At 44.9% G+C, this 72,089-nt stretch overlaps 1 long non-coding RNA gene across 1 annotated transcript; it reads left to right on the top strand.

The window, feature by feature from the left end:
• Positions 1 to 40,848: 40,848 nt before the first annotated feature.
• LOC146813386 (uncharacterized) lies at positions 40,849 to 63,534 on the top strand. Its single transcript, XR_014966029.1, has 3 exons — positions 40,849 to 40,970; positions 61,536 to 61,794; positions 63,435 to 63,534. It is a non-coding gene; the product is annotated as an uncharacterized LOC146813386 (long non-coding RNA).
• Positions 63,535 to 72,089: the final 8,555 nt, after the last annotated feature.

The raw sequence follows: 72,089 nt of genomic DNA, 5'->3' as shown, positions 1-72,089 counted from the left end.
ACACTTGGTGACAGTCATCTGTAATGGGATTGTGGATTGTGATGAAGGCATCAATGTGTGTAAAACTTCCCTCGGAAACATACGGGATGCGACGGGTTGACATAGTGTGGGACATCCCCATAAGAGGCTCAATGGGGAATAGCAGCCTCTCCGTGTGCAGCAGGGGGTGTTTGGCTCACCCCCGTCACTTGTTTGCCAGTTCAATGGATTTACAGCATCTGTGGTGCAAAAGGGGGGGGCAAGTGTAGGTCCCACATGTTAATCCACATGACCTGTGCGTCTGTTCATATTGATGCATTTCCCTAGGTGTGAGCCTGAGTAATAAAGGTGTCACTCACCATCCAAGGTGCCTCATTTCTGTCAATGCAGGTCTCTTGCCACTGTGCATGCGGCATCTCTGGCATAGTTGTCAGAGATTGTGCATATGAGTCTATTTGTAGATTAGCAACATGCATGCTTTTCTTCATGGATTTGATTCTCTATTGTGCATGAAGTCCATGGCTGTGTATGTATTTTGGCATCTTTGTCCCCACAACTGCCACTCAACACCCGCTGAGGGTGTGTTTCCTGCGCGCAGCTCGGCCTTCAGTTTCCTGATCCGGTGTCAGTCATCTTTGGTGATTGTGCATCCATTGTCTCTGGGTGTGCCATGGTGAACCGGACACTCCTTCCTTTACATACACCTGTTGCAGTTGTCCTTTCTGACATCCTTGTCTTTGTGTGCAAATTGTGGCATGGTTTCAAGGACATGCCGCCTGCTGCTGCAGCCCCTGCAGCAAGGGCACACAAAGTTTCCGGATTTGGCAACACACATGCCTCTAAGATGCTCCTCCCTTCCTCCCTCCATCCATTCATTTTGGTGTCATCAGCTTGTCTGTGACACAGTTGCGGCCACGTGGTGCCAAAGGCTGGACCGTCTGCACATGCAATGTGCACATTGCACGACCCTCATGTCCTTGCATGACCCACATCACACTACAGTATGATGTTGCAGCCACCCTCCAAGCAATTTCCATCCGAAAAATCTACTGCCTGCACTCAGGCATACACTAAGCGCACACACAACACCTTTGCATGATGAGTGTGCAACTCCAACTGCCTACACTGCGCTGCCACGCCTTCCAGGCCCTGTCACACCAACCAGGTCATGTCCCTCCTACTCCCCACCGGCTCTGTACCCCAGCAAGGCCATGGGAGTGGGACTCAAGGCCTCTGCATGTAGTATGGTGTAGTTGTCTGGCACATGGCACAGGTATCATCTCTCAGCGTGTCAATCTACAATATGTCCAGGATCCCCCTCTACACCATCACATGCGCACAGCACCTCATCATCATCTTGTGTGCCATTGACAGCCAGGTGCTCCTCACCCTCACCAAAGACGCAGACATTGCCAGTTCTCATATTCAATAATGCATGAGATCCATTGGTGAATGGATGAATATCAGCCACCTGAGGCTGGACTTGTACAGGACTGAGGTCATCATCTGAGGATTCTCCCCTTACAGCTGGCTCAACTGCTTGTGTCCCACCCGCAAGAGCCCTGCACAAGCACCCAGTGGCCACGCACACAAGCTGGTGTGCATCATGGATTGCTCGCTCACATTTGCCATGCTAATCACCAGCATCTGTACCTCAGGCTGCAACACCCTCTGCATTATGCATATGATCCCCAGATCGATCCACTCCAAGGCAAGACAGACCATCCCCTAGGTCCACGACAACATCTGTGTCAAATACTGCCCTGCCCTCTACGGAGCAAGTACATTCAAACTCCCAGGAAACTTGTCCACATCCAGGGTGCATCTGCACAGCTCAGCTTCAACATCCGGCGCCCCAGCCACATCACCGTCCAGCAGAGATAGCTGCAATGGATCACTGTCTGAGCAGGATGACCTTCACACTCCACACCCACACTCAGGAGGCAGGCCACGACCCGACCCCAAACCAACCTTGTACCACTGTCATCCAAGACCCCATTGGGCCATCTCCGTGCATCCAACCTTGCCCTGGCCACCATTCTTCACATCCACCTTACTCCAGCATGCAGGACATAGTTCTCCCACCTGGCCAAACATACCTGGGACTCCCTCCCCGGGAAACTCCACATGAGCCATGACCTCTGCGCCTTAATGATACTCGTCCAAATAGGTAAGTCCGCACAGTATTGCAAGCCCCCCCTCAGCAGGTTGAGCCCATCACGGGTGAGTATTGTGCTCCATGTCTGTATTGAATGATACATTGTGACCCATGTGTGTCCTGTGCCAGACTCAGATCCCAGGGTATGGATGGGTGGAGTTAGTTCAACACTCAGGCATAGTTTGACATTTACACACACAGATGTTGTGGACTAAGGCAAAATCACTGCAACATCTCATGACTTAAATAAAATTTTATTTGCGGTGGGGTACGTGTTTTGGTAGATAAAATGAGGTGCTCGCCGGGTGCCTAGAAAAAGTTCACAGGGGGAGATGGGATCCTTTGCATTGGAAGTCATCAGAGTCCAGACCACAGTGTTGTCATCATTGGTCAGACTGTGACCAGCAAGTCCATGTGGCAGAGAATGTCATTGAATGTGGTGCTGCTGTTGCGCCAGAGGGCCAGGTGCCAGGCCAGGTGACCTGGGAGATGTGGATGGTCCGCTGACTCTCACGGTCTTTTCCGTGGACGACCCACCTTCCTGGGGGGACCCTCAGATGCAGGCCTTGACGATGCTTGTGATGCTCTGTCGGACGAATCCTCCTCCTCCTCCCTCCCTGTGGCTGGTGGTGGTCTTCGCCTGGTGGCACAGGGAGGGTTGGCCATGTTGTTGGCGATCTGACGGAGTGAACGGCTCATGTCCGTTTGCACCGCCAGGAGCTCAGCCAGTCTTGCCTCCATCCGTCCTTGGTGTTGTTGTTGACTGGCATGTTGCTCGGCCTGCAGGTTCTTCATCTCGTCGAGGGTCCCCTTGATGTCTGTGAGGGTGTCCACTACCTGGCTGATGCCCCTGGTGTCACGCCGGTATGTGTCCAGGATGTGGCGTATGTGTGACATACCGGTTCCCTCAGCTGGCTGGTCAGGTTCTCGCCTCCGCCTGCCTCCACTCCCACCACCCCTGCCCACACGAGCCGGGCCTGCCATTGTGGGCACATCGCGTCTACGTGACCCCTGAGGGATGGCATTTGCGGGGTTGTCTGCCTCCTCCTGGGTGCCCGGAGAACCTTGTCCCTCCTGGTCAGACAGGCTCTGTTGTTCAGTGCAAGCAGGGCTCCTGGGTGTTTCCTGGGATGTGGCAGGAATGGGTGTGGTGGTTGGCACAGATGTACCTGAAGCAGGTGCTGCAGGGGCTTGGGCACCAGAGGGGCCAGGTTGGTTGGGGTCATCCACGGAGTAGTGAGAGTCGTCGCTGCCGGTGGGATCATCTTCACGACGAGCATTGGCCTTTGATTGTTCCCCCCAGTGTTGGGGGGAGATCCATGACGTTGCCCTGTGTGTGAGAGAGAGACAATGTTGATGGTGTTTCATGCGACATCCATGTTTCCTACATATTCAAGTTGCCACAGTTCCTCCAGGTAGTTGGATATGCCTAGCATTCCTCTCAATGCACACTTGTGGATGGGTATGTTGCGGGGGACAGATTGATATGTTCTTCTGAGTGTTTGACCTGTCTAATTTATGCTAGGATGCTTATTTTGCTATGGATTGGTCTTGTTGTGTCACATGTCCATTGTGGGAGTGGCTAAATCCATTGCCTGCCCTGGGGGGGGTGCTTGTGTAAGGGGTGGGGGTGTGTGACCGGGCATGCTGTTGGGTGTAGTGTGATTTGGCATTGGGTCTCCCAGGTGATGTGTCTGTCCCCTCAGGGTGCATTCTGGCATGACAGTGAGTGTGAGTTCCTGTGCTAGGTATGTGAGCTTGTGGAGTTGGTGTTTGAGTGTACAGTGGTCACAGGAGGGTCTTGTGCTGTCTACAGCAGGGCCAAGTGTCAGCTACCTTGTCAGTATTTGGCCAGTCCGTGTGCATTGAGCATGGTGCATGGGTATGTCCCTAGGCCATATGGGCTGAAGGCATTGGTGTCTGCTTCTGAGTTGCACAATGTGTTTTGTGAGCCCCACCCTCCCAGCATCACGGACATCCAGTCTTGGGTTTGTGTTTCGTGTAGCCTGTGACTTGGCATGGCCTTGCTTTGTGAATGGGGCATGGACACGTTAGTGGCAAGAGCGTGGTTTTTGAGTGTGGTTGTGTCCGGTGAGGGCTTTGGGGTATGTGCGTGCATTAGTTGTAGTTGGGGTGTGGATGCCGTTCCCCCCATGTTGCGTCAGTTGTTTGTGTAGTCACCAGGCTCTGCGACCCCTTCAAGTCCGTGTACTCCCACCGGCGGAAGCGTGGCCATCACTTTCTCCTCCCAGGGATGGTAATGTACCGGTCTGCGGGGCAGCCCACCTCTAGTGATGTTACTCTGGGCATGTTCTTCGTTCATTTTGCGCTTGACTGCCCTCCGCAGATCATACCACCTGGCTTGGCATTCATGCCTGGTCCTTCTGATGGGCGCAACAGCATTGACCCGATTGACGATCCTCTGCCACATGGCTGATTTCTCAGCTATGCTGGTCTGTCTGACCAATGTTCCAAAGAGCTGTGGCTCGACTCTGATGACTTCGTTGACAAGGATGTCCAGCTCCTCCCTTGTGAACTTTGGATTCTTGTCTGTGGGCATGGTGTGGGGTGTGGGTGTGGATGGTTGTGGGTGTGTGGGTGTGGATGTGACGGTGTGGGTGTGAAAGTGAAGAGGGGGTCTTTGTGAAGGAGGTTGTGTGAAGGTGTGTAAGTTTAAGGTGTAGTTAAGGTGTAAGTAAGGTGCAGTTGTTTGTCTGTGGGGTCTGGCAGCAGTGGGTCTGTTGCAAAGGCTCATGGTTTGTGTGTGTGGGCCCTTTTTATTGGTCCATTTGTGGGTGTGGCTGGGTTTGAACTTTTGGTGGGTGTGTTATAAGAGGTGGTTGCGGTTTGGGCCTCTGTTTGGCTATTTGGATGTGCCAGGTCAGTGTTTTTGATGTATTTTATCCTGTAGATGTGTTTTGTGGTGTTGTGCGAGTCGAATTGACCCTCCTTGTGCTGTTTTACAGTGTCCTGGTTCAGTACGAGTCGTTTTCACGTATGTAAGGTGCATACATACGCTAAGTTGTTGTACAGTGATCACATATGCAATGGTGTTGTACGATTCATACATACGCGATGCTGGGTGAGGGTGCTGGTGTACGGGCCTGGGGTACGGTGCCTACAGGCACGGGGCTGATGTACGGGCCTGGGGTACGGTGCGTACAGGCACGGGGCTGGTGTATGGGCCTGGGGTACGGTGTGTACAGGCACGGGCATAGTGTACGGGCCTGGGGTACGGTGCGTACAGGCACGGGCATGGTGTACGGGCCTGGGGTACGGTGCGTACAGGCACGGGCATGGTGTACGGGCCTGGGGTACGGTGCGTACAGGCATGGGCATGGTGTACGGGCCTGGGGTACGGTGCGTACAGGCACGGGGCTGGGGTACGGTGTTGGGGTGCAGTGCGTACAGGTACGGGGCTGTGGTACGGAGCTGGAGTACGGCACGTACACGTAGGGGACTGGGGTACAGTGTGGACATGGGGGGTACGGTGCTGACATACGGGGGTACGGTGCTGACATATGCGGGGGGAAAGGGGGCTGTGCGAGTTGTACGCAGGCACAAGTATAGCCGTGTCATGAGTGGTTCATCGTTCGCTCCGTACGGGCCATTTTCCATGCAGTTGTATATTCGGACGAACGGTACGGATCGTACTTGTGCACTCGGACTTCTGTTTTACGATTTGCACGTAAAACTGTCCGGATCCCTCTCGTAACTTGCGACTCGTATTATTTTTTAACGTATGAATCGTACTTCGCCGGTTGTAGGGCACTTATACGACTCGTACGGAAAAAAATACGGATACGAGTCGGACGGTATATTTTTTTAACGGATCGGAATCGGCCCCTTGGTGTTCAAAATTAATGGAGGCATGCTAGCGGGTCTGCTACTCTGTAGTCTGCAGCATGTTTTTGGGACAGCTGTAATAGATAATGTATTAACTTATTATTATTATTATAATTATTTTGTAATGGTCCTGCTGTTCTCTGACTGCCTCTTCAATTCTACTTTGACTCCAAACTTAGAAGAGGCAGACTGAATAATCCGTCACACACATGACATATAACAGATATCCTGTCCGCTGTAAGTAGACAATGCACAGATTAAAATGATGCACTGCAGTAAAGGGAAGGGAACTGCATTTATTTTATTTGGCACATTTGTGACAGAGTACCAGACAGAGTTCCACCTGCCAAACTCTTAATCAGGCACTTAGTTCCACATTACAGCCTGGCCTCGCCCTGCACCACAAATACTTTTTCAACAAATGCCTTCACTTGGCAATAAGGAAAGTTACTCTACTGAATGGTACATTTGAGGAATTAATCTAGGTAGAGGTTTAGCCATAGAATAGTGAGGTATCACTGATCATGTGCTAAGCTTTTGTTTAGCCACTGTGGTTGACGAATGATGAAAGGAATAAATTAGAACAGACAATAAATCTGTCATTGAAGCCATGAAATAGAAGTCACTTAGACAGAAAAATGTGGCACATGTCGACAATAGAATTTACAATTTTTTGGTAGGCTGGGACACAAGGAAAGAATGATGAAGTGAAGTACTAGTAGTAGGTGTCTAAGTGGGCACTGTGATATACACATTGTTTTCAGTTTGTTTCGCACTGCAAACTTCATAAAGCTTCAGTGCTAACTGAAGCACATGCACATTGCACAGGCCACACAGCAGTGCCAAATTTAACCATGCTAAAGTTAGGTTGCAGGGGGCAACATGTCATGGGCAGGGAGGTCATGATAGGTGGTATTTCTGCCTTTCTTAACAAATCACTATAAACTTTCAATTAGCAACTAAGCTGACTTATTACTTGTCCCTGTCGACACTGGGACAGCTTTACCTCCTACGGCCTGACCTACTCCATCCCACTCCCTGCCTGGCTGATGGCTGCGGCAATGGTGGTCTGTGAGGCTAAAACCCCCCCACAAATTACCCATTTCAAATACCTGATCTGCCAACTAAGGGATAGATTATGATCTCATTTGGAAACTGTCCCGAACTAATCGGGTCCAGACTAGTTTCCAAATGAATTGGGTCCTATGAGTCCAGGCGACCGATTACGATACTTCCCAACATCGTTTAGTTGGACTCACATTCACTTCAATGGGAGCCTGGGTTCCTAACTTCCGAACAGGAACACAGGCTCCCATTGAAAAAAGGGGTGGTCGGGGAAAACTTTGCACCCTGTGGCGGGCACCCCATGGGGCCTGCCACATTTTGCATTGTTGGGAAGAGGGGTCTCTTGGGTACCCCCATGGGCCCCAATTTGACACCTCTGGGTGAAGGTGGGACCGCAACAGGCCTCCAAAGACCGATTGCGACAGCCAGGCAAACTGAATCAAAACTGCTGTCCAAAACGGTCATCATAATCACTCATCCGGAAACCATGTCCATAGAGCTGTTCGATTTGTCTCCAAAGGACAAGAACTCTCATAATGCCTTTCGGAACTGATTTGGACTGCTCGAACGGTTTCCGGACATTGTAATGAGTCGTTGGGATCTCTGTACAATTCGGTCACGAACAAGGTTTCCAAATCGTATTCTGCAATACCAAATCCAATCAGAAACCCTTCCGGACGTCATTGTAATCAGGTCCTAAGTAGTTATTTTGCACAAAGTACAACAGCAATACCTCACTACAGTTTGGTTAGCAGTATCTCCTATCTAAATTAAATTTTGGGAGGTTTGTTGGTTGAAAACCTGTTAAAAAAGCCAGGTAGTCAAGTCAACCAAAATTATTTTTCTCCTAATGGAGAGACACGGTTAAGAAAAGGATGAGAGTGAAGCACAATGAAGGGGTGGAAGGCAATGGTTAATGAAGGACGTATGGTCTTGGTTGATAATGGGACCTCATTTCTTTCCCGCTATGCTGCATTGTTAGGGAAACTGCTGGTATGCCTCATATATAAGACAACATTGAGGGGTCCATGACCATGGCCACTCCATCTCTGTTTGACAGTTTGATCAAGAAACCTTCTCAACCAACATATCTGGTGAATAATACTTTACTTGGGCCTTCAGATATCTTGTGGTACTAAACCCCTTAGTCTTATAGTACCACAAGACATATAACAGAGCGTTAAGGGAAATCTTACTAAAATGAGAGCAGAAGAAAGCTACAGACAGGAGAAAGTCAGCTGCAGAAAAACAGGATAATGCAGGGATAACCAACATTAGGTGAGGGGGATAGTGTGAAAGAAAATACACACGGCCGAACTATTTTATGAGTGGGGAGAGGTAACAGTAAGAAATAATGATAAATAGGACTTACTGGGGCTAGCAGAACCATATGCTGTGGCGCTGGTTGTGGTAGTTCTACTTACCGCATCGCTGGTGGTGGCAGCCCCTTCGCCCCCTGGTGCCTTCTTGCCCCTGGGTACTGATGTAAAAATAAAGTAGATAAAAAAATGATTAGTGGTGGAGTTACTCTCTAAAAAATCTTTTGACAGGTGCACTCAGCAGCATTTTACTTTCTAAATGTACTATTGCCCAAGTCCTGGCCAATTTGGTTACAATTGAACATGTCATTTTAGGGGAAAGAACACTGGCACTGGGGTATGCTTAGCAGGCCTCAGTGCTCTGTCAGAGTCGAAAACCAGCATCCAGTAGTTAAAAAGGGAGCGAACGTTGGGGGATGGGCATATGCAAAGAAGGCCAGCTTCCTACAATATAGTCCATCCCAATTCCTGCCCTGCAAAATGAATGTATTTGTTTGCTAATATGCCAAGTGCATGACAAGCATATAAAACGAATTAAACAGCATTTATACTATAAATTTATATCTCTAAGCGCATCATCTATGCTATGAGGTCTGAGACCCTTCCTATCTGAACCGTACTAAAGCCTAGAAGTAGCAGCGCTCTGCGATGGTCTTTCATAACTGCAAAAATTTACATCACACAAGATTAAGATAAGACAGCTTGATTCCAAAATAGGGCAATTCACAGAAGTGGTTCAGACCGACCACTTTCCTTGAAAATGTTGTTGCCCCATTTTTAGCTTCAGCATTTATCTCCACACTTCTCTGTTTCCAGGTACTGCTATGGTTGTCAATTAAATTCTGAGTTGATTACTATATTTTCTTATCTGGGTTTACCCATACATAAGTGACAGTCAGTTCCAAAGGAAGCATTTGAAGCAGCATAATTAATCTTATTTTTCCAGGTGTTGGTGCATCTTAAATCATACCCCTCTTTTTCTGTTAATGTTAGGAGTAACACTTACAACATTTGAATGTTGAGTGCTCCATTGAAAACAATGGAGCGCTCCGGGCTTCTAATGGCAGGTAGAAGCCCTGAGCATCAACATTCCAATGTTTAACAAAGGCCTCATGGAGCCCAAGGGTATCGCAGCTCCTCCGGCTCCGTGAGGCCTTTGTTTTACAAATTAGATCATTCTACTCTGTAGGAGCATAATATCCTAATAGCCTTAGAGCCCTCTGTAGCAGGTTCTACCAGCCCTTAAAGGCCTGTTCAGGGGAGGTTTCTCCATGTGGGTGGAGGTACGCCACCCCACTGCTTTCTCGCAGTGCGAGAAGCAGAACCATAAGATGGTATTATAAAGTAGATGAGTTTGGTTGGGGGTGGGTGGGTCTGCTTGAGGGCAGGAGAGGAGAGGCTTGCCCACTGCTGAGGGCGATGACTGTTTAGTCGGCCCTTTAGGACCAACCAAACCAGTCATGCGCACTCTGCCTTTTCTCCATGTAGGCTGTATGCGGTCTACATGGAGTAAAATGGCCTCCCCAGAGGCGCCTGGCTGGTCAGCGTCCCCACCAATCACAAAGCTGCCATTGCAGTGTTGTGATTGGCTTAGGGGAGGGAAGGGAGGCTGCCTGCTTCCTGTTCACCAGAGGAACAGAAACAACGCGGGGCCTGGCTGGCGAAGGTAAGTTAACCTTTTTTTATTTAACCTCCCCCCGCACGAACGCTTCCCTGTGTGACTCCCCTTCGCGTGAGTCATGCCGTCCGCGACTGGGACCGCTCACTTATTAAAAGCCCTCGCCTTTGGGTCTAGTGGAGCAGGCCTTTAATGGCCAATAGTAAATCATAAGCAAAATTCATGCTTTCCTACATAGCTGTTGAGTGTTTAGAGAAAGTGACCTTTGTTTGTTGGCAATTATTCAGTACTCTCTTGAAATACTTAATGAGTTTACTATTCAGAGCCTCGGAGCTTTTGTCAATCCAATCCACCATTTGCAAATGTTAAATTTGGCTGTTTAAGATCTAATAAGAGACTGTGGCAGAAAAATTTGCGTCCATACAGTTGCAGAGTTAGGATATTTAATTTGTAGGTTTCTCTTAACACTTCATTGGTTTTATGTTGTATGTGAGCATCCAGTTTCCCCAATTCTATTCCAACTTTTTTAGCAACACCAATGACTCATTCAGCATGTCCCTGAAAGGTCATACTACTGGACAAAATCACTGGTTATTTATATATTTTTTTGTGTTGAAATTTTTTATTAGCATTTCAGAATCATTAAACAAAAACAAGAAAACTCAAATACAAGTAATAAGGGTAAGGATCATATGATAGAAATTAAAAGGTAAATCCATATATAAAACAATATTTAATATTATGCTATCTGGCACAATAAATATATATAACAATATATAAAGGAAAGAGTGAAAAAGCATATACAATCAAGTTTTAAAAGCTAAATGATAACAAATACAAACATGTTAAGAAAGTAAAAAAGGATTCTGGTTATATTTTTTAATTGCTGAAAGTTGATCATCTAGGCAAAGGTTTGTTGACAGCATCTCTTGCGGGGACACCATCGCCTTTTTTGTTGTTGTATTCATTTTTCAATTGTTATCATTATAGTACCAGGCAAGGGTGTCTAGTAAGCCTTGTAACCCATTACGGTTTATATATCGAAAAGGATTGTGTCATCCACACAGTATAGGCTTTGTGTGGCTACTTCTTGGAGTTATGGTGGAAAGCAACGCACTGTACTGAAACATTTTGCTGCATCTGCAAAATAGACAGAAATTAACAAGCGTACCAAGAGGCACCATTGTTTCAGCCCACGTGAGGGTCATGATCATTTTAAGTAGAGCTCCATTGCCGCTTAGTTGTATTCAAGTCATTCATTGTACTAAATAGAGGTATTGGTACTACCTGTCACTTTTTTTTTCTATAGTATATTTCTACTGATAGGGTCAGAAATCGTAGTTAAATTGACATTTACCACATAAAGTGGGAGACTTTTTTTGGTCACAATATTTTCCTGCTAACAGTCTTACCAGTAAGTATTTATCCAGAGTAGAATAATCTTTTCTAAATCTTAATTTGAACATTTGGTAGTATGTCTGCACTTTCCATCCATTATTCTGGACTTCTTAGGAAGCATCTGTCAGGGATATTTCCTGAGATATCCATCAATGTTACTGAATAATTTTCTGAGAGGGAATCTAGGTCCGCATGCTCCTATTATAAGAGTTTGGTTTGGTAATACCTACCTTGACTGCATTTGTTAGTTGTGCTAATAAGGAAGTATAAAGGCCAGGCTGTAGTTTCTATGCATTTTTTGTGTTATTCCATCTGGACCCTAATCAGAAGGTGAGTTAATGGACCCTATATCATTTTCCATGTCTTTTTCTGGTGCAGGTGGTAGAAGGGCATCCCTTTCTGTTATTTCTCGTTCTCCTTATTTGCTCTTCAACTTATTCCTGGGCATCTTATTGAGTTTATCTATCTTAAAGATTTATTTATACACGCTGGAAATGTGTGTTCCAACCATATCCAGTCCCGGGTGGTGCGGTTTTGCTTCGTGTTTTGCTTTTAATGGTCCCAATCATTTTTCAAATGTGTTTAGGCTTTATATATTTTAGTTCCAATATAAGTTCAATTCATATTCTTTCTCCTGATAGTTTGCATCATAGTCTTCAAATATTGCCATCTCTAGTGTATTAAAATAGGCCTTTAATAGCCGGTAGAGCCCACTAGGAGGGCTCTAAGGCTATTCGAAGATTCCGCCCCTAGAGAACAGAATGTTCTAATTATTAAAAATAAAGGCCTCTCATAGCACGAGGGGGTTTAAATCCCCTCGGATTCCGAGAGGCCTTTCTTCACAGCAGGAGCTGTGTGCAAAAACAACATTGGAATGTTGCTCTGCGGGCTGCTACCGGCCCGTAGAAGCCATATCAAATATGTCTCTCTCAATATGTTCAATTTAAAAAACTTCCCAGCTTTGATTATTCAATCCTTTTGTATCTGTTCGTTTAACGGTCTCTAACTCTTTCTTGCCTTTTTTTTACTGTTATTAGTTACTTATAGTTAATAAAGGCGTTTAAAGGCTTTCTGCAACTGTTTATAATTTTGCAGCAGTTTGTTTGTGATATGAACTTTTATTTCTGCTACAAATCACTTGAGCAGAAATAGTCATTCAGTAGTCCCTGTTTTATCCGTAATGATGAGTTTTGAGCATACATCATTTTCCCTCAAGTTTCCTTCCGGGTTTAATGATATTCATAAAACTCTATAGTTGCCTCCTGTCACATCAGATATTATCTGGAAGTTATATGCAGTGACGGCCTCAAGGTGAGAACTTGTTTTCCCATTGATAAATGACATTTGACCTTGTTCGTCACTCGAGTATCTCCTGTTAATGACTGTAAAGTTACAGAATTAAAAGATCCCAAAAATGTACTTTCAGATTTATTTGGTTTAATTAAGTTGTGTGCTGGTTTCTTCCTCAAAGTGGTTCTGTAAAATGTCCTCCATATTTGGTAGCATCATCCTTATATTTAAATCCCCTAGCAGCATAATAAGAAAACTGAGATATTTCTCTTCAGCTTTATAGAGTAATGAGAGTAAAGATCATACATAATCATCATATCTCCAGGCAAATAATTACATCATATACCACTATGCTGAGAAATACTTTATGGCTCTGACATACTCTTTCAAGATTACTATCTAACAGCAACTGAAGGTCATCCATATTTCACGTTGCTTCATTCTAAAATGCAAGAAAGATATTAGAGACTTATAGCCCGCCATAACAGGCTATAGCCACCATTACAGGCCGGCTCCAGCTTTAAAGGCCGAGCCTAGGGAGATCCTTGTATCAAGGGAGAGCGACTTTATTGCCGTTATAGCCCACGGAGGACTATAAGGCTATTCGAACATTCTGCCACTAGAGGGCAAAATCCTCTCTGGCTTCTTGAGGCCTTTGTTCATAGCAACAGATGTGAACGATGACCGTGGAATTACATTGGAATTAGAGGCCCAGAGCACTCCATTGTTTTTTTATGGAGCTCCCAACATTCCAATGTTCTGATATACTCTTAGAGCCTGGCCTAGCGTGCTCTACCGGCCATTAAAGGCCCGCTCCAGCATTCAAAAAGGGGGTGGACCTTTACTGGCCGGAGGAGCCCTCTAGGAGGGCTCTAAGGCTATTAGAACATTCCGTCCCTAGAGGACAGAATGTTCTAACTCCCAGAGGCCTTTGTTCACAGCAGGATCTGTGTACAAAAACAACATTGGAATGTTGCTCTGCGGACCTTTACCAGCCCGTAGAAGCCAGGAGCACTACATTGTCTACAATGGAGTGCTCCTCATTCCACTGTTCCAATAAATTATATATTTTCCATTTCCTATGATACTTGAAGGACAGATATTATTTCAATCAGTGTCCTAGCTGTCCTTTTATTAGATCATTGCCTTGACAGTGGAGCCCTGCAATGTTCTGAGAAATTAGATGTAATCTAATTTTGTTAGAGACTAAGGGGCATCTATGGGAATTTGATGTAGGGCAGCACAGCAAGTCACCTTGTTGCACTGCCCTACGTCAAAGTGAAAGGGCAGGAATGAACCGTATTTATCCATACCGGGGAATTCTTATCCATTCCCCCTGTGTTAGCGCAGTTTCGGCAGCCTAGTGCCAACGCATGCACCCTTGCACCATGGTGCAAGGGGGCCTGTGTTGTCGGCAGAATTGTTTAAGTGGAGGAAGGGGCACTTTCCTGGACAAAAACAAACCATTGAGGCATTTTCCTCTTTCCATGTGTGCTGCAGAGTCCAGCACACATAGAAAGAGGAATAAACAAGGAGACATAAAGTTATTTCTCCTAAGGTTTTGGCGCATCCCCAAGTTTACACGGTCTTGCAAATCTGGGCAAACGTCAAAATCTATGGGTGTTGCGTGGGAACACTGTAACAAGGTTCTTTTGATAATAAAGAACATATTCCTTGCTGTTTGAAGAAAGTAGTTTATTTCCATTCAGCAGACCCACTACGGCTCACAGAGCCAGCATAACAGCAAATGAGAGAATAAGTTCTACAATCTAGAAAACAGAACAAGTGACCTAATACATTCTATTAACATAATGTACTTAAAGGCACAACACAGATAATAAGAACATACCTACCCACATACTGCAAACACCCACCGCATTGCCCATGGAATGCCTCCCCAATGCAGAGTAAGGCAACACAGCGATGTACGCTGCCTTGCATTACTCCATATCTATGAGGCCATTCAAAGCCGCGCCATAAATATCATTTGGTGGTTTGCCCTGCCAGAGCGTCACAAAAGGTGATGCTGCCGTGGCGCAGGGGGCTTACGAATATGCCCCTAAATGAATTCCGCATTGGTTGGCCTAAATCTATTGCAGCAGTACACCAGTTCCACTCATTGTCATAGGCGTTCTTTTTTTCCATCTCATACCTCTGCGCAAATAGGTGTTCTGGTTTTTTTAACAGTACTCCTGTGACACATGTTTATACAGGGCCTAAAGTTTTTGCTTACACTATGCTGCTTGTCTTCTTTTCTTCCTACTAAACCTTTATAAAGCTAAAATCATCTGCATTGATGTGGTGTATATCATTCTCAGATACTGTGAATACATCATTTCCACGCCTTCTAATTTCATCCTCTGATGAGAATTTCTTCTGATGTGATACGGGAGTGAAAAGCAACATGCCCCTTATTGTGTTATTTACAACCTCTTTCACTATTTGGAAAGCCTTCCAACATCACATCTGTTGATGCAATGCTCATGGCATACACACTGCTAATGGTGTGCGATCAGTAATGTTCACTGTATTTTTAAATCCTATCGATGTCTCCTCAGCATTATCAAACTTAATTTACCTTCTCTATCTTCTATGTACCACAATGTTGACAATTCCACCTTCAAACTTAATTGCACTATCAATTCTTTTATTATGGAGTATCAATATTATATTTAAGCACACATAGGATGATAAGTCTTTTGTTTTCATATTTGTCCAAATGACACTGTTTTTCACTCCTTTGGAAAAAACCTGAGTCAGCCTGGATGCAGCAGGCTACAGGCACCGGAGCCACCACTGGCCTTTCACTGACATCTCCAATCTCATTTCTAAGCCAATTATATGTAATTTCCTACTCAGTACCTCAGCGTCTTCAGCTGATGCTTCCATGAAGATATCCAGTAGAGAACAACGGATGTCCCAAAGCTGTTAGGAAAAGATTCCGGCATCCATTTCCCCCAAGACTTAGATGAAGTTAATGTCATTGCTGTCTTTCCCAAATATTTATTTTGCTCAAATTCAGTTTCTGAGTATATACTGCCCAAAGAATTTTGGTTTTAATTTTGATTGGATTTGCGATACATGTTTAAAAGTGAGTGGTAAATTAGAATTTCCCTCATTTTTGTATCAAAATAGATGATTATCACACACTCTACTTGGCCACTTTACTCATTCATTCAATTTCAAACACCTTTAAATCAAGTATATTTCGAGAATATAAAAAATAAAATATTTCATCAACTTAATTCCGGTTGTGCCAGCTTTGGTAATTCGTTCATATTATGAACTTGTTAGAGAGAAAAAATACGTTGTTCTCTTGATATTTTGTTTAGATTTATCCACATCACGCATCAGATTTACTAGTAGGTTCCATCGGGTTGCCAACCTTAATTTATATAATATGATACAGTAGCAGGAAAGAATCAAACCCAAAGTTAATGATGGAGCAAGGTTTCGAAGAAAAGAAACTTGCTCGAATCAAACTCTTGTTAACAAATACTAACAAGTAGAAATAGAAACTTGAAAGAAAATTAACATACACATGACATTCACATACGGGGAAAAAGGCTTACTGTTTGCTTAATTAACAAAGAATAATGTACTACGTAACTGAAGTCCCACGTGAAACCGAAAATCGCCTTGTGCAAGTGCGAACCCATCCCGCGTAAATAATCATGTGATTAACCCATGTGAGAGCAAAACTCTCATGTATGCATGCGCAAGGATTCACTAATTGTAGGTCTCGAGGTATCGCATGCTTGGCATATGCTTGCCTGGATTTAAAAAGAGCCGTCGCTGCTAATGCTTTTGCTTAATAAAGAAGAAAAGAACATGGGATAGAGTAGAAGCGTGTGGTGAACAGTGATGATAACATATTTGAGAAATTATCATCTGTTTATGATCCCTTTATTTATAGTGTGCGTTTGGGCCTGATGTGATAAGCCAAAGGAAAAGATGGCGGTTGAGACGTAACAAGTTGAGTCTGCGCACTAAAGTCTTGGAATGACCTGCTGGCTGGGACATTGACAGGCTGCCAAGAACCAAGGACGGATGCTTGGGATAGTTCTTCAAATGAAGAAATTATGCAAAATTTGTATCTATTTCTTTTTACGAATGCATGTGAAAGGAAGTGTTCTGTAAAATTGAATCAATTAAATGGGAAGGGTTTATAAGACAAATAATTAGTTAAGGAATCCAGAATGAGCACATGAGGTGACGACAACTACCCTGCCCTGGCCCAATCAGAATCCATGATCCACTGAGACTTGCAACCTTTGAGGGTGGAACATACAGAATTAAAGAGTATAACTTGAGTGACTAAAAGTTGACGTGAGCTCATCAGTTGACGGTTGCTGAGAGGTTGACGTCGATGCTGAGTGAGGTGTGGGCGAAAGCTGCTGCCGGAGGAAAACAGACTGGGAAGATTCAATTCTGAAAGATAGCCTGATTAGATGAAGAATTGCAGAAGAATATCAAGGTGGGAGAGAGTGTAAGTGAGGGATGCGCTCCGGTGCGTCGGGTTCTAGAGAAGTGTGGTAAGTATGATCTTATCCCGTACCTGTCCTTTAGTCTTTGTATCCTGACTCTTTATTAGGTGACTTTTACAAACCTTTGGCCAGGGTTGGGTTTTCCCCATTTCACTACTCAGTAATTATATTTCTGACTTGAATTTGCATATCCTTTGCAAAGCATGAATTATTATGTCTTTTGTCTCTACAGCCAAAATTGGGCATGAATAAAACATATGTATCACGTCGGCAGCTTGAAGCCCGCACCTAGCACAGCAATTGCCCTTCCGACCACCCCATTTTGCAATCTTTGCTGGTGTATAATACAAATCAAACATTGCCATATAGCTTTGAGTCCGCAGGCTGCCGGAGACTAGGACATGGCTTGCTAATTCCAAAGCAGGTATTATATCAACCCCAGTCTTACCCAGCTTCACTTAGTATTATGCACATTAAGATCATCCGGAAAGCCAGATAATAGATGTTGATATATGATTCCGATTCTAGCCCTCCTTTGGATTAATTCAATAACAGCAATCTTATCAAACATTGTGGGGGTATCACGATGGTATTTATCGATAAAACTTCTAATTTGAAGATATTTAAAGAAGTCTTGGGTATTTACATGGAATTTTTCCCTTAGAATAGAAAAGGAAGCTATTTGCCCACCAGTCGCCTATACTAATCAACCCCAATAACTGCCATCTAAAAATGACCTGATCCTGAAATATAGGGGGCAAAACACCCACAGCATTAAAGGACGTATAAATATTAACCTTCGGGATAGCCCATTTGTAGCGAATTTTCCGCCACACCGAAAACAAAGCCCTAATAACTTTAAATCTTGTTTTTTTTAAAGTAACTGGGCTCCAATATCCTCATTAAGATACCATTAGCCACCTCACCCAAGCCTATCTCATATATAGATGGTCTACTGGACAATGGGATACCTGCCCTGTCTCCAACCAACATTGACCCAATGCCTGTGAGAGCTCCAAAGGAATAGTTTTAAAGAAGTACAAGAGCTTTGGAAGAACCAGCATTTTAAGTACATTACAGCGACCCTGTAATGACAAATGCAAGTGATCTAATCTTTCCAGCTTAGAATTAACGGCCTGGACCACAGGAAGAATGTTCAGATCAGGAATATTAGTTACTGTGGCAGTAATTTTAAGGCCCAAAAAAACTGCTTCAGGGACGTCAGAGGGAGACATTGCAGCTGATTGAATAACCTGCGTTTTGGAGACATTTAGCTTATACCTCATAATGATCCAAATTGTTTGGCAAGGATCTTTAAAGCTGTAAGAGCAGATCCAGCTTCGCTAGTCAAAACAACGATATCATCGGCATAAGCCAGCGTCTTGTAGTCTGTGCCAAAGACCCTGACCGGCAAGATATTTAAATTCCCTTCAATTTTACTGAGAAATGGTTCAATGTACATGTCAAAGAGCAAGGGCGAGCAGGGGCACCCTTGTCTGGTGCCCCTGCTGATGTTAAATGGCCCTGACTCCTGCCCTGAGATGCGGATTGTTGTGGCTGGAGAAATATATAATGACTGAATGGGCTGAATAAACTCTGTGTTAAAATCCTTCCAGTGGAGCACCGCCCATAAGAACCCCCAGGAGACCCTGTGGAACACCTTCTCGGCGTCCAACAGGATCACACCAAGGGGAGAACCCGTGACCTCAGCCCAGTCCAGTAGGGCAATGACCCGCCGGACATGGTCAGCCATATCCCTGCCCGGGATAAAACCATGCTGGCGCAAAGAAACTAGCGGGGTGATGACCTCTGCAAGTCTAGAGGATAGAATTTTGGAATACATTTTGCTATCAGTATTAATGAGTGAGATCGGTCGATAAGATGACGGATTTAGCTCAGATTTGTCTTTTTTCTTAAACAACGCGATCGTAGTTTGTCGCCAGGAATTCGGTATGACACCCCCCTGCGCTGCCCTAAAAACTGATAGCATATGCTGGCAAACCTCTGAAGAGAATGCCTTGTAGAATTCTAAGGGAATGGTATCTGGGCCAGCAGCCTTCCCATTGGCAAGAGCTTTTATTGCCACCTCGACCTCCTCCCAAGTAATTGGAGCAGCGAGAACCTCATTCTGCTCTGTTGTGACTTTAGGTGTATCGATATTCAGGAGATAGCCATCGGCCAAATGCTCCCTCTGAAGTCGAACATTCTCTTCCTCATAGAGCATAGAATAGAATTTCTTTAAAACGTCCAGGACCCCCTACATCTATCACTCCTTATGCATTTGAATTGTTGAATGTGTTTGTGTCATTTGATAAATGAATTTTTCTCTCCTATGAAAGTTGATGGAGTTTGCACTGTGAATCTGTACAAATGAGCGTTCATTTTGAATGAGTTTTTAGAACCTTACTTGGAGTCTGTGAACATTTTATCTTTTTATTGAAAAGTTATAAGACAGAATAGTAGATACGGTAATATCCCCATCAACTACTCGACTAATGGTCCATTGACCAAAAGAAGAGTATTGATCTGTGAAGGTTAGTAAGATATTGACTAATTCAGATCAAAGTGAAATAAATCTTGACCCCCAGCGAAACAGTCAGGAACTTGAATGTGTATATGGGCCCAGTGTGAGAAAATCGTTGATTTTGGGAAATGTGCAACCTGGCTTTCCACTGCATCAATAGGTGGTAATTGAACATATTAAGACTTATGAAGGAAGTGAAAAATTTGCTGGAGGAATTCTCAACTGCACATTGACGGGATGATGGAAGATATTTCACTAGCCGATTATCATCTAAATATCTTCTAGAAACGGGATGATCATCGATTACCACTTAACATATGTTCACCCCCAAAAAAGGGCCATTTTGGTCTTGGAGGGGTTAAAGAGAAAAGTCCCCAAAAATTAATTAAGGAGCCTTTTTTGTTTCTCGTATCGCCACTTGCCATCCATAGCAATGGAAAATATAGCAGCCAAAATATGTGTATCTCTCTATGGAATGACTGATATTTTTCAAATAAAATGAAAGTGGAAAATGCAATTTTCTCCAAGTAAAATGAACCCTTCCAATCACTTCACAGACCCTCTCCCAGCAACCCATCTAAAAACCTTAATGCCACTGCTATTGCCCCTATGGACCAGGATTATAAACACTTCTCTTTCACAAGGAATCATCCCAGACATCCTCAAAGTCGGTCAGATATCCCCCATACTAAAAAAACCATCGGCGGACCCATCTGACCTGAATAACTATTGCCCAATTTCCAACATCTCGACCCTCGCCAAATTGCTAGAAAAATGTGTCCACGTACAGCTCAGTAAGCACATAGATCACTTCAACCTGCTAGATCAATTCCAATCAGGTTTTCGATCAGGACACAGCACAGAATCAGCCATGACCCACATAATTGATGACACACTTCAAATTCTGGATCAAAACAAGGGATGCCTGCTAGTCCTGCTGGACTTATCCTCAGCCTTCGACACAGTCAAACATGTCAATCTTCTAGACCTCCTGAAACACAGGATGGGACTATCTGGTACTGTGTTTAACTGGTTCACGTCCTTCCTCCAAAACAGAACACAACGATTCAAGATTAACCAATCATTATCCAATCCCTCCCCGGTCACTCTGGGAGTACCCCAGGGTTCATCCCTCTCCCCGACTCTCTTCAATTTGTTTATGGAACATCTCACGGAGCTACTCAACTCGTCAAACATCCAATATCACATGTATGCCGACGACACACAACTCTACATCAAAGTTCACTCACTTGACGACATCAAGTCCCTTAACTCAACTCTCCACAAAACACAGACCTGGCTGGCGGAAAATCATCTAAAACTAAACAGTCTAAAAACTGAATTTCTCCTTATCGCCCCCCCCAACCAAACAACCACCATCCTTGAATGGATGAAGCATATTACAGCACTCGACTGCCCACCTACCATCATCGACTCAGCTAAATCACTGGGAATAACCTTGGACAATAAGTTAAATATGCAGAAACACATCAGCGCTGCAACTAACACCTTGAGAAGACTGAAACCCTTCATACCGGACAGAGACTTTAAACAGACAGTCCAAGCCCTAGTATTGCCCAAAGTGGATTATGGAAGTATTGCTCTCTGTGGCCTACCCAGATCAACAACAGCTCCCTTAAGAGCCACAATCAATACAGCTGCAAGGCTCGTCACAGGCTCCAAAAGAAGCAGCCACATCTCCCCTGACCTTCGTGCACTCAACTGGCTTTATTTCGAGGCCAGAATTCACTTGAAAATCGCTTGTATGACTCATAAGGCCTTACATCACAAAACACCGAGATACTTAACGGAGAAATTGGTACTATCTGGTGGCAACAGATCCACTAGGAGCTCCAACAATCTTCTGCTTAAACCACAAGGGTTCTCCAAGCAGAAAACATACTACCGCTCCTTCTCAGGAATGGCACCCAGGATTTGGAATGCCTTGCCCCAAGAAACGAGACTTAACCCATCGGCAGCCTTTTTCAAAAAAGAAGTGAAATCTATTCTTCTAGCCAAATGCACATGACTCTTTGCTTCTCCCTTGTAACTATGTGATACTAGTGTATGCTAATCCTTACTTTCCTCACCTATGTCACGATATTCAGGTTTTCTATGTTGTTATCTCTGTACTGTAAAGCGCTCTGATACCTGTAAAGGTCTTGTTCGCGCTATACAAAACTGCAAAAATAAATAAATAAATAAAATAAAGAGCCAGGGTCCATAACTGTGACAATGGGAAAACTTTATGGAAGGAGGGATTTGTAACTCCAGGTACAAGTTTATTTTGTCAAATTTGTTCCTACACAAAAACGCTTGCAAAGTTTTCATCTGCATTATTTATGACTTTGCCAAATTCATAAAGTTGAATGGATTATTTTGTGTTTTTGAGTTTGGGTACCATTATTGATTCAATAATTGATTCAAACTGTCTCTATTTTACAACTTATCTGTAATAAAGTAATGTCTTGAGGCTATATGTATTTGACTTTTATTACATTGGTAACCCAAGGGTGATAATGAATACACATGCAATATAAATATTGAGTAATATCATGTTAATGTTAGTCCTGCTTGAGAACACAATTTAATTCCACAACAGCGCCAGCAATTGTTAGATTTCATCTAACTATCATTGAATTGGTTCAAAATAATATTTTGATGACTGACCAATATTTGGTGAATGAGGGGGTAGCAGGAGGTAAAGAATTATTGGTGACAGATTGTCATTCATAATGTCAATCGTTATCACATCAATATATCATTTAACTACATTCAACTCATAGATTGTTACAAAGACGGGAATTTGTAAAAAGCAACTGGTTTCATTTTCCTATCATAGCTTGTTACAAATTTCATCATAAAAGAAATGTGTCAAGAGCAATGGGTTTCATTGTTCTACTTTATTAATCAATGAACTCAAAGGACAGCATGATAATTGGATTCCTAAATGATCAAGGGGCCTTATGTAGGTGGCCTGGCATTTACCACTTCATAAATACCGAATCATACCGATTCGGTATTTATGAAGTGGTAAATGCTATGTAGGTATTCATTCGGTAAAAATTACCGAATCGTAGAAATTCGGTAATTACCGAATCGGTATTTACCGATTCGGTAATGAGGCATACCTTCCCATTGATTGAATGGGAAGGTATGCCTCATTACCGAATCGGTAAATACCGATTCGGTAATGGGGGTAGCACAATCAAGGGTGGCAGGGTGTCACATTGATACCCTGTTGCACCCCTGATTCCTGCATGTGTGTACATGTGGCGCACATACATGCCCTAAGGGCATGTATGTCTGCCACATTGCACACTTCTAAGCGCTTGAAAATGCTTTTACAGAGCCATTCTTCATTTACCACCAACTATTAGTTGGTGGTAAATACCGACTCCACACGACACCCACACACTCCCCCTACATATCATTACAGGATTCGGTATTTACCGAATCGGTAAAATTACCGATTCGGTAATTTTACCGATTCGGTAAATTACCGAATCCTCTAATGTGCCCCCTACATTGCAAAAGAATAAATACTGGTCGGTAACGGTATAATTACCGAAAATCGGCCGTTACCGACCGGTATTGGGCTACCTACATGAGGCCCCAAATGTTTTCAGTGCATTCAAGAATGAAAGAAGGTCCTTTGCATTATAGATGTTGCAGCAAGCAGGATGTGTCTCCAGTGAGATACTCCAGCTAAAGTGGAGAGCATCTCTCTCTTTCCCTGAAAGAGAAGAACACGAGAAACTGAGCAGGGAATTGTAGACACATACAGCAACAGAAACACCCCTAAAGATGTATCCCGATTAAGCTAGGAGGGCACTATTATTGAACATGGCTTACAGCGGATAATGTTTTTTACAAAGCTGTATGTTCTCCATCATTTGTGTCCCTGAGACAATCACACTGGGTAAAATTCTCTGAAGGCATTTTCATATGTGTTAGTATTTAAATTGGTCCTTGAACAATGGTACCTTAAAATAAATACTCAATAGTACCATTCCCACCTAAAGACCTAGTAGTTGTATAATACCATTGCCAAAATAACTAATGGTTTGTGGTGCACAGAGGACCATGATGCCATGACTCATCTCAGAAGTTCTGGTTCTGAAAGGCTTTAATGTAACAACTCAGAAATCTCAGAAATTTCTCAGTAATATCTGTGCCCCAGTCACTAGCCACAATACATACAGGTCAATGCATACTGGTATACAGCATTCAGAAATATGTTGTCTCTCTGAGGCCTTCTAATGTTATGAGATCTGATTATGGTGTCTTTGAAATTTAGATGCTGTCACTTCTCGAACTTGCAGGATGACACCATGAGCTTCTTCAAATCCCAGTGCCAATATATTAAGTCTAGCTCTTTTCCAAACTTCATACCCTTCTTCAGATTATTATATTCATACACACCTTTTTTAAATGAAAACCTTATGGTCTTTTCTATGTTAATCCTTATCGGACCCAAAACGTTATTAGGTATGTAAAAACATGTCTACTGTGGGACTACATTGAAGAATATTGGAACGGATGATTGAAATGTAATGTTTCATGACACGTTGGACAATCTATCTGTGCAAACATATGATTGTGTCCAGATTTGTCATGTTTCTTCTTCTCCGTCTAGAGGTTAATGTAAATGTATCAATCTGCGATGCATGGATAATGCCACATTTGGATGGGCACTTTTGTGAACCCTGTAACTTGTCCTGTCGATCATGAGAACTATGTGCTGAAGAGGAAGTACATCAAACATTGGTTGAAGCAGAAAATAGTACTGTTCAGGTTTTAATTCTAGATGGCAAATTTCTAGAATATAAATGTGGTAAAAGACTGTCCTTCTAGCTATGAGATCATCAAGAAAGTTGCTGTTATGCGTCGGTGAAACAAGGTGCCTTCACATTTACATTGAGCATCCATAATGGTCTGCGATAACAGTGTATAGGTATGTTACTTAAGTTTTATTACAGAACAGAGAGCAAATGGACATCCTACAGGACTGGTCCCCGCTTGTTCAGCATTTTAATTCCCAGGAGTGGAGTCAAAGAACATAAACGACACAACTGGGTTAACAGTAGCCCATTATTTCCAGTTTTGCCTTTTGTTTTATATTTGCAAGTCTAATACTTTTCTTCAAAGTGGTGAATGAGAATCACTTTTACTGCCAGTGGCTTCCAGTGCGGTACCAGATGAGTTTCTGCTTACATCGGTGATCTTGCACCAGTGACTCTATGTCACTGGCCTTCCATTTGATGATCACTGCTTTTTCCTGAAATAGCTTTTTCCCCTCTGAATTCAACCTCATGGATCTGGAGTTGGATCTGGAGTAAAAAAAATCAATAGATCTATTTTTAATGTTAGGATGCACAAATGGGGTATACACTTACATTGGATGTGCAACAAGTACGTGATCAATTAAAAGTCTAGCTCACAGGTCGCTTTCAACACTGAAGAATGCACCTTCCTTGTTAGAAGGTTCTAACGGGTCCCCGGACCTGGCTGATTAAGCCAAGGGAATAACTTGGCTTAGGATAACCATCAAAGCCACAGGGCCATGTTTTCCTACTGTTCATGCAACGTAGCAAGGGTACTTGCTGAGCAGTGTTGTGTGAATGGGATAAAGCAGAAATGTGCTATGTCTACAAAGATATGGTGCACGCCTGTTTCTAGATGCCCTGGCAACTAAGGTAGGCTAGCAGCATCTCAGGCACTCTTGTGCGATGGTGCAAGGGGGTCTGTGTTACAGCAAGATTGTTTTTGTGCTGGAAAGAATACCTTCCTACACAAAAAAGATCCTTCGAGGCATATACCACTTTCTATTTGTTCTGTAGAATACAGTACACACAGAAAAAAGAAGCAATGAGGAGAAATGAAGATATTTCTCCACACTACACCACTCTCGGGTAGGTGCACCATGTTGAACCACTTCTACTGCTTTTATTAAATCTAGGTTTGTACCAAAATACATGGGTGGATGCATGGAAACAACCATGCTTCTCCCATGTATAACGCCTATCCGATGCAGTGTAATGCAACGCAGCACAATCTGCTGCGTGGCGTTGCATTAGTTTCTTTTACAAAGTCACGCAAGGCGACGCAAATCGGCCCTTGCTTGGCTTTGTAAATCTCAACCAGCATTTTGGGTCACGGCTGCATGAAAAAAGTGGTTCACCCACAACGTCAAATGTTAGTAAACCAGGCCCACAGGGTTCACCACTTAAATGTTATTATTCATTCTCCAGATAAAGTTTGTGGAAAATGTAATCTCCTTGGTCCTTGGTTGGATACATTCATACATCATCTTTTTTTGACGGACTACAAATTGTGCATAGGGTATGCTTGGTAAGGGTGTTTGAAATATTTTATTATGTTTAACTTTACAATGGTTTTGATGCTGGCCACTCATCTTGTGGTGCAGTTGGTTTGAGTGGATCGTCAGTAGGAAGTGTTTTAACGTGAAAAGAAAGTGCTCTACTCAAATATTTTTTGTTGATCTGTTACTCAATCTCAGCCAAGCTCTGCCTCAAAAAATGTTCTCCATATCTACTATCTAAACTGCAAAGAGTGGTTCACTAAGTTTATGTCAGGTAGTCACTGCGTTTCTACTTTCAAATTAAGTATATTTAGTTTAGATTTATGAGGGGTATTGAATAGGGGTGTGTGAAATTTGTGTAATTTGCTTTCGAGCAGTTACACAAAATTCCATGAAATGCACACCCAGGCATTCAGTGCTATACTTAAGTATGAAATGCGTCCTTGTGTTCATTTTAAATAGAGGCCAAAAAACAAAGTAATGCGAATGACATCTACTGTGTTCTGGCCATATGTGATCTTCCCATGCTTCTGAGCTAAAATTTTGCAAATGGAGTTATAGTGTAACATCGAAAAATGTCACCTGACACGTGTAATGTGAATTATGCTAGATCAGGCTGAGGTAAGGAAATGTTGCCTGGGCCTAATATTGAGTCAATGACCCTTATGCGCTCTTTGAGGCGATTCTTTTCTTTTTCATTCAAACATATATCTTTGAAGCAGACCGCAATTTAAAGGTTTTGACCCATCACTAGAGGGAGCTAGATTTCCGTTGCATTTAACTAAGCTTTGGCTCCTCTCCTGCTACAACTTACTTTGCAAATTGTATTTATCAGTCGCTTGGGCACCGTGGTACTTCCCATTGTTTTTATTTAAAGCGTCATCCAAATAAATGCAACTCACAATATACTGTTTAACATGTTCTCACCAGTGCGCAATTACGGTACTATGATTAGACACTGTAATCATTGACTATTGCCTCACACAAATGACAAAGTTACAATGAAGCTTTATAAATAATTATTTGTAGGTGTCTCAGCATCTTTATACATCAATGACGATGCAATACACTTGCTCTCAAAATAAGAGGAACGAATCAAAGTCCATGGCACAAGTTGGAATGCCACAGTGATAATATATATACCTTGAAGGTCAATATTCAAGGTATATTCTGGTCCTCTTCCGCATGATGCCTATGCAGTCTTTTTTTCTCTTACTTAGGGGGGCTATTATCTTGTTGCCACTCTCGACACTCAAGATAGTTCAAGAGGCTAATTATGACCTCTTTAAAAAGGTTATGATGCATCCTCTCTTAATGACCTTCTCAGGCCTAACACATTTTTCCTTTTCAATTTTTTTAAACCAGCACATGCCACTTGGCACTAATAAAATGGTTTGCAATGTTACTTCTATGTCACTGTGTTTGTATGTTAGACTGTGATTTATCTTGTCACTGTATCCCTTTTGTGGTCTTTGTGCCTTTGTATGTATATTTGAAGAATATTTATATGTTGGTTTTAATTGTCATGTAATTCCATCTTGTATTTCTGTGGTTTTATACGATACATATTTGTATGTCTTGCAGCCCTGATGAAGTTCATATGTAGTCTACAAAACGCGTTGGCTGTTCTGCTCCATTCATAAGAAAAATAAAGATTGCCTTGGACGACATGTTACGAAATTGGACTAACATTTTTAGGTCAAACCTAGCGCAGCGCCCACGTGCTTCTCTATGTGAGGCTTCTTGTAAGTACTCTAGACTTCACCGTGGGGGTCTGACTCCTCCTACACATCGGATTGGCTTTTGCGTGTGTCTTTCACTAATGAAAGCACGCAAATAGCTAAAGGCAGGTGCATGTCCCACCTCTTTTTGTAATGTTGACTCCCACTGTGTTTTGCTCTCGGGAGCGAGCAGCGGCCTTCAGGGCGGTAGCTGCATTCCTGTGCCTGCCCTACCAATCCTCTTGAGCTGCTTGTTTTTTTATTAGCAGCCTGCGCTCCATGTTTACATCCCCTCCCACTCTTCTTTGTTTGGTATTTGTAGCGCGGTCTGCTTTCACTTTGGGGACCGCGCTTGCTGACGCCGCTTGACGCATGGGTTGTGCACTTCTGCACAGCGAGCGGAAAGAGGTGGGTGTTTATGAGTAAGGGGGGGGGTTCTTCGGCTAATTTAAAATAGTCATGTTACAGCCGATACTGTGCAAGAATGAATGCCTTTACTCCCCCCACCCAGATTGCTTGAAGGGGGAGGGATGAACAACAGACATCGTGTGCACTGCGCTTCTTGCCTGCCTCTGCGGACACAACAGCTCATCTGTTTCACACCAGAACACCACACACACACTTGTGCACCATTACAACACACGGTCTAACCAGTGTGTCCCTGTCTTACTTTCAACTGCAGTTAGTAATCCAGCATCTGGGTTAGTTCGAACATATCTAACTGTTGATCCAGGGGTGACCCTTGTTCGCATGACCACTAAACAGACTTCCGCGTATGGCAACCACGGCCTGGAAAACATCACCTTGTTGTGAGTACGCGGGGAGGCGACTGTAACCTGATACAGAGGTGTTCCCGATAACCATGTAAAAATGCAAAGAATTACACAGGCCGACTCGGAGGAAGGTGCTCTCGAGTTACAAAGTCACCGGTGATCGCGTGTATCTGGGGATAATGCAATGTTAACAGTGCAGATTATCAGCGAGATGAGAGCGGGGGCTGCTCTCTGCACACACGGTGTGGATAAGCGCTCTCTCCTGGTGCCTGCCGCCTCTAGCCATTGTGCCTGTTGGTGGTCAAGGCCTCTCTCTCCGGGGGCCTCTCCTTGTCCCTTTGTCTTTCTGTGTCCGCCCCTCGGTCTCGTGGTTTCTATGTCTTTGTCTGTTTATCTATCTCGTGCCATCTTCCTCCTCAGCGTCTGTCTGTCTTTCAACGTGTCTCTGTTTCTTTGTCTCTTTCTATATGTCCGCCTCTCACTGTCTCCGTTTGCGTATCTGTATAGCCTGTCTCACTGCCCTTGTCTCGCTTTGTCTATGTCTATCCCTCTCTATGCTTGCATTTCTATCTATGCCTGTCCCTGAGGTCACGCTTTAACTTTAAATATTGTTTTTGATTTATTCTCTGACTGCTTTATATTTACACAAAAAGCGTTCGCAGCACGCCACAATGTCCGCTTTACCTTTAAACATTGTTTTTTTTTGTTTGCCACACCGTGCTTCAGCCATCATCTAACTAGAGCCATCCGGTGTCTACCCACGTCGCAAACGTGTCATCTTCTAAGAAACAAGCATGCTCCTCAACCTTTCGATGATTCTTCAGTGAGCGCCCTCGCTGCTCATGTTGACTCATGGGTTACATTTTGTCATTTCGCTGTGACTGGGTAGTGGGGTTTAGTGGCTGCTCTGGCATTGCTCTCCCACTTTGATGAGCACCACATCCTTTTATTTGTTTAGTGCTGTGAGCAGACGCTGGGTCACTGCTAACTTTGCGGTTGCCATGGCCTGCATATGGAAAGGGGGGGCTCGTGGTCCCCCCGCCTGCATGGCGGTGCGGCGACCCCCCCGTCCTTCCGGACTTCTCGGTGGTGGGGCGTGTCCACTGGGGCGCGCCCTGCCACCGATTGGTTGCCACTGTGACCCGGATGTCGTTAATCGACGTCCGGGTTGGGGGGCAGGGGGGCGGGCCACTGTGGGATAAAGAGGAGGGGAGCGCCCAGGTGATCCCATTGTTGCCTGGACGCTCCCCCACAACGGACGTGCCCCGGCGTTCGGGGTTTCAATTTTCCTTTTCTTTTGTTTTTCAGGTCCGCTGGCGTGGTGAATCAGGACTCCTCGGCGATGGAGGCTACTTTCGACTGCGGCACCTGGGCTGCGGAGCTTGCCGCCTGTTGGGGGAAGCTGTTGTCGACTGCGGGACCGGGGCTGAAGCGTGCCGCCTGTTTGTGGAAGCTGTTTCGCATTTCATCGCTTCTTCGACGGGACCGGGGCTACGGAGCTTGCCGCCTTTTTTGCGGACGACGGCAGGCGGCTGGTTTTCTGATCATTGCTTTGAGGTGAGGTGTCGGGGGCTTGTGCGGGGTTTGTGCGGTTTTCTCTGCCTTCGGCCGTGGGGGTGAGACAGCGAGCGGCTGTGTCCCTGCGCACCGGGCGCCTTTATGAATGCGCGGTAGCAGTATTTGACTGGGTGCGAGTTTTGGCAAAAAACTGAACATCCTGTGCTTCTGAGCAAAATAACTCCCCCGTCCCTAACAAAAAGCACAGATTGGCAGTACCCATACGTCTCTCTTTAACTCACGTGACTCAGCATTAACCGGGTGCAATCGCGGGGGCGGGGAGTGTCTCTGCATGCGGTGGGCCAGCTCCGTGGCCAGATTTAGACGTTGAGCGTTGTACATAACCTTGCAGTTTGGTGTAAATATTAGCAGGAGGATACTTTAGCAGCGCTGTTGCTGGTTCGCTTGGTTTCCATCTGCTGCTGCGCGTAGGGTTTCCCGGGTCACCCATTTGTATGAGTTTTGCACTGTTATTAATCGTTTTTTGTTGTTTCATACCAGGAAGGCGGTGACAGTACCATTGTTGGGGGTTTAAGTTTCAACTGCATCCCTGCAATTTCGGGTAGGAGACGCTGAGTGGTGAACGTCAGTGGTGGTCACAAGTCCAATTCCGGCTGGGAGTGCGCAGGATTTGAACGGTAAGAGGAGAACGGGGGGCTCGCATTTCATCGCTTCTTGTAGCCGCCGGGTGGGTCTACGTTAGAGTTTACTCACCCCTGACAAACCGGATAAGCCGGGGCGTTGCGGTTGCGGTTGCATGGTGCTTACAGCCCCCTGTACATCCTCCATCTGGTGACGGTAAGAAGCGCTCTTGAGCCTGTGTGGAATATTAGGAGTATAGGGGTACGCAGTCATGTCAGGGTCGGAGGGTAGTACAGGAGGGTCCAGGATGGAGGCTATGATGCAGGCCATGATGCAGGAGATGAACAGCATTAATAGGAGATTGAGTAAAGTGGATGAATTGGAGGCCCGCATGAAAGAAAGGTTTAATGATCCCCCAGTCCCTTCAGGCAGGCCCGCGCGGCAGCGGAAGGCACCCTTGCCAAGAGGGGATTTTGCTAGCCCGCCAAAGACGTCTAAGGCCAAGAAGCGCAGGTGCAGTGCCCCAGCCCCAGTAGTACCGGTTTCGATTCCACCCGCACCCGCGGTTACGGTACCCCTTATACCTGTGCCAGTGATTCCGGCGCCCACGGTACCGGCTCCTGCCATGCCACCGGCACCACCTCCTGTGGGGCCTGCCTCCCCGCCCGTGGTACCGGTGCCGGGCCTGCCGCCGCTGGTCACTCCGATGCCTACCATCTCAGTGCCACCAGCCATGCCCCCGGGGGCGCCCGTAGTCCCAGCGGATAACCCGGACTCGGTCCCGCCTGAATTGGTATCCCAAATAGCGGCTTTATTGCCGTGGCTACAAAAGGGGGGCGTGTTACCAGCGTCATCAGATCATGCTGCAGAAGCAGCACAGTTGGTAGAAAAGATTAAATCAGCAGCGGCGGCTGATAGAGCTGCGGTTCCCTCCTCTTCTTCACTTACAGGTTCCAGCCCCGCCCAACCGAAGGCAGATGGTGGTCAACCGGCCCGGGCGCAAGAAAATGGTAAGGAGGTGGCCCTGCCTCTCTTGGGTGATGGGTCATTGCCCTCTAGGAGTGAGAATTTGGCGCAACATGTGTCCCAGGCAACGAAAGAATTGATATGGGCGGGAAAATATATTTACATTTTTTCATTGCTACTGGATCACAGGGAAATGGAACAGGCAAAGACACTAAAGGAGTGGATGTATCCAAGTGAATGGAGGGCACAGTGTGCTAGATTTAGAGTAGAGGAAACTTTGCTCAATTGGGTTAGGGCTTTCGCAGTTTTCACGACCATCATGGCCGAACGGCCCCCTAATGTGCAGGCGCCATTGGCTTGCTACCAGAGTAGGATTGTGGGGTGGAGCGAGCAGTACCCGGGGGATGCCTGGAAGGAGTATGATGTCAATTTCAGGAAAGCTAAGGAATTTGACACATCATTGACATGGGACAAGGTTGACTCTTTGTCATGGCATAGGCAGTTCTCAGGGAGCTCAGCCCCACTCCAGTCCACCAGTGCGGTCAGGGGGTACTCCACCAGACCTCAACACCCCTTTCGGGTGGCCCAGGGGAGCGAGGTCCCGGGGAGGAGTAGGGGGGGGGGGGTCTGAGAGAAAAGGGGTGTGTTGGGATTTTAATAAGCGCACCTGCACGAGGGCCCCTGGCACCTGTAAATTCAGACATGCATGTTCAGTCTGCGGTCACCCCTCCCACCCCGAGTCATCTTGCAGGTCTAAGCAGGGCAACCACAGTCAGAGGGGGAGGGGGAAGCCAGTGTAGTTCAGATATGTTGGATATCCCAACCCCTATAGATGTTATGGCAATGATCCCTTGGTTGAATAGGTACCCGAATCACACAGCGGCCACTCTACTTCAGGAAGGTTTTTCTCAAGGTTTTAGGATCCCGGCAGGGGGGTACACAGGTAGCGCACATTACAGGAATCAACTGTCGGTGCAACATAACCCCGCAGTGGTGGCTGCTAAGATTAGCAAGGAACTGTCCCTGGGTAGGATAGCTGGCCCTTTCCAGAAGGTGCCTGTCCCCGATTTTGTGTGTTCTCCACTAGGGGTGGTACCCAAAAAAGAGAAGGGGGAGTTCAGATTGATCCACAACCTGTCGGCGCCTAGAGGTGCGTCACTGAATGATGCGATTGATGAGGGGATTTGTAGTGTAAAGTATGCCTCATTTGACCAGGCAGTTGACTTATTGCGGGCGCTGGGGCCAGGGACATTGATGGCAAAATCAGACATAGAATCTGCCTTCCGTCTCCTCCCAGTCCATCCTCTGGACCACCATCTCTTAGGTTTCACTTTCGATGGCAAGTTCTATATGGATAAATGTATGCCCATGGGCTGTTCCATCTCATGTGCTTACTTTGAGGCGTTTAGCTCATTTTTAGAATGGGTCATGAGAGAGGCGACGGGCCACCGGCAGGTTATGCATTATCTGGACGATTTCCTTTTCTTAGGTGCGGCGGGATCTCAGGAGTGCGCTTGGGCGTTACAGGAATTTTGTGTGCTCATGCGGGCTTTTGGGGTCCCGCTAGCGCCGGGGAAGACGGTTGGACCGTCCACCTGTTTGGAGTTTCTTGGTATCGAAATTGACTCAGTGGAAGGATGCTTCAGGTTACCCATGGACAAAGTGTCTAGGTTTAGAGCCACCCTACGTCAGTGCCTACGCAAAGACAAGGTTACATTGCAACAACTACAGGAGGTCGTGGGGCAATTGAATTTTGCGCTTCGGGTCATCCCAATGGCAAGCCCTTTCTCACGCTCTATTGCCCAAGCTATGAAAGGGTTACAGGAAAAACATCACCACACAAGGTTGTCATCTGAGGTTTGCCAGGACATGCTTATTTGGATGGCATTCCTGGAGGATTTTAATGGTAGAGTTGTGTGGTCAGGTCCTCCCGCCACATCAGCAGAATTGGGCTTATGGACGGACGCTGCGGGGAGTGAGGGCTTTGATGCCATCCTGGGGACCAAGTGGGTCGCCCAACGGTGGCCGGCGGAATGGAGAACTCGGGGTCTGACCGCCAATATTGGCTTTCTGGAACTCTTCCCGATATGGGTAGCATTGATGGTCTGGCCGGAACACTTACGCAATCAATCCGTGGTGTTCTGGTCGGATAACATGACAGTTGTGGAATGTATAAACCAGCAGGGGGCACGCTGTCCATTAATACTGCGATTAATAAAGGAGATTGTGTTGCAATGCTTAAAATGGAATGTGGTTTTCAGAGCCAAACATGTCCCTGGCATCCTCAACAATGCAGCTGACTCCCTTTCTCGCTTTAAAATGCAGGTTTTCAGGGAACATCTTCCTGCAGCAGACCCTCAGCCAGCGCAATTCCCGGCAGTACTTTGGCAGATTGGTGCCCCAGATTACAGGACCTCGTGGTTGCTAGCTTAGCCCCCAGGACCAGGGCAGCTTACGAAGGGGCGTTTTTGTCTTACCGGGCCTTTTGGGGCAGGAATGGGAGGTTAGGTGGGCTCAGGAGGACAGCTTCGCAGCTTACCTCGAATCGATGCACAGGGAAGGGCGCTCAGTGGCGGCTGCGAGCAGACATAGGGCGGCGGTCTCCTTCTTTGCGCAGGGTAAGGGCATGCGAGATCCCACTAACACCTTTCTGGTACGCAAGGCTTTGAGGGGTTGGCGCCGTATACAGGGTTACCAGGGTGATAAGAGAAGGCCCATTGGACTGGCACGGCTGACAGCCTTATTGGGGGCGCTGCACGGTGTATGTAGCTCGCAGTGGGAGGGACTCTTGTTCAAAGCTGCATTTTCCCTGGCCTTCTATGGGGCTTTGAGGGTTGGGGAGTTAGTGGCTAGGTCGAAAGCGGATAGGGTGGGAGGACTACAGTGGTCCGGTGTGAAGATCAGGGAGGACGTCATGCGGATAACAATTCAGAGATCGAAAACTGATCAGGATTCTAGGGGTCACACCATAGTGCTCCACCGGGCTCGGGCCAACCCTTGCTGCCCTGTTTCTCACGTGGAGGCCTTCTGCAGGCAGCGCGAGGGTACGGCGGGGGGCGCATTGCTGTGTCACGCCGATGGGACACCATTGACTAGGTACCAGTTTAGACGTGTCTTGGAGCTAACGGTAAGACTGGCAGGTTTCGATCCAAAAGAATTCGGCACCCACTCATTTAGGATTGGGGCAGCAACCGAGGCAGTGGCACGGGGTCTCTCAGTTGAGACTGTTAAGAGACTGGGGAGATGGTCGTCCGAACGTTACAAGAGTTATGTACGAATTGACATGTTGTGACAAAACGGTGCTCACGCTTGGTATGTTTTGGTTTTTTGCAGTTTCTCCATCCTGTCACGCAGGGGAGGAACTCGGCACCGGGCACCGACGGCCGACACCAGCACAGCACGGAGGACACAGGAAATTGGTGAGTTGGATTGTGGGCCACTCTTATGTTAGGCGTGCGGAACATGTTTTTCTTTCAGGAGACCGTAGGACGAGGGCAGCGCAAAAGGGGTTTGATATCTCATTTTTCGGGAGGGGGGGTTTATGTCTCAGCCAGTTTCGGAATTTTTTCCAGGGACTCTTAGCTCAGCAGCGGCCCCCCCCGTCAGTGGTGATACTTCACCTGGGGGAGAATGATTTGGCAAAATTGGGGAGGCGCGTGCTTATTGAGGAGATCATTTCCACTGCGGGGTGGGTGGCCAGGACTTGCCCGGGTTCCACAGTAGTTTGGTCTCAACTTATCCCTCGGTGGCAGTGGCGGGGGGGGGTCTCGGTCAGGGCGTTGAATCACTCGGTACGGAGGATCAACACACAGTTGGACAAATTATTTCGGACCCCCCAGTTGCAGACGATTCCACATGGGTGTATCTGGGGCGAGCATTTTTACTTGAGGGACGGGGTGCACTTGACTGAGGCAGCGAACGTCTTGTGGTCTAATAATGTCTGGGCCTGGTTGGAGGGATTTGCAAAGTAAGCGCGCTCCTGGTTTAGGTCTAGGTAAAGGGGGAGGCCAGATCGTCGGTTAACAATGCAGGCCTGTGGCGGTAAGGTCATGACCGGTGAGCAACTATTTGAAGGTCTGAGGGGGCGGGCATCATCCTACGGAGGTGCCCGCCCAGGGGGAGGGGCCATTGGCCCCTCCTAGAACTTCAGGGGCAAGGTAACTGGTGCTTCAAAGGGGCGCGGGTTGGGGAGTCACGCTTTCCTTAGGCTGGTAGCCACCCCGCGCGCGCATACTCATGACGTCACCGGATGGCGCAGAGTAAGGGCCCTCCTTTAGTGGGTAAATGAAGTTCACGGCGTGGACCGGGTAATTACCGGGCCCGGCTGCGCATGCGCACACCTGTAGGGGAGGCGCAGCTAGTAGGACCTGACACCGGTTAGCGACCTTGCCATATGGCCCAGAAATGTTAGTATACAAAAATGCAGAGGAGGATGTTAGACTCGGTTAGGAAACAATCTGTATTAGAGTCTTTGTTAAGGATAGTCACTCACACCTGTTGATAATAATGTATCTAATGTCCTGCTGATTTTTGTATAACTGTTTATCATGCAAATTATAAAATTTATTGTTTTTTAACTTAATAAATACGGCCGGGGGGTCTCGCGACCTCCCGCCTTCCAAAGATACCACGTCTATGTTCTGTGTCCGGGGGTGGTGAGGTCATAGGGGGAGGGCGGTAGCCTGTCACTGACCATGTGGAAAGGGGGGGCTCTTGGCCCCCCCCGCCTGCATGGCGGTGCGGCGACCCCCCCGTCCTTCCGGACTTCTCGGTGGTGGGGCGTGTCCACTGGGGCGCGCCCTGCCACCGATTGGTTGCCACTGTGACCCGGATGTCGTTAATCGACGTCCGGGTCGGGGGGGGAGGGGGGCGGGCCACTGTGGGATAAAGAGGCGGGGAGCGCCCAGGTGATCCCCTTGTTGCCTGGACGCTCCCCCACAACGGACGTGCCCCGGCGTTCGGGGTTTCAATTTTCCCCACCCACCATCCCTGGAGTACGCGGTTGATGCGTTACTAGTCCGAGTAGCGGGCATTTGGCGCGGTTATCTGTTCTGAAATGTTAGTTTCTGATGAGGTTTTCTTTTAGGATTTTTTCTCCCATTGTAGTGATCAATATTTTATCGTGAAGTTATGTTCTTGTCTATGCTTTCTCGTAGGCCTTTTTCTCCCAAGGTAGTGAATGATACTGTATTATGTGTAACTGGTGCAGTCGTGTTTAGGCCTTTCTTTCCCTTGTAGCTTTATGGTGTTATACATGATGTGTGATTTTAGTCAGTGTAGTTGTCCTTTAGAATTTTTTCCCATAGGTCGTCGTATTTATTAGGTATGGGGCATGCGGTAAGGTCATGACCGGTGAGCAACTATTTGAAGATCTGAGGGGGCGGGCATCATCCTACGGAGGTGCCCGCCCAGGGGGAGGGGCCATTGGCCCCTCCTAGAACTTCAGGGGCAAGGTAACTGGTGCTTCAAAGGGGCGCGGGTTGGGGAGTCACGCTTTCCTTAGGCTGGTAGCCACCCCGCGCGCGCATACTCATGACATCACCGGATGGCGCAGAGTAAGGGCCCTCCTTTAGTGGGTAAATGAAGTTCACGGCGTGGACCGGGTAATTACCGGGCCCGGCTGCGCATGCGCACACCTGTAGGGGAGGCGCAGCTAGTAGGACCTGACACCGGTTAGCGACCTTGCCATATGGCCCAGAAATGTTAGTATACAAAAATGCAGAGGAGGATGTTAGACTCGGTTAGGAAACAATCTGTATTAGAGTCTTTGTTAAGGATAGTCACTCACACCTGTTGATAATAATGTATCTAATGTCCTGCTGATTTTTGTATAACTGTTTATCATGCAAATTATAAAATTTATTGTTTTTTAACTTAATAAATACGGCCGGGGGGTCTCGCGACCTCCCGCCTTCCAAAGATACCACGTCTATGTTCTGTGTCCGGGGGTGGTGAGGTCATAGGGGGAGGGCGGTAGCCTGTCACTGACCATGCTACATTAGGAGCGGCTTCACGGGCAGCGCATCTTTATTGCTAGTGCAGCTCCAGGAGCGCCGCACGTTTGTTTAGTAGAGTGGCTGTAGGAGCGCAGTGTATTTTCCGCTTGGAGCGGCTACAGGAGTGCTGTGTGTTTCTGCTTGGAGCGGCTGTAGCAGCACTACGGATTTGCTCTAACAGTGGCTGCGAGGGCACCATTCTTTACGGGGTGGGGAAGCTGCTATTCCGGTCTGAATTAGCAGCTGCAAGAGCGCCGCCTTCTTAGCTAAGCAGGCAGCTCCGATCGAAATAAAAGAGGTAATAACGGCTATCGCAAGCTGAAACTTAATAAGTCCCCGGGCCCTGATGGGTTTTCTGCATTATTCTATAAAATACACTGCACAGTCCTGGCCCCTCTCTTAACCAAAGTTTTTAACACAGTAGTAAGTGCGGACACACTTTTACCTTCTATGCTTCAGGCCTCCATCAATGTATTTCCAAAACCGGATAAGGACAAACGGCATGTGGGTCTTATCGGCCCATTTCCTTGTTAAATGTGGATGCTAAGCTACTCACTGGGATTCAGGTGACCCGCCTTGCCCCACACATGCCAGGTTTAATCGGGCCAGATCAGTCGGGCTTTATCCCCAATCGACAATGCTAAGACAACAGCAAACGCATCCTTCATTTGATCCACAAGGCCCCTATACACAACATTTATGGATGCTGTTAGCAATGGATGCCGAGAAGGAAGAACAACTATGAAATGTGGCTGGGTTGGAGTCTGCGCATAGCCATCAGCGTAGCAAACTCATCATGATATCACATGCTCAAAGGAAAGAGAGGGAAACGGCCACCCAACTTTCCAAATATTTCTGTGAAAACAGGTTCACAGAAAAAGAGTTACAAACTTGGGTCTCAATCATGAGCAAAAACATGTAATCAATTATCAAAGAACAAGTTCATAGGGCCAGTTCAGTCCAAAACCAATCTTCTTCTTTATTCTCAAGAGTTCATCAGTTCCAAGAGACACAGGTGATTCACAGATGATTCATGTTATCAAAGGTCAAAGTTCAGGGGGGCGTGGCTTGGCGCCCGCGGATGATGGCGGCGTTCGCCTGAGGCTCCGAGGCGGCACCGGGAGACCAGCCGGTTCCCGTTCTCAACTCACGGCAGAATTCAATTTAAGGTGCGTCGGAATCTGCACTGACCTCGTTGGAGTCGATGAAAATCTCAATTCCTGTCCGTGACGCTTCAAATTTCACCTGTAAGTTCTGACAGGCTTTCCTCTATGATGACGGCCGCCATCTTAGTCATCCTGACTGACGCGCGTTACACTGTTGAGGTCGCGCTGTTAAATTAATTGCTGGTGCAGTTCTTTCACCTCTCAATTTCATCGATGCTTCAGTACTGGCGTTTATACTTTTGACTCTCAGCATGTGATACATCTTATTTTTCGAATGAGTCGCCTTCTTGCAGACCCCTGACTGGACCACATATTTACAACATTTTTATTTTTTATTCCGCCTGCTGTGACCACGTCACGTCTACAACGTAGCGGTGCTTCATACATAAGTGGTTACTCTGCACTGATTATGTCAGACGCCTATTTCTACCTCACATTTTCTCTCTTCAGTCTCTGTTGTAGATACTAGGAGCGCGTGTGGAGATTACCTCTGATGTCTTTTCACCAGCTTAAGGTGGCAGCCTGCAACTAGAAACCGCTCATATATAGTTTTGCCTGGATGCTCCAGAACCCATCAGGAGGCTTCACAGCAGTTTGACCGGGACTATTTTAGAAGGAGGTTCTGTGGTATTCTGCACGTACCCTATTTACAAGTCACCATATAGTGTCTTGTGTTGCTAATGGTTAATTCCACTAGTTGTTTGGCCCTTGCCTATCATCTTTTCGAGACAGCTCTGACCAGGATTCTTTCCTTTTTACAGTGCCCTGGTGGCAACATCCTTTGAGTTATTTGGAGTAGGTTGTGCGCTCTTACACTTTGCTTAACCAGCCTTATACGCCTGCTTTGCCAAGCCTGGTGTTCTTCACACTTTGTCTTTTCCTATTTGCACCTGGTTGGGCTATTATTCTTCGGATTGATGCATGGGCAGACTCAAGTCAATGTCGCATCTACCCCGCTCGACCAAACTTCGCATTGTGAAGAATTCCAAGGTTTTTTCCGCTTTTTCGCAGTTGGAAGACTCTCTCACCTCGTCGACCTCGGATACACCAATGGATCCTCCCAGATCTGCGCAGGACACTTCTAAATCCAATCCGAAGCGGCTCAAGTCAAATTCTCTCTCACCTCCAAAGCATCCAGGGCCAGTTTCCATGGAATTATTGCTGGAAGAAATAAGATCCCTGCGTCCTTTTATGGAAGAGACTAACCTCAAGCTTCAGGTCCTTACAGACAATTGGTCACAAATGGAGACTAGGGTTACTTCAATCGAGAATTCTGTTCAGTCGTTTCAAGAGACTTCCTCTGCTGTTTCAGCCTTGAAAGCTCAAGTTTCGGACCTACAGCAACATGTGGAGCAGTTGGAAAACAGGAATAGGCGCAATAATCTCCGCATTTACGGCCTAGTTGAAGGATCAGAGGGGTCTGACCCAATTGCTTTCTTCAAATCGTTCCTCCCCAAAATCCTGCACTTACCACAAGACAAACTCCTTAACATCCAGCGTGCTCATCGATTGGGTCGGCCGCCCTCCTCTGCTTCCCCCTCACAAAAACCCAGAGGGGTCATCCTTTATTTTCTGGAATACACAGATCTCCTGATGGTTTTGACAGCGGCCAAGTCCCTTCCACATCTTACTTGGTCTGGTTCGTCCCTGTTCTTCGCCCAGGACTATGCCAAGGCTACTGCTAATCGCCGCAAGGCTTTCCTAGGATTCCGAAATGATCTACGGGCGATGGGAGCGCGCTATGGCCTCTACCATCCTTGTCTCTTTAAAGTAACCTATAACAACCGTACCAACACTTACGAGGATCCAGTGCGTTTACAAAGCTTCATCAACGCGCACAGATCATCTGCTATGGACGCCTCTGGTCCATCCTCCTCTGCTCCTGGTTGACTACAGACCCTCTGATTTTGTTGATTTCTTTACTGTGATTACATCTTAGTTTTCCTAGTCTCCGGATGTTCACTATGCCAGTCCTCAATATGTATGCTTAGTGGTTTGCCTGTCGCTTTAGTTGTTTCTTATGGTCTCATTGTATTTCCCTAATTCACCTTATTCCTTCCTTCTCCATTTGTTCTACAGGTAACTTTGTTTTCGTGTTCTGATGATGTCTCCCGGTCCCTGCCTCGTCGCTCCTCGATGTGTCGCCTCACCCAACTGGCTCCTTCCCTCCTCCACCCTATCTCGCACCCTTCCTTTGTAGGTATGTTCCTTTTCTATTTCCTCATTTGTCTCCCCTGTTCATCCGCTGCTCCTTCCTCCGACTCCTTTCCTCCTCCCTTCTCACCTCTAGTTGGATTTCTTTGCCTTTGTAAGAGTTACATTTCCTGTTTTTCTCGATGCATTTGTTTCTCATCCTCTTCTTCTTTTTCAATTCTCTATCTCACTCTGGATACATTTGTTTTTTATTCTCATCTTCTTACTATTGCTCTAGTTTTTACTTACATATTCCTTTTCTTTTATTTTAATATTTCTCCACTGAACCTCTTCTTATCTTATCTTCACTCCTTCTCAGGACTCTTTCCTTCTCTAATCTTGTTCTCCATACTGTTTTTGGTTAAGTTATTGATATGTCATTGAATTTATTGTCATGGAATGTGAAGGGTATCAATTCTCCGATTAAGCGTCAACGGATTTTGTCACACTTAGCTAAACTAAATGTTGATATTGCATTTCTTCAGGAAACGCACTTAACTGATGTCGAATCTGTTAAACTCAAACGTGGTTGGGTGGGTGAACTTTTTTACTCTCATGGTGATGCCAAACGAAATGGAGTAGCAATTTTGTGTCGCAAGTCCCTTCCCTTTCAGGTCCTTACCCATGAATCGGATGCTTCTGGTAGATGGGTTTATGCTAAGTTATTGCTAAGAGGTGTTCCAATTTCTTTGCTCAACGTCTATGGCCCGACCACGGGTGAACCTTCTTTTTGGGCTGTTTTTTCTCCACTCTTAACCAAATTAATGGATCATAATTTTGTTCTGGCGGGGGATTTTAATCAACCACTAGATCCCTTCGTTGACAGGTCGTCCAAGGCTCCATACATTCCCAACAAACCTCATAAGTTATTCAGTCATGCCTTATCGCAGCATAAGTTAATAGATTCCTGGCGCCTGTGCAATCCAAACATACGGGAGTACACTTTTTACTCTCCCTGTCATCACTCCCAATCTCGACTCGATTATATTTTTATCTCCCACAATCTGGCCCAATCACTCCTACACTCTGAGATTGGCCCTATTTTACTTTCTGACCACGCTCCCGTTCTTACAAGTGTTGATGTACTCCCTAAACCTACTGGCCCTAGAAGATGGCGGTTCAATAATTCACTCCTTGCTGATCCCAAGTTTACGAGCACTTTCTCCTCATTTTTTGATGAATTTTTTCAGATCAACGACGATGCCACTCTCCCTGCTCACATTATTTGGGACGCTTTTAAAGCAGCTGCGCGTGACTTTATTATTAGTTACGTTGCGGACAAACGCAAAACTGCACGAAGGTTCACCAAAAATCTCCTTTCTGATATTAAGAAATTGGAACACGCATATTTCACCTCTCACTCTGCTGATAGTTTGACTGCCCTTGTTGCTGCAAAAATGAAATTTAATGAGAAATCTACGGAGGACGCCTCCCTGTACTTGCTGAAATCTACTGCTAAGTTTTATGGGGGTAGGAATAAAGCAGGAAAGCTTTTAGCTAATTATTTGAAAATTAAGCATAATAAGTTGAACATTGAATCTGTGTATGACTCTGAAGGTGCCCTGAAGCATACAGACGTTGATATTCTTGCCGAATTTTCAAGTTTTTATGAAACTTTGTACACATCTGAAACTCAATCCTCCCCCACCTCTCTTGCACATTACTTTTCCAATATTCACACACCATCAAATTTCCCCCCCGATCTTTCCTCTCTAGAGTCTGACGTCACACAAAAGGAATTACTCACTGCATTACAACGCCTCAAACCCAACAAAGCTCCCGGCCCTGATGGTTTCACCGTCGAATTTTACACTCACTTTTCTAAATTATTGATTCCCCGACTTCATTCCCTTCTTCCTACTTTTACTGTTCAAGGTGCCTCTTCGGGGACGTTCTCTGACGCCCATATCTGCCTGATACCTAAACCTGGGAAAGATGTTAAACACTGCAAAAATTATAGGCCCATATCTTTAGTCAATATTGACTATAAACTCTTCGCTAAAGCCTTGGCGATCCGACTAGATCATCTTCTCCCCGACCTTCTTGGTGAAGAGCAATCCGGGTTTGTCAAGGGTCGGTATATCACGGATAATACTAGACTTCTATTTAACGTCCTGTCGAAATCCTCCCGTTGTCAACACCCGCTCGCAGCAATCGCCCTTGACGCTGAAAAGGCGTTCGATCGGGTTGAATGGCGCTATCTTTTCCATACTCTTACTTGGTTTGGTTTTGGCCCTAGATTTATCTCTTTAGTTTCTCTGCTCTATTCACACCCTAGAGCTGCAATTTTTGCAAATGGTCAACTCTCCTCTTATTTCGATTTAGGCCGTGGTGTTCGCCAGGGATGCCCTCTGTCTCCCTTTCTCTTTAATCTCGCTCTAGAGCCTTTTCTCTCCAAGCTGCGTCAGAATCCCGCCATTCACGGCTTCCAGATTGCAGATTCCCATATCAAACTTGCTGCCTATGCAGACGATATTTTACTTTTTCTTTCCAACCCTGCAGAATCTATTCCTGCCTTTCTGAATGAAGTCCGTAACTACTCCTCTATCTCTGGTTATAAACTTAATCATGACAAATGCGAGATCCTTCCCCTGACCAAGTTCACTTTCAAACAAGACTTTCATGATTCCCAGTTCACTTGGTGTCCCTCCCATATTAAATATTTGGGTTTATATATTACCTCCTCCATTCCAGCCACTGTTTCTTTATGCATGTCCAAATGTGCGCAAAAGATCGCTGATCTCACTACAAGATGGCATCCTCTTGACACCATTAAAATGATGATTTCCCCTATTGTCCTTTATACACTCTCCAATATTCCTGTACCTATTCCCGCGAAATTCTTTACAAAAATCAACTCAATCCTATCTTCATTTTTGTGGAACTCCAAAAAACCTAGAATGTCTCTTGCCAGGCTTATACGTCCTGCCTCTGAGGGTGGTGTTAATTTTCCCGATTTCCCTGCGTACCAGAAGGCTTTTTTATTACGTCAAGCCTCCCTTTGGCTTCAAGACTCCACTTCCCCTTGTCCTCTATGGGTTAAAGTTGAACGTGCTCTTCTATCTCCGTTTTCCTTTGCTGAATATCTGGCTTTTTCTCGTAAACCCTCTTTGCTTCCTACTTCTATCCACAGACATACTCTCAAGCTTTTGTTATCTGCTGCCCCTGGTCCACCTCTAACCGTCACTGATTTCCTTTCTTCCACTATTTGGCATAATAAATATCTCTTAATTGGTCTTAAGCCCTTTTATTGGAAATCTTGGAGAACTAGAGGATTGATTTGGATCTCGCAACTCTTTTCTGGTTCTACTTTCCTTTCTTTTCCTGATCTCCGTTCTTCCTTCGGTTTACCTTTTTCTTTTCTCCCCAAATATCTTCTACTTAAGGATGCGGTTTTGGCGGTCTATGAACGTCTCTCGGTTTCTTCTCCTTCCCCTGCCTCGTGTACCCCTTTCTTACGCCTTCACTCTCTCCTGCACACCACACCCGCAGCGTCTCTCCTTTATAAATACCTTCACACTCACGACCTGCCTAGACCCAAATCCAAGGTTGAATCTCAATGGGAAGCCGACCTTGAAATAGTTTGGCCGGTTTCCTTGTGGGACAAAATTTGGATAAAGTTACGTAAAACCTCCAGAGCCGCCTCCTTGACACAATCCTTATTTTTTATTTATAACAGACTTCTTCACACTCCCGCTACGCTTCTCAAACGATTCCCCAATACCTCACACAATTGTTGGTCTTGTGACTCTCCTAATGCTACCCTGCTCCACATGCTCTTCCTTTGCAAACATGTGCATGCTTTCTGGCTACAGGTGTGGGCTCAAATTAATGTTATTTTCCATACCTGCATTCCTTTTTCTCTTACTCATCTTTTTTTGGGCAGTTTGTCTCCCAGTTTTGATGATGTAGATATGTATGTTCGCATTATTGATTTATTATTAGCCACTGCCTTCCAACAGATTACTGTTAACTGGAAAAATACGTCTAATATTTCCTTCAAAGTGTGGTGGTTTAATGTTTGTTATAATCATAGACTTGACAATGCCTTTGTTTTCCCTATTCAAGTAGCAGCTAAGCGTGCGGAGCTCTGGCTCCCCATTACGTTATACTTAGATAACTGTGTTGCTCGTTCCTCTCGTCCATCACCTGACCAACAAGAAGTTTCCAAACCCCCATGATACCCTCCCTTAGTCCATAGTTCTCTATGCGCATTGCTTGTTTCTTATTTCTTTTGTACTTAGATGTTTAGGTTAAGATTTAGGCTATGATTAATGTAATTTTTACTTCGCTCTCTTTCAATTGCTCATGATTACTGTTTGGATTGTATATTTCCTCTTGCATATTGTACTCAGTACTCCCACTCCCTCCCCTTCCTTCCCCTTCTCCCCTCTCCCCCCCCTTCTTTTCCAGCGGACACTTGCTGTACTGTATTCTCTTTTTTATTTACCTAATAAAATTCTTTCAAACTTAAAAAAAAAGGTCAAAGTTCAAATCGCGATTTATTCGATTCAAGAGTATCAAATCATAAAAGCACAATGAATTTAAAACAGATAAAATACAATAAAATAAAATATTAAATGAATATTAAGAACAGCAATGCATGATACAATGAAATGAAAATCAAGGCGTGCTAAAAGTTTAAATACAATTGCTATGAGACGTTACCCTGCATGCTCATTCTGAAGCAAACTACCCCCTTCAGAAATTTAACAATGTGATCAATAAACATCGTTTCATCAAGAAGTAGGAATTTTATAAAAGCGGGTCGACATTGTCTCAAATCTAGCCATTTCAAGATGGGCACAGTCCATTTCTTTCTGATAAGAGTATAAAAATTTCAGAAAAAGAGAATATGAATTGTTGACTGGGCCGATGTATCATCGCACGGACATGGACAAAAGGTACGGGACCAGTCCTTTATCTCAGGAAAGGTCACCATAATATGAAAGTTGTGCAAACGAAGGCGCGTCAACAGCATCCTATCGTAGTTGCCTAATGTAGAGGATAAGTAGGGTTGTAGCCCAAATTGTGTCAGGAGTAGTTGATGTTCTCTGACAGCCGATTTCATAACATTCGCTGACAACCTAATTGTCTCCAAATGGTCTAGACACAGTGATTTCAATTCCTTCCTGGAAACTCGAGACAGGCTAGCAGGGTTGACATAAAACTCAGGATGACCGAGGTCATTCATAAACTTTTTAATCAATGCAAGCTATGGAATGCGGGATACCCGCTGCAGATTGTGACAGTCCTTAATCACGTCCCGATTAAGCCCAGTCGCGGTGCTAGTCCAGACCTTATGCTAGAGTAAAACTGGCTGAATTTTAATAAGATCTGATAAATACAATAGGCCCAGCTCAGCATGACAGATGTATGTAGCTGTGCAGTTCAGGATGGCAAAAAGGTAATTTAAGAACCTGTTCTCAGCCAACTGTAAGGATTCAGTGTTTACAAAACCCCATATGCCTGCGCCATCCATGGTTACAGGAATACCTTATAGATGGTTAACAAGTCAGCAATAGGGCGCTTGCCAAATTTCCTGGAGAAGTTAATTAGGGCTCCTATAGCTTTTGCAAACAATCATTTTCTTGTGTTCATGGCTATGCTCCAAGTACCCCGCTTAGCAAACACAATGCGAAGATAAGAAAAATAATTGACACACTTGAGAATCCTGTCATCTATGAAGATGTATCGCCACTAAACCAACGGTTTACTACATTTCATAACAAAAGTTTTGGTAATTTTAACCTTAAGGTCGAGCCTGGACATAAAAGACACAAAACTCAAAACAGTTTTCTGCAGACCCAACGGGGTTCTGGATAAAAGAACGACATCACCTGCATATAGCAGGGCTCCAATTTGCTGGGTGCCGATACTGGGTAAGCCCTGGCCTTCCCTCACGAAAGTAATACCCAGACTGTTTATATATAAGGTAAAAAGGAGGGGGGCCAACACACAGCCCTGCCTTACCCCCTTCCTAACAGGGAAAGTGCGACTATGTTCACCTGCAAGCCCGTAACGGACACTTGTCTTAGCGTCTAAATAAGACTGTTTAAGAAAGTTGATCAATGGTGCTTCCACCCCCATAAGCTCTAAGATACCCCAAAGTTTCAGATGGTTAACACAATCGAAGGCTGAGCTTAAATTTACAGAACACAAGAAGAGACAACCTTGTTTGGCTCCATTGTATTTTCCCCATAAAAGGCTCAGATTTAAACCCTGCTCGATAGTGCCAAGCCCTTGACGAAAGCCGTACTGGAACTCAGAAAGAACACCCGTATCCTCTGCCCACATCAGAAGCCTATTCAGGACGACGTGCCCGGCCACTTTCACAATGGAATCTAAGAGTGATATAAGTCTATAACAGGCCAGGTCATTGCGGTCGCCTTTTTTAAAAATAGGGACAAGTGTGGACTCTGTCCAAGTTGGAGTAAATCCCTGTGTGCGGCAAGCTTTTAAGACCATGGTGAGTAGGGGGCCCCATAACTGAGGGCAGGATTTAAACAAGTCCACCGGAACACTATCGGGTCAGGGGGCTTTTCGCTCCACACTGTTGGGAGGTTACTTGTGTGACTAATATTTTGCTCCTCACACTGTGTAGAATCTAAGTTATCACAACATAGCCTAGAAAAATGGGTTACCCAATGGTCCTCCTCAATCGCGATTTCTATGCTCGGGGTATTTATGGGCGCCAGGAACGGGGCATTGACAGCCTGCCAAAAGCTTTTAGTATCTTTTAACTCTGAGGCTTCCTTAAGTGACAAACATAATTCCGTTCTAACCTCCTCTTTCCGGGCCTTAAGTGATTGTTTATACGTAGTTCTTGAGCTTCTTATAATCTCCTGATCCCGTGGGGATTTACATAAGGCAGCTTTCAAAACTGCATGGGCTTTACTACATCAAACCAAGCTGTCTTGTTAAAGTTACGTTTTTTGGAGTCGGATAACAGATTGAGATGTATAGCCTGTGTAATATTACGAAAGGAATTAAGGATGTCACGGTCCGTAGCAGACTCATCCAAACAGATAGCAAAATCTGTTTTGCAACTGTCCAAGATCACCTTGGTTAACTTCATAGGGTCTGCCCCCTTCCACTTAATGGTATAGCTGTTAGTTCTGTTTAAGGCTATATCCTGTTAAGGCATAGCCAGATTACCCTCTGTAAGAACATTTGCTGGAAGATCCATGGTAACACTAATGGGGTAATGATCGTTGAATGCAACAGTGTGAATTACAGCATTTTGGACTCTATCTGCGTATCTATTGGAAATTAGAATATGATCAATTGTGGAGGACAAACCACGACCAATAAAAGTGCCAGTAAACGGAACGGGTGGTGTGCATAGATCATTCATAAAGCCCAAGTCCTTGGTATACTTCATCTCATTTAGATTATCCCCAAGAGGGGAGTGCGAAAAATGGGAAGTATCTACCTCATCATCCAGTATCAAACCGCAAGGACCACTTCCAGCATAGTTACAGGGACAAATATTAAAGTCACCCACCCAAATCAGACACAAGGACTTAGAAGCTGACCTTTGCGTTTTTTCCAAGTTTTGCAGTAGATTTGACAGGGCAACCTCTCTGTGTGGCAGGGAAAAATTAATAGAAAAATTGACCAGGATGGTACTATGGGAAGCGTCAATCTGTATTAATAAGACCTGATAGTATGTGTTGGAAACCACACGATCCAACTTTTTTACGTTTAGCCTATGTGAGATATAGATACACAAACCGCCCTTTTTTCTTCTGTATCTGGACGGTATGGCTGGGGTCTAGAATGTTTTAAACCCATTGATATGCAAAGGGCTATCAACCCAGGTTTCTTGAATGCAAAGGATGTCAAAACCGGCTACAAAGACAAGCCAGACTTGGTTGGTCAATTTGGTGATTAAACCAGCCACATTCCAAGATAAAATTTTGGTTGTACAAGACCTAAGTACAGATAGTTCGGGACTTTGGGTATGGACAGGATTGTCATTACAAACAATGGGGTAGAGAACAGAATTGTTAGAAGACATTAAACGGGAGGTATTTCGATTCATCGGAGGTACTCCCGACTCGTTAGAGCAATTATCTATATTATCAGCAACAGCAACGTCCTGATGTAAGACATCAGGCTGAGCCTCAAGCTGGGCCTCCAAACAAGTGTTGCTGATACCAGCATATAAATCATCGCTGTAGCTTACATCCCTAAATTTGAGTGCATTGAAATCGTTAGATGTTGATGCCGAATCATTTGGACTAAGGACAGAAGTTCATCTGTAGACTGTGTGGCTATGTGTGGAAATAAGTCAGTCGATGTCTTCTAGGCCTGTAAGAGTTTCAAATATGTTTTAGGTAGGTAAAATAAATTGATGTTGGTAAGTGGGATTAGTATATCTCAGCTGGGGGGTTATAAGGGTAATATGTTGGAGGAGGATAAAAATATCCAAGTGGCAGAACATTAATTCCTCTGATGGTTGCATGGTCACACCCTAGTCTGCGCAAGACTTCACTTACCAATCTCAGTGTTCTAAAAGTAACTATACAATCACCAGGGTGCAATGTTTCCCTTATCCCAACCCAGTCAACTCTTCTCACCATCTTGAACTCACTAAACAGTCTCTCAGTTAGGCCGGTTATAGAACCGATCCAACAAAGGAATTTATTTCGTAATGCCTCCCAAGTTTCCTGTGCCGGATGGAGAAGACGTGGTACATTTGATAATATTAGCATGTAAGGGGTAACCTCGAGGGGCAGGTTAAGTGTCACCTCTTCCGTATCCCTGGAGGTGTTGTGAGAAGGTAAAGTCGGGTGATCTACCCTAGGTCCTGATGAAACAGCTCTGTGAATCGCAGCAGTATGATTTCCAGCAACAGGTACATTTTTAGTGATGAAAGTATGTTTCGCCTGGGTGGGAGCCTTTGTATTTCCAAAATCTGTTACTGGGGGTAAAGAATTGCCAGTAGTAACGTTAGAGCAAATGCCATGGCTATTTCTAACTAGCTCCTCAATAACTGCTATTTTTCCCAAAAGTTTAACTTCGGATTTTATAAATTGCATCTAAACTAATGTGCAGTTGATCATGTACCACCTGGGAGCAATGGTTATCAATAGGAAAAGATAAATGGTCTGAGGAGCCCACCCCTGCACTTTTATGGTTATATGTTAGCTCAATATGCCGTGCCAAGTCTAAGCCTAGGACAGACCCCCATTAATAACAGTTTCAACATCCTTGTTAGCACTATGTAAGGGTGCAAAAAAGGCGTCATCAGTCTGGGTACTGATAGAAAATGTTTTTGTCGACACTGTATTTGGATGCCAACTCCGTTTCTGTACTTTAGACTTCAGAGGGACCGGGCCCATGCCCTTTCTTCGGTTCATGGATGAATCTTTGGATTTGGCCTCGTTATGAGCTTTGATAGTATGTAGAATCAAACTCCCAATTTGGTTCTTGGCTCGATCTGTTCTGGCCTTCCAGGCCAAGAAACGACCACACTTCTCCCCATAAGAGAAATTACTTAATCTGCTCGCATTCCATCTATCCTTAATGGCTTTATCGAGGAGAGCCTGATATTCTGCTTTTAAGGAGTTTAACTCGTTCAGTAATATATCCACACTAGGATATTGCATTAGGGAGGCGAGTTGAAATTGTTGTTCTTTCAACTTAATTTTTATAAGGGAGTCCGCTTCAGCTTTCCTTTTATCCCTATTTCTCTTAATCGTGAGTGTAGTTATTATTGCCCTCATAAAGGACTTAAAGGCCTCCCATACAATCTGGGCACCCGCTGAACCACAGTTGAATCTAAAATATTCTTCCAACTGTGTGGATAGATGTAATTTTACTTCATCTATTTGTAATAGTGATCTATCAAGAGTCCACCTTCTCATTTGTACTTCTTTTACGAAATTGACTGTTAGTTCTACTGAAGAGTGATCCGAGAGTAGAGCGGGAATGTAAGAGGAGGAGACTACTTGGGAAAGAAGCATCTGATCTATCAGAAAAAAATCAATCCGGGAATGATGCCTATATCTATGACTATAAAAAGAATAGTCTCTACCCATAATATTTCTAGTCCTCCAAATATCCAGTAAATTGAAGTCTTTCACTACGTTCTTAAGTTCTAATTTTGTTTTGGGAAGAGAAGCGACAGTGGCTCTAGAGGTCCTATCCAAGTTTTTATCAAAAACCAAGTTGAAGTCACCCCCCAAAATAATAGGGGCATTTAAATTGAAGAGAGATGACTTCAAATTGGCCAGGTGTTCCGGACAATCCTGATTGGGGCCATAATAGACTGCACATGCTAGGGGAAAACTATCTACTTTTAACTGAGCGGACAGCCATCTACCTGACGTATCCGTGTCATGATTCTCTATTCTAATTTTACTATTTACCCGAATTAATATCGCTACCCCTCTTGTACTTCCACTTTGACGAGAGCACAGGAGATCCTGAACCCAGCTTTGTTTCTCAAAGGCAATCTTGCATTCTTGAAACTCCAGGTGGGTCTCTTGTAGAAGGCATATATGGGCTCCTGATTTTTTCAAAAATTCACAGACTCTATTAAGTTTCCTCCCATCTCTCAATCCATTCACATTCCAACTGATTATTTTAGTTTTATTTAGGGAATTCATCATCCCAGAGAGTAGATTTTCCTATACACCAGACGATATCCAGATCTGACTTATAAACAAAGGGAGTATTGAATAATTTACTACAACTCATACCGCTGGCTCTATGAGGAAATGTTTTATTTATTTTTTCCTCCCACCCTATCCCCCCCCTCCACCACCTCCACCACCCACCACCCACCCTGAGGAACCCCCCCACAACTACCATGGCGATGAAAATCGCCTATTTGAGAGGCCCCGTTTTCCATACAGAGCCCACCACTCACAGTTACACAAATTTTACTTAGCCAGTGACCCAATAACCTTGTTACTATTATGTAATCCCTTATATCTACACACACATTTTTTTTTTCTGTTTATGTTATATATATTTTTTTTATTATTTTTTTATTTTTTTATTTTTTATCCATTTAGTGTATTTTATGCTTATTTTTTTTTTTTTTCTTTACCACTTATTCTGCATGTGTCATAGATTGATGTTTTTGTAATATGTCGCTATTGTCGCTGTTAATATGTTAGTCTCTATTGAACCTCCTTCATGTAAGATATAAAAGTATCAACCTCCTGAACGGAGGAGAAGTTGTGCGTCTTATTTCTCCATACCACTCTTAGGGCAGCGGGGAACTTCATCATCACCTGCGCTCCCAGGCTTCTTAACTCGGACATCCGAGAGCCCAATTCCCACTGTCTTTGGGCTGTAGCGCTGCCCACATCAGAACGTATTAAATATTTAACGGAGTTGATGTGCAATGATGTGTCTCTCAAAGCTCACCCTAGAATCAACTCCTTAATTGAGAAAGAGAGAAAATTAACCAGGATCTTCCTTGGAGCCTTCCTGTCTGGATGTTGTCTAAATGGATCTTCATGGGCTCGCTGGATCTCCTTTTCCAGATCGATGTCTAGTCTATCTTTTAGAACCCCCTCTCTCAATAGTTTACAAATCAGAGACTTCACATCACCATTCTCTATTCCTTCAGGGATCTTCAAAAATTTCAAATTGTTCCTTCTGGCGTGGATCTCTAATCTTTCAATGTCGCCTTGAAGAGCCCGATTCTGCGTCTGTAGAACAGAGATGGTATCCAAATGATTTTGAGAACTTTTTGCTAAATTGTCAACTTTATTTTCGAGTGCCTCTGTTCTAGTGCAAATATCGTCTAATTTTGACTCTAGGGCCGTACATTTCTCTGAGATTGCCTTCTGATTCCCTTCGGAGATTTCAAACCTGGGAAGCAATTTCGCAAATAGGTCTTCACGGAGGGAGAAAAGAAGATTCTTCAACTGATTATCCCCCCGGGGATGTTCTCTATTTGGGGATTCCTCTGCGGTCTCACTACCGCTATAGCAGGGACCTTGACCTATAACAACCATGAGATATCAAAAAAAGTCCATAATTATATGTCAAAGATGTATGCAGAACAAGGAGATTTCTCTTCAGAGAAGGCTGAAAAGTGGCTTAACCAACTAGTCTTACCACATCTCACAGAAGCAGATAGGGTCTTTTTGAGTTCACCAATGAAGGAGGGTGAAGTTTACAACCAACTAAAGAGCATGGCAAAAGGTAAAGCAGCGGGTCCGGACGGCCTCCCAGTTGAGGCATATCAAATAAATCCAGAATCAATTGTGCCAATCCTTACAATCTTATTCAATAAAATACATCTCTCTGGCGAGGCTGTGCCACAAACATGGTCCGAGGCAACAGTGACTCTAATATTAAAACCTAATAAGGACCCTCTGATGGTTGAATCCTATCGGCCAATCTCGCTGCTGAATACTGACTATAAAATTTTTGCAGGCGTATTGGCAACGAGATTGGCAAAGGTCATTAAATCAGTGGTCCACAGTGATCAAAGAGGCTTCATGCCGGGTAGGCAGTTGAACGAACTTACATTTCAGGCCATCGCTGCCATAGATGTAGCGACTAATGAAAAGTCTCCCCTAACTATTGTGGCCATTGATGCCGCAAAGGCTTTTGACCAAGTCAGTTGGTCCTATCTCTGGGAAACATTAGCTGCATTTGGTATGCCATCGAACTTTATAGCCTCGATTCGATCCTTATATTCTAGTCTCAAAGCCAAAATTTTAGTAAATGGTTTTCTCACTGAGTGGGTACACATATTTCGTGGCACTAGACAGGGATGTCCCCTTTCCCCTCTTGTGTTTAATTTGTATATCGAGCCTTTAGTTATTAAGTTGAGATCTGACTCGACTTTCAAACCTTTTAAGATTGCGAGTTTGGAGTTGAAGTTTGCTCTTTATGCGGACGATCTCTTAATGTTTACATCGAACCCAGAAGAGGCCGTCCCTAGACTCTTTACATGGGCAGAAGACTTTGGGGCAATCTCTGGTTATAAAATAAATAGAGATAAAACCGAGTTTATGCAGTGGAATTCGGTTGAGGAACATCCGGCTGTTAAGCCTAAGATGAGATATTTGGGAATATATCTGGCTCAAGATATAAATCAGACAACTAAAATAAATTTTGATAGAGTTTATAAGGAAATCTGTCATCTCCTTCAACGTTGGTCTGGGCTTCTGCTTAACATATTTGACAGAGTGAACCTCATAAAAATGACTATTTTACCAAAAATTACCTTTTTATTTAACTCTATTCCGTTAACTTTCGACCCAAAAGACATAGCTAAATTGCAGGGAAAAATAGGTTCATTCATTTGGAACTCTAAACTGCCGAGAATATCATGGAAAAAATTGACTAGAAAATTTAAATTTGGGGGCCTTGCCCTTCCAGATTTACTTATCTACTGTCATTCGTTCCAATTAAAAAACTTCAGACGATTGGCAGATAAGGCAGACACTACTGTTTTAGGCTCCCTATTTCAGGCTTTGTTACACAGTCTACCCCAGGGTCAGGAATACTTTCTGTTCAAATTTGGAGATCCCAGGTTTTAAAAAAAAGTCAGATTGAAGATTCTGATAGCTGCCCAAAAAAACTGGGTTTTCTTCAGGAAAAAGTTGGGAATCCCCTATTATGCTCCCCAGGCCCCGATCTGGGACTCACCAGGGACCCCAGAGTGTTTAAAAGATCAGCTAGCTCGCCCTTTGAGGTTGGCCGGTATTACATACTGGGGAGATCTCCTAAAGGATACACAGCTCATTGATTGGGATTCTCTCTATACCTTGACGGAGGGTTCTCTCACCAGGTTCAAATATTATCAACTATCAGGTTGGTGGGCTACTCTCATGCCGGTTTCTTGTACATCTAATCCAAGCTTTGACCTGGTAAACAAGAAAAGGACCTGGAAAAGAGAGTTGGCATTTTGGTATTGGGCTATGATGGGAGCAGAAGAAGTTCCGGAGATCGAACTCCTAAAAATATGGGGTGAACAGGTTGATTTTGATCATAATAATCTTAAGGAGTTGTGGGAGGATTCCTTTACAATGCTACATATTGTGGTCAAGCCAGCTGCACTTAAAAGGAACCATCTGTTTACCCTGTATAGAGTATATATCTCGCCCAAGAAACTTGTAAGATTCACCAACCTGGAATATCGGTGCCCTCGTTGTAGATTACTCGCCGCTGATGACATACATATGTTTGTGGATTGTCCCTCTCTGGCGCAATATTGGGCTAGATCAGGCGAATTCATTGCAGCAGTATTAAATGTACAATTTACCATAAATCCAAAGACAATTTTGTTTGGGTTAGTTAACGATTATCAACTATGTGCCACTGATTCTAAACTTATTTTCTATATTATGTTGTTAGCGAGGCGAGAAATATGTAGGGCGTGGAAAAACGAGAAGGCACCTATCTTCTCAGATTGCTTGAAACACATTATGTTTACCTGTGAGTCAGATATTGCCTGTGATCCCTCTAGTGAAGCAAAGGTATGGGCACCCTTAATGGCTTGGCGGAACAGATGATGGAAGTATTCCGATGATTTCACCTGGGCACTGTTGGGGCTCAATCGCTAACATCATCAATGGGCCTCTCAGTGAGTAAACGTTGGAGTGGACAGAGCAAACAGTAAAATGCCAGAGAGGTTAGACCCCTCTCCCTCTCCCCCCAGGATCCTAACATCGGAATCGTATCTTTTCTAGTGGGGGTTGAGGGGAGGGGGCTTCCTCATTTGGACTGCCCTTCCCGTCTGGTGGTATATGAGGAATAAAAAAAAAAAAAAAAAAAAAAAAAATGAGCTTTGATAGTATGTGACCGTGTCCCTGTGACTGCACTTGGGCAATCTTTAGTGTCCGTGGGGGCTTCATCCAAATCAAATCCCTGGTCAAATACGAGTGCTGCAGGTGCTGCTGCACCTGTGTGGTGGGTGACGGGCATGACTGAGGAACATCGCCCGAAATGGTGGTGCCCAGTGAGGAACGCCTCTGCAAAGGTAACAGTCCGGTAGGGCCTCGGGGACCTAGGGAGAGGCGCTTCTTAGTCAGTTCGATCTTGTGGCTGAGCATGGATTCAGCCCTGATGATAAAGGCATCCAAGCTTCCCACCACTCCCTTGCGTTTACTCATTTTGGAACCAACACCATTCATTACCATATAAAAATGAAAAAAAAACAAAAACAATAATGAGGGGGCAACTGTTCAACTCAGTACCTGTAGGTGTTTCTGTCCAGGCACGAAAGTCCCGTTCCTCCCTTATCAAGAGGGTGGCCCCAACCAAGCCTCCATCCATGCGTTGTCCGAGGGTGGATCGCGTCCTGCACAGCAAGGATCTCTTGGCGCTAATAGGGCTTCTGACGACCAGCATGCTCCTCCCTCTAGAGTACCTAAGATAACCTGCAGTTTGGAATCCCCCTCACGACAATCCGCTGGACACCAGACATCTAATCACCAGACGAAGAGGTATGGCCCAGCCCAGCCTCATCCGGTCTTGGACTGGTGCAGACGGGCCCGGCCACGCCCTCGCGCATCCCGCGAAGCGGGGAGTGCGAGCTGGTAAAATGCGCCTCCGAGCGCAATGCAGTAACGGCAGCACCTCCTGGTGCGGAAACACAGCAGAGCAGACTGAGGCTGTAGTCCCTCTGTGAAGCCAGGTGCCTGGTGTGCGGTTACCGCGGAGCGGGGACCGCGGACTGGTAAAATGCGCCTCCTAGCGCAATGCAGTGACGGCGGCACCTCCTGGCACGGAAACAGCAGACTGGAGGCTGTAGTCCCCCCGTGAAGCAAGGTGCCTGGCGTACGGTTCCCGCGGAGCGGGGACCGCGAGCTGGTAAAATGCGCCTACGAGAGCAATGCAGTGACGGCGGCGCCTCCTGGTGCGAAAACACAGCAGAGCAGACTGGGGACTGTAGTCCCCTTGTGATTTATGTCATCACATTGACGTAGCCTACACTAGCGCTCAGAGCAGCACATCAAGCAATTCTAGCGTGTTGGGGCACCGATAGAATACCACATAGGCTGGACTGGCTACATTGGGTCTGGAGTCTATTGGGCATGGAGCGCCTATCCTTTGCAGTGCGTCCTGGGGATGATACTTTTCGGGACATATGGAGGCCTTTCTTTCCCTTCTATCACAAAAATTCACTGAGATCACCTGTCCCCGCTATCTTAGAGTGTTGAGACTAACGGCCACCTCTCAACCGACAAACGCCCCCAGGCAGTGACGGCGGCGCCTCCTGGTGCGAAAACACAGCAGAGCAGACTGGGGACTGTAGTCCCCTTGTGATTTATGTTATCACATTGACGTAGCCTACACTAGCGCTCAGAGCAGCACATCAAGCAATCCTAGCGTGTTGGGGCACCGATAGAATACCACATAGGCTGGACTGGCTACATTGGGTCTGGAGTCTATTGGGCATGGAGCGCCTATCCTTTGCAGTGCGTCCTGGGGATGATACTTTTCGGGACATATGGAGGCCTTTCTTTCCCTTCTATCACAAAAATTCACTGAGATCACCTGTCCCCGCTATCTTAGAGTGTTGAGACTAACGGCCACCTCTCAACCGACAAACGCCCCCAGTGAGTCAAATGCAACAGAGGACACTTGAAGTTCCTTTAGATCCGGAATGAGCAGGCACCCAGGGGGGGTGGGAGGGAAGAGGTAGGTGGGAGTTATGCGGGAGGGGGGGTCTAGTTGTTTTGCACTAGTTTATTTTGTTATATGAAACATTGCAATGCACCTGACGAGGGGGAATGCCGACGCCGAGTCAGGAATTGTTTTGTGATGTTTTCAGCGGCAACAATAAAACAATTTAAACATAAAAGAGCCATCATAGAAAAAACTTGAGGACAATTATCAGACACTTACAAGCATACATACACATTGTCCACTAGCAACACAACAACAACAATTGGGGATAATAACCTCCTCTCATTGCATACTTACAGTCATGTGAAAAAGTTGTGGATAAGCTGTTGTCTGAAATCCAAGCCATCCTCATCATCACCACTGTCATCATTTCCCAGACTTAGATCCTGCCTCGATGGCGGCTGCTGGTCTCTGTCATCCTGTATGAGAGGTATTTCCTTCCGTATAGTCAGGTTGTGGAGCATGCAGCAAGCTGTGATGATCTGGCACACATTCAATGGGGCATATTGGAGGGCTCCTCCTGTGCGACCCAGACAGCAGAATCTGGTCTTCAGTAGCCCAAACGTCCATTCCATGATGTGCCAGGTCCTACCATGGTCATCATTAAACCACACTTCTGCAGGGGTGACAGGGTCACGGAGTGGTGTCAGTAACCAAGGCTGGTTGGGGTATCCAGCGTCTCCTATATTTAACACAGAAAAAAGGTTCAGTTGTCTGATATCAAATGGGGGATGATGCTGTTCCTCAGGATATATGCATCATGTACTGGGCCACGGAAACCTGCGCAGATGTGGGAGATGGAAATGTCAGTCAAACATAACGCCTGGACATTGATGGAGTGGTAATGTTTTCTGTTGCGATAAACTTGCTAATTTGCCTGTGGATGGACCAATGCAACGTGGGTGCCATCAATAGAGCCGATGACATGGGTATCCATCCCAAGGTATAGAATTCCCCCTTGCTGTCTGATAGCTCTCCAGGTGTTGGGAACTTAATGTACCGGTCCAGGTAACGTAGCAATGCCTCCAACATATCGCAAAGGACATGGCTGACCATGGTTTGCAACATTCCACCAGATCTTGCCACTGTGTACTGGAATTAACCAGTGGCAAAGAAATGTAATGCTGCCATAACCTTCACTATGGGAGTCAGTGCAGTTGGATGTGTGCGACCAGGCTGCAAACGAGGTGACAACTGCTCAGACAACTCTTCAATTATTGGCCTTCTGAAACGGAATTTCCTGATTGTACCACGCTCTTCCATGCTCTGTAGGTCTGAAAAGGGCCTGTACACTGGAGGTTTTCTGCGATACCTATGTGTAGAGTGTAAGCACAGTTGATGTTAGTTCCCAGTGTACAAAGCAACATGCATTGAGGCAAACAGAACATGAAATCTGAACACAACTAAAGCTATAGAACATTGAAAATACACCTTTCAATGAAAAAGGCTGACCGTAAATACATATCACTGCATTAGTACCCTTCCCAGACATGTTACCAAGGTATGGTGACACAGCAATTAGAGTGCTGTAGTGTAAAAATCACTAGAGCCTGTCACCGTTCATGTGATCAAGCATCACATATTAATCAACTCCCCACCAAATAAGCCAAGATAAAGGTTTATGAGAACAATTACATGGTTAAAAGGTGCCCACAATAGGATGCAGTAATGCCAGATATGTGTGACACATAATACACACAGCGTCTCTCAATGTGAATCATGCACACTACTGTCACAGGGTAGGCATGGCCATGTTGTCATGTCTGCATTGCACGTACAATCATATACACAAAACATGAAAAATATAGGAGTTGCATAGATGACAACATCATCCACTATGGGACACAAAAATACACTAGTAAATCACATTGCAAACACAAGCTGATGTGGCTGCATAATGTCACGGTCTACTTATTCAAAGGTAAATGCTTTATCCATGGCTTAGACACCAAGGGGCAGATTAATGAGCCCCTTGCGCCTCATTTACACCGCCGTTGCGTCACTTTTGTGACGCAGCGGCGGCGCAAATCCTGCGCCATGCTGCAGGGTATTTACAACGTGACGCATCTGGGAGATGCGTCACGTTGTAAAGCCCTGCACCAGCAGTAGGCGTACCTGTGCAGGGGGGGCGTTCCGTCGGAGGAACGCCTCCTAAAAGTGGCTGAGTGAAATCTACAAGATTTCACTCAGTCACATTTGAGCCCATGCTGCGTCAAAACCCTGCGCCTGCTTGAAGCAGGCGTAAGGATTGATGCAGCATTGTAATGATAGGGCACCCCCGAGCCCTGCTGGAGCTGCGTCGCGCTAGCGACGCAACTCCAGCAATGCGCCGCCTTTTCGACAGGAGATGCGTCACGCATCTGCCCATCCGAGTGCTACGGTGCGCCACATTGTAAATGCGGCGCATCAATGGTGGCGCACGGGTGGGCAGATGCGTCGCAACTCTTCTGGCGCATCTCTGCTGATTAGCAGAGATGCGCCAGACGTCATAAATCTGCCCCCAAATATTTACAGTCAGAAATCAGACAGGTTGCACACTGGTTCACACAATCCCCCAATGCAGTGAATATGTCAAAAATGGACTTGTACATCCCCAAAAAGTTATTGGCACTGTGAACAGGCCTAGGAGGGTAAATGGAGTAGTTTTGTATCATGTTGATATTAGCCTCAAAATCAGTGTGTCATGTGCCCTGCAAGGTTAGCTCCTCATGGGAGTGGGAGCTATTCATTTAAAGGTACATTTCATCATGAAAAAACTGCCTCTACACATATGTAATACATTAGAAATCTACAGAAGTGTCTGCCCTGCCAACCGATTACTGAAAGGATGCGGTAGCCGCATCCTAACCGATTCGGACACAGCCATTGGCTGCAAGTTGCTATGGTGACAGATGCGGGTGAGTATCCAAAGGTTGCAGTAGCTGCATCCTAACTAATTTGGACACAGCCGTTGGCTGCAAGTTGTTAATTTGACAGACGCGGGTGAGTATTCACAGGACACGGTAGCCGCATCCAAACAGATCTGGACACAGCCATTGGCTGCAAGTTGTTATGGTGACAGACACAGATGAGTATTCAAAGGTTGCAGTAGCTGCATCTTAACTAATTTGGACACAGCCGTTGGCTGCATGTTGTTAATTTGACAGACAGGGGTGAGTATACACAGGACGCGGTAGCCGCATCCAAACAGATTTGGACACAGCCATTGTCTGAAAGTTGTTATAATGACAGACGCCCGTTTCGGATCGTGTCCTTATTGCTGGAAACCGACTTGGTAACCTCCCATCACCAATGTGTCAAAGTCACTCGCGGTCCGATGATGATTCGGAAAATGTGACCAATGCAAACCTATCGCATTGGCCGCATGGAATTAAGACTGTCTCTGCTGTATAGATATGTCTGCCTGTTCCCTAGAAACTTCACTTGCCTGCACTACCTGACTCATTTCTACACCTCCCCATCTCTCTGCTGCTCTGTCCACATCTTCTGGGAGCTACTATGACATGTACAGTAGGCAGGGCCACAGCTTTCACTGAGGAGGAGAACCAGTACCTGCTGGACACCCTCCTGCCATTGTACAGCCAGCTGTATGGCAAACCAGAGGAGCAGGTGAGTTGATGATTACATTGCATTTGCATTGGACATGTGCAATTGCCATACACTACTAGCATTAGGAATCTCATAAGCAAGCATGTAAACTGTTTTTTGTAAGTTTAAAAGTGTATAGATAACTGTTCTGGGCAGGTACACTGCTGTAGAAGTGTTTGCACTGGGGTAAACTTCTTATCACTGTTCTCATGGGATGGAGTCATCATTGAACACAGAACAACTGTACATAATGCCAATTGACGACCCCTTGGACATTGTTGCCAATCCGTGACCTATGTGTACAAGTGTCTTACTCAGAAACATGGTGCATATGAACTAAGGGTCTGTCAACATGTCATCCTTACAGGTCAACTCCCATGAGAAGGCCAAGCTGTGGAGGACCATCACCCGGAAGGTGCGCTCTGTGGGATTAGAAACACATTGCCGCAAGAGGTGGCAGGACCTTCGTGGCTGGAACAAGAAGATCACTGAAGTCCAGCTGGGCCTTTCACTTTCTAGGCAAGAGGGGTGGGTGCTGAAGACTGACCCCCACATGCTCCGCATCCTAGCAGAGGTCTTCCCTGACCTGGATGAGAAGTTGAATGCCACACAGCAGCAAGGATGGGGTAAGTATGTGCCTTGTCGCACAGCTTACTTTAAACATGCATGTTGTAGTATCTTAGCCTGCTGGCTCTTTTATAGGTCGGAAGTCAGCCAAAACCACTGTTCAGTTTTAAAAGATGCATATGCACAAGGATTATTAGATGCCCGGTTAGGCCCCTTTCATCAGGGACAGGTGAGGAAGTTAGGTTCAGGGTAGTGACTGTAGTGCCATGCTCATGTGATCATCACAAATTACAACAGGTACATGGAGATAACCTTTATGAGTAATGCAGTTGCTCGACATGTGTCAGCCCATTGACTAATGTATGACCTGCTCTCATAGTGGTTTCAGCAAATCTGTGAAGTATGTTGTTATTGGAGCACTCAAGTGTGGAATGCCCATGTTCTACATCCCGGCAGCAGGTGACGTCTATGTTGAGGCCTTGGTGAGTTTTGCTTGGTCAGTGTGCCAATGTTAGGTCCCAGCCGTGGTGCTCAGTGTAATCAAATGTATCCCATGGGGCAATTACAGGTATGCTAACTCTAGTCACCTGTCACATTGGCCTTTCACATGATTGTGTGGAATATTCCATTTACTTCATTCAAAAGAGTGAGTCCATGTGTCTGACTCTGGAACAGCGACAACACATGCCATTCACTGTCAAACACAGGTGGTCACTGGTGGAAACATGGCTGAAATTGTACGGGACAAGAGCAATGTAAGCTGTACAAAGTGTGCAATATGTGGAAAAGAAGTAAGGGACATTCAGACTTGCCCCATACAAAAGAGGACTTCTGCAGTCTAGACAGGATTGGTACACAGTGTTGAATGAATTCAAGAAGAATAGAGGTTCAGTACTAATAGTCTGTAAAGACAATACACCCAGACGGGCCATTGGCATGGTGTTTCACCTGAAGCATTGTGAAGATGCAGTCATTGCACTTGGAAGTGTGTTGACCATTGTTCACATCTGAAAATGGTGAGCTGTTTACAATGTGCACAACATTCTAATTCATATTCATGACACTATGCATAGATGACAGAAGACAGTGTGCCATGTGCCTCTCACCCTAGCTATGCCTACAACCTTGGTGTCTCCACAATAAGAGTCAGATGTGTGACCTGACAGTAGAGAACCTAAGTTACAGGACAAATTAGCACAATCACCTTTATCTGTGTGATATGATTCATACAATGACTATGCCAGCTTAAAGTTTGACAAGGAAGTCATTTGACCTGTAACATTAGAGCCAATGGTTCACAATTTTATGACTATGGATTGCATAATGGATACCATGTCTCAATTCAATTGTGTGAATCCTATTTTCATTGTGATCTCTAAACTCCCTTGCAGGGGATGAGACAGGTATGTCAGGACACAAGACCATCAGGAGCAAAAGACAATATATTGCCTGCTACATAGTGAAGTAGGTGACATTGTGGTTGTGGCATTTGATGTTGATACACCCAAAGTTTCAGTTAACATCATGTGTGAGGAAGCAATGGTTAACTGGCAGACTAACAAGTGCCATGTATGTAAATGTATCAAGAGGAAATAGCACTAGTCAAAATTATGTATTTGTTTGATCTGTGAAGATTTGTGATGTTACCTATGTGTCAAGTACATACGGATGTCTCATGTGATTCTTTTTTATTCATCAGCACTGGCCAGCGGAGGAGGAAGTGCCATTGGTTAAGGGGGAGCAGCGCACTAGACTGGGTCTAGTGCTGAGTCTGAGGAGGAGGGACCCAGTGGCACAGAGGGTGAGGGTAACCACACTGAGGACATGTCAGACATAACATCTGCAGGATCTAAAGCCGACTCCATCTACAGTGATGGCTCTATTGTGGTGGTGGATGACTCAGGGACTGAATCCTCTACATCGGAGTCCACCACTACCATCTCCACCCTCCCAGTGTCCGTGGCCACTCCCATGGAAGGGGAGGTGTCTCCTTCATGCCAGGCCCCTCACCACCTGTCTCCCCTGCTGCCCTGAGTGTGGAGGCCATTGAAACCTGAGGCAGATCTCTGTGGGGCAGACAGCAGTGATGATTGTCCTCCAGGTGCATACCAATCATTTAACACAAATGGTTTCATTCCTGGAGGGCATTCACTCTGACATGTCTGCCCCACAGAGATCCAACCAGGCTCTGGCCTCCACCCTGATGGCAGCAGTGTCCCAGCTCCAGCAGTCCCTCGCCCTCCTGCCCCTTCCCCATCCACAGTCCCAACTAGTCTCCCTGACCAAGCACACGCAAACAAATGGATGCAGCCTCATCAGCAGCACACATAGCACACAAACACACAGACACAAGGAAAAACCCACACACACGAACACTCACATGACAGACAGCACACTCACCACCAGGGACATACCAGCAGACAACACACATGTATCCACAGACACTCCTCAGACCTCAGAACCCTCTGCCTCCACAACACCTACCCTTGCCTCTCCTGTACCCCCCTCCGCCCATAAACTCCACCTCTGTGCCCTTAACCTCTTCCCTACCCACACCTACAAACCCTCTCCCAAAAAGAAGAGGCAATCCACCCCCCTGGCCCTGCCATCTACATCTGCTCCCCCCCCAGAAAAAACAAATCCCAAAATCACACCCCACCAGTAAATCCATCCGGTCTTCTAAGTCCAAACCCTCTCCACCAACCCATACTTCCCCAACCCAGACCAGTACCTCATGCACCAAAAACAAAACCTCCCAAAAAGTCTGAGCCCCTCCCTATTTCTGTCCACACCATACAGAATTATACCATCCCGAAAATGGTCAAACCAAGCCCATCCGACCCTCTATCTATCTCTCCTACTACAGCTGCCCCCCCCAATCTGAATCTACTACTGCAGTGAAATCACCCACCCCTCCTGATCCCATCCCTCCTGAAGTGGACTGGATGCTGACACCCAACCCATGCAATCACCCAGGTGTTACCTATGTACTCCTTTAATCCCCCAGACGTTAGCCCTGCACTCATGCAATCACCAATACATTAGGGTACAGTGCTTCATTCAGCCTGCCATTATCTTTCCACTCTTTCAATCACACAGGTACTACTCTTGTACTTATGTAATCACTCAGTCTGTACTCATGCACTTATAAAATCACCAAGGCACTACATTTGCACTCATGTAATCACTCAGGTAGTATCTTAGTACCTCTGTAATCATCCAGACAGTACTCATGGAGTTATAAAATATTGTATTTCTTTTAGATATGATGTTAGTTTGAAAACATAGAGGCATATGTATGCATGCTTCTAACAATATGGAGAGACTTGTATTGGAGTGAGGTAATAGTCTGCTGCTTTATATTTTGCTAGGCCCAACACTTATGCAGTAATAAAAACACCCAAGTACTAGCCATGCAGACTTCTAATGTTCCAGGCACTACATATGCAGTTTTGTAATCACTTAGGCATTACTGCTACACTCATGCAATCACCCAGGCACTACCTATGCACTCATGAAATCACCCAGGCATTACCCATGCGCTCTCACAATTACTTAGACAATACCCATGGACTCTGTACCTCTGTTCCTTCTTTTTGCACTTATTTTGTGTCTTTCTGCACCTGCCGCTTCTTTGTGAACCCCTTTTAGATCTTTCTGCAACCCTGTTTCCTCTTTCTGCATTCTCTGTTGCTTCTTTCTACACCTCTGTTCATTCTTTCTGGACTTCTTTTGTTTTTTTCTGTACATCTCTTGCTTCTTTCTGTACCCCTTATGCCTCTTTCTACACCCCTCTTCTCTCTTTTTGCACCCCTCTTGCCTCTTTCTACACCTCCATTGATTCTTTCTGCATTCCTCTTGCTTCTTTGTACACCTCCATTGCTTTTTTCTGTATCCCTCATGTGTCTTTCACACCCCTCTTCACTGTTTCTGCACCCTTCTTGCCTCTTTCTGCACCTTTGTTCCTTTTTTCTGCACTTCTTTTGTTTCTCTCTGTTTGTTTTTGTATCCCTTTTGCATCTTTCTGCACCCCACTTCCCTCTTTTTGCATGTCTGTTGTTTCTTTATGTACTTCTCTTGCTTCTTTCTGTACCTCTCTTGTTTCTTTTTGCACCCCTCTTCCCTCTGTGTCCACCCCTCTTTCCTCTTTCTGTATTTCTGTTACTTATGTCTACACATATCTTGCTTTTTCTGTGCCTCACTTGCCTCTTTCTGCACTTCTGTTGCCTCTTTCTGTAGTTTTCTTGCCTCCTTCTGCAGTTCACTTGCCTCTTTCTGTAACTCTCTTCCCTCTTTCTTCACCTCCCTTACCTCTTTCAGTACCTATGTTACTTCTTTCTGCATTTCTTTTTCTTATTTCTGCACCCCTCGTGCCTCTTTCTGCACCCTTTTTCTGTTTTCCTGCATGTGTATTTGTTCTTTCTGCACTACTCTTCCCTCTTTGTGCACATCTCTTTCATTCTTCTGTATCTGTTGTTCTTACTGCACTGTTCTTGCTTTTTCTGCATTTTTGTTACAGTCCATTTGCTTACATGTCTTAAAGGTCACTTTTGTCCTGCTGCTTTACCATTCTAGTAATGCTGAGGTTGTGGGGACTAGGCAAATATAAAACAAAAAAGTCTATAACATGTCTCAGGTGTAAGTCTCACCATATGTCAGAATCTATCACTCAGACACTGCTATAGTACTAATCCAATCTCACAGGCAGTACTCATGCAGTTATAAAATCACCCAGGCACTTCCTATGTACTTTTGTAATCCCCCAAACATTACTCCTGCATTAATGCAATCACTTATGCTTTGGTCACCTAGACACTATCTGTGCACTTCTCCAATCACCCTGTCAGAATCTATACACTCCTCCAATCACTTAGGTAGTACTCAGGCACTTATAAAATCACCGAGGCAGTTCCTATGTATTCTTGTAATCCCTCAGATATTATACCTCAATTTATGCAATCACCCAGACATTACGTAAGTATCAAATCATCTAGATATTATCTCTGCACTCATTCAATCACCAATGCATTAGCTAAACCTTAGTTCAATCACCCAAGCACTACCCTTGCACTCTTGCAATGACTGTGTCGGGATCTATGCATTCCTTCAATCAATTTTCTAGTATTCATGCAGTTATAAAATCACTGAACCACTACCTATGCACTTATGCAATCACCCAGACAGTACCCTAGTAGTCATCCAATCATCCTAGCAGTACCTTTGTTCTCATGTAATTACCCAGGGACTACAAAGGGCACTTAAAATGTGATTTGGATAGCAGAATAGAAATGTTTTAGTTGTGCTCTGTGGTTCTATTTTATAAGAAACGATGTCTTCTAATTGTAGGAATTTAGCAGTGTGTGACATACCTTTGGAATTCAATTACAAATATCTATTTATATATGAGAATACTTGTATGTAATTATTTTATAAATATTCAATCATTTCACGAAAGTATTTAAACTTTTCTTTCTTTTCAGATACTCACCATTATTATTAATACAGATTGAATATGGCAAGAAAAGATCAAATGAAAAGAAAAGAAAGAAACCAGTACTATTTAAAGCAAATAGAAAAGGAGAAATTAGATAAAGTACAACGTGTGACATTGAAGAAAAAGTCTTCCGGTAAGAGAACTAAATAATTTGTTAAAAGAGTTTTAAATAAGATAACGAATTTTCAAAATGAAGAAAAGAGAAAGGAAAGTACTACAAGCAATCAGAAGCAAAACAAAAAAGGATAAATTAATGGAAAATCAGGCTATAGGAAAATAATCTATGTTGAAAGAAGGATAAAAGAATATAAGGACATTAGAAAGCGAATGTATAAAAGTAGAGTATAACAACATTTATTGAAAGATTGCAAAAAATTGTTTAAAAATCTGCATTTTACAAGAAAAAACAGCACATTGAAAGTGCAGTTGAAAACGCTTTTGAATTGAAAAGAAGATTGTTTATGTTAGTATTGAAGAGATTGCAAACATTGAATAAAATAATGCATTTTATGAAGGAGAAAAGTAAAAGAAAAAGACTGGTTAATAGAACTAACTTTTGCCAAAAAAATGGGGGTGAATGGAAGCACACTTCTAGTGCAGAACATTTTTTTAATGAAGAGAGCTATTTTCAACAAAATACATTAGTTCACACAGTTGATACTAGTGGTCGTTCTCATGAGGTTAAGAATAGTTGTCCAATTAAAAAAGAAAAGACAGTTGCTAGAAAAGTGGAAGATGTAATAGCTGAAGAAGTTCAAGGGAGACGTTCACAAGCTCCAGTGAATAGGTGGGATTGTGGTAGTATTTGTAGTATACAACAGGAATCTATTGATTTTTTACGAAATGTCTTATGAGGCTATAGTAAAAAATTGTTAAACAGAAAACTACGATGTTGCAAGGACTAGATCCTTGTAAAGTGAGAAAAAATACTGGCTTACAGGGTAATTCTTTGGCTTGTCTTTCTAGAAAAGTATGTCAAAGTAGATTTTATCATTTGCGAATGTTAGCAGTACATCATTCAGAAATGTGTAAGTTAGTAAGAAGATTGTACTATGTAAATGTCCTGCAATATCTTTAAGTGAAATAAACACTCCTCTTTTGCATGGTTCAGTGTTGGATGTAAAAAGAAGTTTGTGATGATATACAGTTGCGTTTCTTTGGTACTGAAGAAGAGTGTAGAGAAAGTGAGAATTTGATAAGTGTAGGTGTTGAAGAAGAGATGGAAGATAGTACTGCTGAGAAGTTTGTAGAAGAAATTACAAAGTTTAAAGTAGTTTGTTGTGAAAAACCTTACTATGTTTGTATTTGTTGTCGATATACTCACTATAGAAGTCAAATTAGAAATGTTGATGTGCATTTAAAAAGTGAAAAAGAAAACGATAAATAGCAGAAATTTGGTGCTTTTTTGTTGGTGGAAGGTTGTTTTGAGTTGGGTAGTGATCTACGTATTTGGAAATATTGTTACAGCAAACTAAAAGAGAACACAATGCCAACTAGAGCTGTACATAAAAACCTAGAGTTGGTAGCTATTCCTCCAGAACTGGTAGGGGACGCCTTACCTGAGGATAGAACTTTGGTCAGCCGTGAGGGGAACGGCGCAGCGGCAGCCTGAGCAGCGGACTCTGTGTTTTCGGCGCAATCCAGGTTTGAACGCCGCCGTGAGGGGAACGGCCTACAACTCCCAGCATTCTAGGCGGCCGCGCACGCCAGTGACGCTACGCGGCAGCGCCGGGCCAGGATAAAGCCCGCTAGGTGCCCCCGCAGCGCGGGACGCCTTGCCTGAGGATAGAACTTTGGTCAGCCGTGAGGGGAACCATTGGGGGCCATTTCTTGTTCGGATTGTGAGGAATTGGAAGCAGATTTATTGTGCTCCAAAGTGTATTGATCGCCTTGACGGTACTGTTCCCCGTGCAGGGACATCGTAAGAATATATTGACCTGGCGCAGTGAGAATTTGATTGACTACACCGTATGCGACACAAGGATAAACTATTCTTTCCTAGTCCTCAGACTGACCCGTTTGTTGTTGTCCTGATGAAGACCCGTCATCGATGCGTACAAATCTACACGTTATTTTAGGGTCGAAACGTCGACGTTACCTGCCTGATTGATCCATGCAATTCCACCATTCAAATACTTAGGGATACATATTGTGGTGCTATATGCTACTAATTTTGGACCATCATTGTTTTAATTGTATTTTTGTTTAGAGTACATATATGTGTTTCTGACGTCAATTTTGTGTTGATTGTTTATGTTATTGTGCACTATTGATCACTAAGTATGTTGTGATTCCATGTATTGTTCTGTGGTCAGTCCTATACTGTAACAATAATCATGTGCATTTAAATACAGTGTAAAAGAAAATCATTTGGTGTCTTTCAAAGTAATGCTTTATATGTGTGTGTATACCTGTGATTAAGTACACTTTTTTCAATAGTCCTTTGAACACATTTAGTGTCTTTTAAACCAAGTTTATTCCCAACAGAACCAGTTTTTTCTGCTTCATATACTCACCCAGGTTCTGAGGGTTACTGGGTTACCCCATTAATTCTAATGGCGGCAGCCTGAGCAGCGGACTCTGTGTTTTCGGCGCCATCCAGGTTTGAACGCCGCCGTGAGGGGAACGGCCTACAACTCCCAGCATTCTTGGCGGCCGCGCACGCCAGTGACGCTACGCGGCAGCGCCGGGCCAGGATAAAGCCCGCTAGGAGCCCCCGCAGTGCGGGACGCGCGCGGGCAGCGCCCGGGCGAAGCCCAGGCCAAGGGCGGGCCCGTCCTTTCCCGTCCCTGGCTGTTCCTGACTGGGCTGGGCCAACCTCCTAACACTGTCATATGTGTCCCAGCGTAGAAGGTAGAATCGTACTCTCACGCTGTTTACGTCATATCGTAGCGTTCATTGCGATTGTAATTGAGATCTGAGGTCATATTTAGTGATTTGAAAGGTTTATGGTGAATTCCTTTTTGTATGTTTGCTCTTTTTCGTACTATTGATACTGTTTTGATACCACATTCCCACTGGTGCACCCCAAGCATACGATGGTGGGCAAGGGGAAGCATACCGGAAGGGGTGGGTCTGTGTCTGGTACCCTTGATAATTTCATTACCAGAGTAGTTTCAGTGCTAGAGCATGAATTGGCTATCACTGAGTGCCGTTTATCCTCAGAGCTAATTCAAGCTAAACGCTCGTCTTTGGGAGCACTTGCTCTAGCAAAATCCCCTAAGAATTTAGGTATGCAGGCTCTAGGTGAACAAGCGCAGCGGGATAATACCGGGGATAGCAATGTTATATCATCTGCCCAAAATGACTTGATTGATGCACCGGGAGAAGTTGCCACTATAATAGGTAGCGCTCCTAATTATCCTAAACCTGTCTCTACCTACCCCCAGACAAGAGCCAGTAGAAAAGTAGCTAAGCCAGCTATCCTTAACAGGAAAAGAGATGGTCTGACTCAGGAAGGGAGACAGGCAAAGCACCCTTATATTACCACAAACTTGTCATTGGTAAAAGGTGAGGCTCAAGCTGTTGATAACTCACTTTTGTGCGAGACTAACAATAGACCTTCGGACCTGCCTCAACATGGCGATCTGATTTTTCAGATCGAGCAAATGGTCCGTTCTTTATTATTGCCACTCTTGGAAAGGGTAAAAGTGGTTAATGAAAAGGTCGAAAGACTTGAGCAAACCATTTTAGATAATTTCTGTTAATTGAAAAATGTTATCAAATTAGTCAATAAGGAAAGTGATAATCTTATTAGGGTTAATCCTACTGTTTCTGTCATGCCATCTTCTCCCTCTGCCCCTGTTGCGTCTTCTAAAACTAATTCCAGGGCTGCTCCTCCTAGTACTCTGCCCAAAGATACTGCCACTATTCAAGGTGGCACTCAGGATAGGGATAGCATAAGGGGTCTACCAGGCATTAACACCGTAACCAAGGATGTGCATAAAGGTGTAAATATGGATTCTGGGGATAGAACTAATAAACCCTCCAATATTCACATTCATCTTCCCCCAGACTCTACACCCTATGTTATCGTTCTGACTGGTGTCCCTGAACTGAAAGATGGTATAGCGGAATCCTTCCAACAACTTGAAAATAAAGTTATTTTCTGGCTAAGTAAGAATAGACCGATCCCAAACTTTATGGACGGGAAGATTCTCTTTGCCAGAAGAGTCAGCTGGGTGGGCCCTAGACCGAAAGATGTCCCAGGGGATTCCATCATTATTAACTTTGCGGATAGACGCGTGGTGCGTTTTATTTGTGATCACTCATTCATATGTGACCGGTCAGAAATAAGGGTACATGATTTGGGGTATTTTTATAATTTTAATTCTAATGTCTGTGCAAGATCTGGTCACGACCAGGCAAGATGGGGAATCAATCCAATGCCTGCTACTTATTCCTCTGATCTTACCAACAACGTATGTCATCCGGTAGCCCTTGCTTGACCGGCATTAGAGGGGTTGCCCCCTATTACATCCCCTATATTAAACACCCCTATAGGAGGGTTTAAGGGTAGAAGTGAGATAAATATATTAGCAGATGAGTCCTGTACTAAGACCACATGTAAGATCTTAAGTTGGAATATTGCGGGCATTAAATCTAAAACCCAAGACGAGATTTGGGCTGGATATGTCAAATCACACGACATTATTGCACTACAAGAGACCTGGGATACTTCGAACAGTTTCTTCTTGGAAGGTTATGTCCATTTTTATATCCCAGCCACACCCAGCCTGGCGGGTAGGGCGAGGGGGGGCCTCGCACTCCTGGTCTCATTGAACTTAAAAGGTTCTGCTAAACAGTTAGAATCAGGTTCCCAACATTGCCTGGTCGTAGAACTAGTGGTTGTAAATTCCC

This window comes from Triturus cristatus, chromosome 7 (genome assembly GCF_964204655.1).
Source record: "Triturus cristatus chromosome 7, aTriCri1.1, whole genome shotgun sequence".
NCBI classification, from domain to species: domain Eukaryota; kingdom Metazoa; phylum Chordata; class Amphibia; order Caudata; family Salamandridae; genus Triturus; species Triturus cristatus.
This window is presented reverse-complemented; position numbering and strand designations above follow the sequence as displayed.